The sequence below is a fragment of the Ictidomys tridecemlineatus genome, chromosome 14 (assembly GCF_052094955.1).
Source record: "Ictidomys tridecemlineatus isolate mIctTri1 chromosome 14, mIctTri1.hap1, whole genome shotgun sequence".
Classification (NCBI taxonomy): Eukaryota; Metazoa; Chordata; class Mammalia; order Rodentia; family Sciuridae; genus Ictidomys; species Ictidomys tridecemlineatus.
The window spans coordinates 27,686,489-27,758,577 of record NC_135490.1 but is presented as its reverse complement, the minus strand read 5'-3'; the positions used below and the strand labels follow the sequence as shown (position 1 = coordinate 27,758,577).

The 72,089-nt window shown below is 34.9% G+C and overlaps 1 protein-coding gene across 1 annotated transcript; it reads right to left on the bottom strand.

The window, feature by feature from the left end:
- Positions 1 to 17,549: 17,549 nt before the first annotated feature.
- On the bottom strand, positions 17,550 to 61,501 carry Neil3 (nei like DNA glycosylase 3). Its single transcript, XM_005325536.4, has 10 exons — positions 61,228 to 61,501; positions 49,240 to 49,367; positions 40,190 to 40,324; positions 39,695 to 39,908; positions 37,381 to 37,455; positions 36,437 to 36,603; positions 28,227 to 28,396; positions 26,358 to 26,778; positions 20,508 to 20,682; positions 17,550 to 19,070 (listed from the first exon to the last, which is right to left on the bottom strand). Exons 1-10 carry the CDS (start codon positions 61,381 to 61,383, stop codon positions 18,888 to 18,890), a joined length of 1,824 nt encoding a protein of 607 aa, XP_005325593.2. The 5' UTR covers positions 61,384 to 61,501; the 3' UTR covers positions 17,550 to 18,887.
- Positions 61,502 to 72,089: the final 10,588 nt, after the last annotated feature.

Sequence of the window (72,089 nt, the reverse complement as noted above, 5' to 3'; positions counted from 1 at the left end):
CAATTTTTCATATCTCTGTTTGTAGAAAAAGTATGTTCACATGTCTTCATACATCTACTTTGGATAATGATGTCATCATATTCAAACCATTCAAAACCATCATTGCTAATCCCCCTCCTTTCTCCTCCCACCCCTCTGCCCTATCTAGAGTTCGTCTATTCCGCCCATGCTCCCTTTCCCTACCCCACTATGAGTCAGTCGCCTTATATCAGAGAAGACATTCACCATTTGTTTTTTGGGATTGACTAAGTTCACTTAGCATTATTTTCTCCAGCTGCATCCATTTACCTGCAGATGCCATGATTTTATTCTCTTTTATTGCTAAGTAATATTCCATTGTGTATATATGCCACATTTTTTCAATATATGAAAAAAATGTTCATCATCTCTAGCAATTAGAGAAATGCAAATCAAAACTATGCTAAGATATCATCTCATTCCAGTCAGAGTGGCAGCTATTATGAAGATAAACAATGATAAGTGTTGGCGAGGGGATAAAGGCACACTCATACATTGCTGGTAGGACTGCGAATTGGTGCAGCCAATGTGGAAAGCAGTATGGAGATTCCTTGGAAAACTAGGAACCACCATTTGACCCAGCTATCCCTCTCTTCGGTCTATACCCAAAGGACTTGAAAACATCATGCTACAGGGACAAAGCCACATCAATGTTTATAGCAGCATAATTCACAATAGCTAAACTGTGGAATCAACCTAAATGCCTTTCAGTAGATGAATGGATTAAAAAATGTCCCATATAAAATCATATCTTATATAAGTAATTGGTTTATAGCAATCCCTAAAAGATTCTTATGAACACACACACATTTATATCTTAGTGTTAATATTTCTATACTAACATTTTAGTATAGATAAGGAAAGAAATACCTAATTTATATCAGAAATATATATTGGAAACAAATATATGTGATAAAATATATATGTATATATATGTATATATGTGTATGTATATCCACATACCTCCAGGCAGTAAGTCGAGTCTGGAAGTATAAAAGAAAAAATAAATTCACATAAATAGCATACTGTAGTTGATAAAATTGTTTCCCATGAGAGCAAAGCTAAGTGATTCTGATGTTGTACATATATATAGGATTAAACCATTGATTAGTTGATGGCAAATAGCTGAAGCCATGTTTCTCACTGTTACTATAAGAGTTTGGAGTTTAAAACAGGGAGAAAGCTAGAAGGACTTTGGTAATGGATGTGGTAATGGATTATAGTTGGTGACAACAATATGAACTTATATTTAGCTTAATATAGATAACAGAAACAAATATAGAAATTTTTATAGACATGTATATATAAATAGGTTAGTATGTATACAAATATATTTTCTTGCTCTGTCTGCTAAGAGAGACTTGGTTCAATGAAACCTCAGTAGGTGTTAAATACAAGGGTCTACCATCGTGTTTTTTGGTTTTAAACAAATTTTACCTTTATTCATTTGTTGTTGTTTACTTGTTTTTTTGTGGTGCTGAGGATGGAACCCAGGGCCTCACCTGTTCAGGCACTCCACAACTGAGCCACAGGGCCAGTCCAAATCTTGCTTTTTAATGTCACACCCCAGTGAAATGAACCAGGGTTCCTTAAAGAAATGACTAATTCAAGGGGTGGGGCAGGAAACATTCAAGAGAAGCCTAAATACAAAATACAAAATAAATATTTATGATTCCATATTAGTATTCAAATTATTAAAAATAAATATATGGTGCAAAAATAACGAATCTTCCATGAAGATTTCTTTCTTTCTTTTTGGTAACAGGAATTGAACTCAGGGGCACTCAATCACTGAGCCACATCCCCAGCTCCTTTTTGTATTTTATTTAGAGATAGGGTCTCACTGAATTGCTTATGCCTCACCATTGCTCAAACTGGCTTTGTACTCATGCTGTTTCTTATTGATGTAAATAATCCTCCTTCTGAAAATAGGTTGATCATAACTTTACACTCCTTAAGTGTGGGTTGCACAAAGCAAGTTAGCAAGACCTGTCTCAAATAAAAAATAAAAAGGGTTGTGGATGTGGCTCAGTGGTTAAAACACACCCCTGGGTTCAATCTCCGGTACAAAAATAAATAAATAAATAAAACAACCCAAAGGCCTGGGGGGTATAGCTCAATGGTAGAGTGTGTGTTTAGCATGTATGTGGCCCTGGGTTCAATGCCTAGCACACACAAAAAATAAAACAAACAAACAAAAAATTCACTTTTATATGTCAAGGCATGAATAAACATTTAGGTCATAGGAACACAATAAGAATCCCAGAAATAATCCAAAATATATAGATATTTAGTATGTGGCAACAGTGATAACTTGAGAAAGGATGAATGAATAAATAAATAGTCCACCAAAGGTCATCATACCAACTGAATTACACATGAATAGATTTCAAATTGATAAAATTACTGAGAGTCATAGTAAAAACATTAATAGTACATGTAATCTCAGCCAATGTTATTCTAAATATGATGTAACAAACAAAAGTGAAAGGAGGTACAATGCAATCTTCATGTACGGTAAAAAATGAACTAAATAAATCTATATGAGGATATTATATAGTTAAATAAAAATTGGTAAACTCTTTAGATAATAATGTATAGTTAATATTTAAGATACACAGTTCCTTTTTTTCTATTCCTATATATGTATGACTATACTTACAGGGACTTAGGGTTTTAAATAGTTTCCACTACTACCATCAGTCTTAGGTCAACTTTTTCCTCATATTTTAACCTATACTTGGAAGAGAAAAATAGCAGAAAAGGAAGGGAATATATTTTTGATGAAGCATAATGTCATATATCACTCTCCGCTGTTGCCTAAGACAGAAAAGAAGGGAGAAAGAGAACAACAGAGTCAGTTTAGAGAGTAAGAGAAGTATAGGAAAAATTTCAAGTAAGAAGTTACTTTACATATTCTCTTAGGACAATCATTCTACTTCAGGCACAATTCAATAATATATTTTAGAAGGGAAAAAGTATAAGGCCACACCAAGATCGATGCAAGATCATTATTTTCTTGGATCAGATATGAAACAGAAACACCAAATACTGGTTGGTACTAAAGTAAGTAGCAGTAACACACAGATACTACTGAGATTGTGTGTGTGTGTGTGTGTGTGTGTGTGTGTGTGTGTGTGTGTGTGTTTTAAACCTCTTTGGAATAACATGCAATGAAAGAAGCTACCCTACATCAAGGTAGGGACCTGTGTGGAAGGTCCCTACTTTTATATGTTAAGAAAATAAATAAAAGAAATATCAGAAATAACAGAAAAACTGCTGCAGACTATTTGACTACTGATTTTATATATTTAACACAGGTAGACAGAGAAACAATCCCTCTTATAGCCAGAAGGTAGGCTTTGTGTTAATGACCATAGCTTTGTAATCCCAACATCATTTGGGATTATAATGCCATGAACCAACATAATGAGAATTCGTTTCAGACCCTTGACTCATGATGAGTGGAGAACTAAGTACAAACTGGAAAAAGATCAAATGTGTGTGAACTGGAGGTACAGGTGGGGGGAATGGAGAGGAGGAATGAAAAAGAAGGGGAAGAAGAAAAAGAAGGAAGGGGGAGAAGAAGAGGGGGAAAGGAGAAAGAAATATTTGGAGAACATAAGAACAAATTAATGTTCAGGATAAGAATGAAACCCATAATTCCAAAACATGTGAGGAAAAATAAAGCTAGGAACAACAGCTAATTTAAAAAAAAATCAAAAACAATGACAACAACAAAAAATAATCAGAGAATCAATTCACTCCAAAAGAAGTAAAAATAACAGAATACTCTGAAAAATTACATTTAAATGTATTTGTTAAGCTCTCAAAAAAGATCAAGAAGAAGAAGTTGTGAAGCATAAAACATTAACAATGATTACGAAAAAACTTTTTAAAAAGAAAAACAAATGTTGAAATAAAATCCAAATAGATGTGAAGCTAAAGAGAGAATAAATGAATTAAAATATTAATTTAAAAGGAATTTATCTCCAATGAAGAACTGTTAAGAGAGGTTTTTGCTGAGGCTGGCTTTGAACTTATGATCCTCCTACCTCAGCCTCCCAAACTGCTGGGATTATAGGCGTGAGCCACTGCACCCAGTTAAATTATATTTAGTTTAATAAAACCTTTTTTGGGAGAAAACGTTACATTTTAAAATATTAATTTTAAAAAGTTATTACATTTTGCTCACTTGTGTTTCCTAGGTCAGTATTCTGCATATAGGTGTCATTTAGTAACAAACCAAATAATAATGATGAAAGAATGTACTCAACCTAAGTTTCTTCTAATGACTGAAAATAATGCGATAAGCAATCAGTTTCTGATTTTTTTCCCTGGGTATTTTTATGTATAACATTATGCCAAGTTGTGTTACTGATATAATGGAATATAGTAAAATATTATTTTGATTATTTTGATGAGGAAAGAAAGGAGAAGAATCTACCCTTCTCAATCCACCTAACTCAATTACTCAGTCTCAAGACACCTTCTTTTCTTTAAATATTTTACTTGAAACATTTCAGGTTTTCAGCTAATAGAAATGTCTCAAGCATTATGCCGCTAAAATAAATCACTTAAATTGCCAGGTTATATTTTACAGCTCTAGTTGCTTGAATATTTATTGTAAAGCACCAAGTCCAATGATTTCCATTTTTATAATTAATGAGAAGATCTGGAAAAATAATTCTAATTGGCAAGGCAAGAGTGATTGCTGTGTGTTCTTAAAATTTTATCCAGATCTGTAGCATTACTCTCTTTTTTTGTGAACACATTTCAATTAGAAAGATCAGAGGAAGGACACTCACTAAAGCTGAACTGCAGACATGGTCCTGATGAGGCTGGGGCAGCAAGAGGCTGCCTAGGTTCCATCCTATGTGCTCTTTACTCCAGGGCACAGCCAGCTTCCGAGGTGTTTTTGTATAATTTAAAAAACAATTTTCTAATCTTAACTCATTATTCCTTCCAGGAGTGTAATTAAGCCTGATTTTGAATCTCTCATTGTAATTCTGAAGACAATATTTAACAATTATATTTTCATTCTCAAACCTAATTCTAAGGGATTTTTTTTATTCTTTAATTTAAATCTGCTGTCTTCTTGAACTTTGTATCAATTCATGGTTCATTCTTTAAACAAGGCAGTCTACCTTCTAGTTAAGATAAACCATAATTTGGTTTTGCTCATTTTTTTTTCCTTCAAATCTTCTCATTGTATTTTGTTCCCAAGGCCCTAAATAGTGAAGTTATCCTTGACTTGAACTTACCATTCCCTCCTCTGCTTTTTCATCTGTCATCTACTCTTGAATATCTCTAATATATGCCTAACTGGAATCCTGCCTATGCCGAGATTCTTATTTATATCTTAATCATTTTCAATAGCAAATCCTCCCTCTACCTCATTTATAGCCTTCTTAAATCTTTAATCTGTGAGTTTCAGAAGATCTAGAATTCTGCTGCTATACCATGTTACCTCATCATTTTTCAAACTCTCTATATTTCTGACCTTTTCTATAATCTTTGATGGTTTCATCATCCATTTTTTTTAAACTCTCAGTTACCAGCTCACTTGCTTTATCCTTTTAATTCTTTTCATAACCTTCTCTTCAAATAGTTCCATAAAAATAATCACAACGTAAGGTGCCAAATTTCCACTGTGTCTCCATAAAGTTTATTTTCCTAACATAATCATTATCTAATAACTGAATGTCTGATGATGTGCCAACAAATGTGTTAGAGATTCAATAGGAAATGTTAGACTGCAGACCGGGTACATAGTTATTATTATGTGCTTAATGAATTAAAATTTATGTTCATTTTAATAACAAGAACATAAATTTCAACACTAAGCTATGATAAAGAGATGAGTTTAAAGTGAAATGAGATACAATGACCTTTATATTTTGGATTCTTGATTTTTGTTTTTTGTAAAAAAAAAAAAAAAGAAAGAAAAAGAAAAAAGAAGGAAAAAAGTCTGTTTATCACTTTTTTCACTGTGTGCACTAATGAGCAACATCTGTACCTATCTCTCACTTTACTTTTACCTTCTGAAGTCTGAAATACCAGACAATCAATTTCATCAAAATAACGCACAGAAAGTAAATAGGCTTAGAATCTGATCTTCATCCTTAGGGTGGAGGGTATTCATTCTGAAAATAAGTTGTAGAAATGAAGGGTCTGCACTTGGAGACCTATATTTTATTTCATCAAAAGTGTGCTTTACTTACCATACAGCATTCTGCTTACATGAGATTGTTGATACATCGGTTCAAAACACAGATGTTATTAGATCTGTTAAGAGAGGTTTCTCAAGGAATGTGAAATTCATTCAACCTCTTAAAGGTATATTCTAGGGCCACTCATTTAGATGAAGAGAATGACTCGAATGAAGCCTTTTGGGAATGATGTGGTTACATAGCACAATAACTAGTATAAATAAATAAGAATAGAAAGAATTATCTTTAGTTCTGTTTTTCCATTTCTGATAAAGTTCTTTAGGTTATATGCCAAGAGATTCCATATCCTGTAGGTGGAAAAATAAAACAAAAATGTGTTTTGTATACATGTAACTTTGTAAAGCTGCACTTCTCTTTTTTCTCTTGAAAACAATTAGATGCAGTTCTGAAGACAGAGCGAGGAAAGTGGGGACCTGCCTGTACGAATGCAAGATATTGCAAAGTCCTAGAAAATTAGGACTCCCAAGCTTTCAAATAATTTAATAGCATAGAACAGTATAATGCTGACACAAACACTATTCACAAACAAAAAGCACTTCGGTTACTAATTAATATTTATCATGAGATCTTCTATACATTCTTGAGATTTTTAGACAATGCCTAGCTATACTGCATTATTTCTGGAGGGGCCACCAGGAAGTCTGTGATATTTGATTTCAATGAATAGCCAGAGGAAGCTTTCTACTGTTCATCCAGACCAGAAGGCTCTGCAAGGTCAAACAAACAAACAACCTACTCAGGTAGTTCTTTCTGTTGACCTCCTGAAATAACAGATGCAGTGTTGCTGAGCCTCTCCACCTCTGCACACTGTCGCCAAGGCCAGGAGAGCTGGAGGGAGGTGTATAAGTTGCTCTCTCTCACCAGACTCCACTTCACCTTGGAAAAAGTGAGTGGGTTGGTGATAAACTAAGTTGCATGTTTTAATGTGTGATATTGAGCTGCCAGAAGGTTCTCATTATTATTTTTAACTGTGCTGCTGCCTACTCTGCTCCTCTAATGCATGGAAGACATTGACGCAAACTCAGGCCTCTGATGAAAAATTCACGAAAAGCTCTCTTATTCTTTGTTAGGTGTTATGTATGAATAAGTCTCTGCCACCACTCCTAGGAGACAAGGAACAGACAGCGGGAAAGGGAAAGAAAAAGGGGGATGTAGTTTGTCCTCTCTGTAAGCCCCATGAGTTACTTCCCAGACAGGGTTCATACTGAAGAGGGCAGGGAAAGTCACCCCAGGGATTGAGATAAGTCGCCCTCCAAAAAAATAAAATCAGGAAGATTCGAACATAATGGGTGAGATTAGTTATCTGTAGGAATGACATACCCTAAGGAATAGCCAAAAAGATTATGTGGAGAAATTTAGAAACACCCTAAGGAATTTGACAATAGCAGCAGCTTGATTGTATCCATATATTTCCAGCAACAATCTAATCACAGTAAATGGATGAAGCTGCAACACAATCAGGCAGTAACTTAATCAGTTATAGTGAATAGATTAAGTACTCTAATCACAATCAATTGTATTGTAACCCACCTGAAGGAAGAATGTACTAACTAAACAGAGTGTCTATAAGGAATTGGCGACACCAAGAAGCCAGAATTTGACTGTGACTGCAGTTCCCTTCAGTGCAAGATGTGCAGCTACAGTGCAGCCCTAAACAGGCAGGTAGGACTTAGGGCTGTTTCCATAGTAATTTGGATTTCAAAAGCTTAATATTCACATGTAGATTTGCCTACCAGTAGTGAGTGCACTTATCAGCAAAGCAGCAGTCCTTATCAGTTTTGAGGCCAAAGGATTGCATTTTTAGAGTTAGAATAGCAGCCAAAGGGTAGTTGGTAAAATTAATTTCAAAAACTGGGGTTTCATATTCACTCATAACCATTCATGGAGAACCTACTATAATACTGCAGCCCCCGTTTTAGGAGGGGGAGACTCTGTGTTGAATAAGAGAAAATCTATGCCCTTAAGGAGTTTCATTTTGAAAAGGAAGACAGAGATTAAACAACTGACTCTACAATAAGTTATTTCGTGATAGCAGGGATTTCTAGAAAGAAAATATACATATTTACTCGAATTGAAAAAAGTCACAGGGGCCCCTGAACTGATTTAGAGAAAGCTTTTTGAGGGTCCTTTTGTTTGATTTATGCGTAGCTTACTAAATGTAAAGAGACAGAGAACCACAGAAATAAATACAAGTCCAGGAAGTAAAATTAGGCTAACTTGGTGATAATAAGTAGCCCCAAGATGATCTGTGACAGAACAATGATTTGCATACAGACTGTTTAGAAAGACCACTGCTAATGTGCCTTTAAGAGTGGCACCAAGAGAGGCTTCTATTGTCATCTGCATTCCAAACGTGATGTACTATTTAGAAATGAACTGCCTCTGATATTCTAAGAAAAGATAACAGCTCTGAAAATTTTACATCACTGGAAGTTGACCATGGATCAAAATGATCCGTGTTCACTCCTGAAGCAAAATGAGGGTGCTGGAAATGTGTTATGATTCCCGCCCCATTGTAAAGCTCTGGACAATCAGCTACAGTGGAGAAGACCAATTGGAGGATGTAAGATCATAAGGCATAAAAGTAGAATGATGCTAAAGTGATGCTGAAATAGAGCATTCTCCTGTAATTTCCTATCGGAGGCAGAGAGAGGTTATTGAAAAAGTTTTAGAGCAACCAAGCACATGCTCTATCTAAGTAGGTCTCAAGGGCACTCAGGCAGAAGCTACATTACCCAGGAATGTGTTAGGACTTGGCATGCCAGGACATAAAATATGAAGTGCTAAAACACTACACTGTATAAGATATAAGGAAAGTGCCAGCATATGTTAGCTCCCCAGTCACAGATCATAACAGAAAAGGAGCAGGACCAGATGAAACAGCAAATAGGTCAAAGAGTTCCTCCTTGCAAAATATACGGAGAAAATATATTGGTAAGAAGCTTCCAATGATTGTAAAGAAAACCAATTCATTGACAGTGCCTGGGATTACAAAGCATTATGCATTTATTCTTTAAGCATGTATTTCTTAAGCTTTTATTGGGAAACTGTTTGTTTGGAGTGTTGTGCTAAATTTACGGGGGTTTATAAATCCTGTCTTTTAGAAGTTTATAGTTTACATCTATAATATTTGGTGAGAAAGCAATTCAACAGATAGAAAATCAGCACCAACAGGGAGAAGGAAGAACGAGGGTAAAGAAGAGAAAGGAAAATTCTAGCACCTTGTGTACAACATTGAAGGGTTTAATTTTTTCCCCCTGGGTCTCCAGCTTCTCTAATCTTCTCTCCCTATATTCATTTTAGTGAAACATTATTTTTTTTTCTTAGTTTCCTGCCCTTGTGAATTATTCAATTGACATTCAAGATAAGATGCTTCACACATTGTGATGAGTACTACTCGTCCAGGAGTCTTCACAGGAGTCAACATGTATAAAAGTAAAACATGTCATTTCAAACAATTGTGTAATGAACTAACCACTGAACCCAAAGAGGGAAGGAAGAAAAGTTGGTTTAGACATGGTAGAAACTACAGCAGAGTAGAGATTTCTAATACAGCTTTGAAAAAGAAACTAGAAGCTGAAAAACTGAAGATAGTCCAAAAAAGAGGCTAGGGATGATGGTACTATTTAATAATATGCAAATTATTAATGTTAAAATCTCTTGAGAACCACAATGCTTTAGATTGAAAAGGGGTCTCAGAAGTCTTCTAATACAACCTCCTTGTTTTATGACTTAAGACTCCGATGTCTAAGAGAAGTTTAGTCTGTTGACTGAGTAATCCATTATTTCATAGCAATTATTTTTCTGAGTCTTACTCATATTTGGTGGTAGAGTTGAAAGTAGAAATCATGTCACCTGACTCCGCCTCCATTCACTCAACCTTATATTCCTATTCCATTAAAGACGAATTTATCTAATTATTATAACATGTCTCAAAAAAAGTATTAATGTGGATACTAATATAATAAAACCTTGTCTGAAACACAAATACTCTGCTCTACAACAGTGGTCAAGCATGAGATTGCAGAAGGATCACCTGTAGGTCTTGCAGGAGCAAACATTCCTGGGCCTGAGGTGTTACTGATGCAGCTGGTCCAAACTTTTACTAGTACTACTCTAGGAAACAGGCCCTAGTTATACTAATCCTACTTTTGGTAAAATGGATGAGAGAGGTTAATAATTTGCAATGAAGGAACAGCATGAACTAAATGAACCATTATTGGAGTTGGTTGGTTTTAGATGCTGTTGTATTTCCTTGCCAGTCTTTTATAAATTCTCTCTGTTTCAAGGCTCCTCCCACACTCTACTTGTTTGCAGCTGGAAAACTACCAACCTCCCCAATATTCTCTTTTTCATGAAGAATTCTAGTGTTTTCCAGGTTGCTTTTCCTAGTCTTTTTTCTTATGTTCTTTTTACTTTGTATCTCTCCACTCTGGCCCTTGCCATGTTGATCTATAATTGCTGCTTTGCATGCTTCTTTAAACTTAGGACTTCAAACTCCTCCAGGCACTAACCTTTACTTATACCTTCCTAGTGCCTAGTATATCCCCAGCCTTATAAATATTTGGTTGAATGTTTATAAACATGAAGATAACTAGAGAGAAAACAAATATAATTGACTATAGTTGACTAATTCCCTGTGAGTGAAATGCATTGCTCTTAATTCTACCATCTACCTCTCTATTTTCATTCTATTCTTCGTGGATCTATAAATAAAATGCAAACAAACTTTGAGAAGAATGTAAACATGTGTTAAGTGTTAGGTCATGATAAAAAAAAAAATCTTTCACGCAAGTGTTAGGTAGGAGTTGAGGAATGCCAAGATGACAGAGACAGGGTATACAGAAAGATGCAAACTGGAGGACAAGACAGGGACAGGAATCATCACGTCCTTGTTTATGATAAATCTCATTACCACGACAACTCCAGCCACAAGTTTAATAGTTTAAAATGACCAATAGGAGTAAAGTGGACAGTATTTTAATTAGGATTTATAGAGTGACCAATGGGGCAAAATTGGACAATATTCTAATCAGGTATCATAAGGTAACCAATGGGATCAAATGGGGGTAAGGCCTTCAATCTGGTCCATACAGGAAAGAGAACTCCTTATAGCTCAGCAGAAAAGACATTAATTTCCAGACACTGGGGCTTTAACCCTCTCTTTCTCTCTAAGCCCACTCTGCTCTATGTTACAGCATGCTGCTGTTGCCTTTGCTTTCAATAAATCTGTACTTTGCCTGCTATTTCAGTGTGTCTTGCCCAACTCTTTGTTTGGAACACCAAGGACCTGGACACCCCAGTGATAACTCAAATATTTAGAAATCACCCTCCAAAAGTTTAGCGTCATCAAAGATAGAATATTCATTCGTTCCTGAGTCATTTCCTTTAGAGTTCCAGTTCTTAGAAACTTTAAGTGGGAAGGAATCTTTGAAAGACACTGAGGTCCCTTCCCTTCTAACCGCATCCACAGGAGGTTGGTCTCTGAATTTGCTTGATGACATCCCTGGCAAGAGCTCAGTACCTTACAGTGTACCTATTTTAGTTGTAAGGATGTTAGTTTTTGGAATTTTGTTTCTTTTAAAAAACAAATCTATTTTCTTTAGTTGTCTTTCTGGACATACATGGAGCAAATATAATCCTTTCTTTTTCATAGCAGTCCTTTAGATTTCTAAATATAGTTGTCATGTTCTATCTAGCATATCTTCCTTAGTGAGAAGATAGAAAAAAAGAAGAACCACACATTTAATCAAAAAATACCTATCAAGTACATTTATTAACTCAAATGCAATATTTAGAATGTTATTCAGAAAGACTGTGTAGGAATATGCAAATCAAATCTGAACTAAAAATACAAACGAGTTTGAATGATGCACCCTCATTAAAAGAAATTTACTGATTGATTTCTACTAATTCTATTTTATTTCCAATTTTACAGGGTTTTTTTTTGGTTATTGATAATATTGTTGTTTCTATATTTTTCCCTTACAGAACTGTATTTATGTGAACATTTGAAGTATTATCAGAAGGAAGTTTCAAATAACAAGATGTAATCCAACAAAACTCTAATTTTGTTTCATGGTGACACTCCCCCCTGGTTCAAGACATAGCGAATAAACCTCCCTTCCACTTGAAGTCTCCATGTCTGATAAAAAATGGAATAGTTGAGTTTATGCAGCTGTTCATGAGCTAATTATCTGCAATCATTTCTGATTACTTAATAGGCCATGGTAGGATGTGTGTTTGCTGCTATGTTGAGTTTACACATTAGGCTTTAATGTGCTGATATGGTTAATTGTTGTGCTCACTGCTGCCTGCTAATAGACCATTCCTGAAAATGAGACCATATCTCAACAGAATTTGCTTGTTTATTTTAAATAAGTAATAACTACAAACTCAGATCCTAGATCCAGTGTTTACCATTTTAAGAATGCACTTTTTAATGCTGTATCATTTCTAATGCATTTAAATTATTCAAATTTGAGAAAACGAGTTATTAAACTAATGAGTCAATAACCTACTCAAATACATAGATTTTAACATTTTGCCTGTTCTGTTCAGTTTCCTAAATTGTTTTCTGCCATTGATAGCAAAATAAATTCTTTTAAATAGTGCCAAACAAGCTGAATGTGATACCATAATAATGAGAAAAATAAATGCATATTAAAAACAGACAAGTATTTATTAATATGTAAACTAAGATTCTCATACTAGCAATTGGGAGTAACACAGATATGCTAGTATGGAAGGTAGGTATAGAATTGTGTAACGAGACCATTAATTTGTTTTGCTGTTTTGCATTCTGTGATAGCATTTAGTACAAAAAAACTCCTTTGTAGTTTAAAAAATTTAGAAGGCTGTTCTTTTATTGACTCTCTGTGTATTTGTGTTTCTATTACTGAAAATGGATACAGAGCACCTGGACAGATATTTCCTTTTCATCCTTCCCTGTCGTTCACAAAGATCTACTTTTTTGTCATCACTTTTTCATGCCTTCCTTCCCTTATTACTTTTATTAGAGAAGTCAATACTATTCAAATAACTAATAGGTATTTAATAAATAAATATCCTAGATTTCTTTCTGCAACTTCTAGGAACAGAGATCTTTCATTCCCTGCTGGTCCCCAGGCAGGCTTTGCTGTGTCTCTCAGCATTGTTCTCACTTCTTTTTGAATAGATTTCAATGAACAGGTCCAGTGGGTCTGCTTGAGTCCATCACTGGGTGATACAGTGCAATGTGATCCTACAATTTGCTGCTCTGGCAACATTATATACTGTTTCCATGCACTTAGAGCCATAAGTGGCAATGAGAGAAGTATCGAGAGAATGGAATTAGAATAATTTTAATTGATGATGATTTTTACTCCTTTTTCCAACATATGACTTGTATCTAAAATGCAAAGCTTAAAGCTTTGGCTCTTTCAATTTTTCACGAAGGGCTTTTTATTTTAGTTTTTATATTTTCTGTTCTTTTTCATGTTTTCAATTTGATGTCTCACTGAAACCATAAAACTCCAGCATCTTCTTCCTAATGACTTTGTTTCAAAGTTCTGGGACTCTCTGTTCCCCAAATATATGTGCTTCCTCATGCTCCCATGCTTTTATATTGCTTCCCTCAATTGTTCCTGCTCTGGTGAAATTTAAGTACTTATTCTGAGTTTTTTTTTTTTTTTTTTTTTTAACCATGGCTGTTTCTTCTCCAAAACATTCCACAAAGGCTGGGCACAGTAGTGCTCACCTGTGATCTCAGCAACTCAGGAGGCTGAGGCAGGAAGATTGCAAGCTTGAGGCCAGCCTCAGCAACTTAGTGAAGCCCTCAGTGACTTAAGGACACCTAATCTCAAAATAAAAAATAAAGAGGGTTGAGGACATAGCTCAATGGTGATTGCACCTGGGTTTGATTCATAGTGCCACAAAAACAAAAAACACCCTACAAAACTAACACATTCCTTGGAAAGAGTTGTGATAGACCATAGTAGTAGTACCATCATTAATAAAGATAATCAAATTAATTCAAATGCTTTAACTGCCAGAGATTGTAATAAACCCTTTACATGGATATTACATTTGGTCATCATAATGGTTCTGTGATATTTGTACTATGTTTGTTACTATCTAACAGAGGAGATGACTAAGGTTTACCACACATTTTTTGCTGCTGTGATTAAAAGACCCAAGTAGAAAAATTGCAGAGGAGAAAAGGTTTATTAATGGCTCACAGTTTCAGAGGTCTTAGTCCATAGAAAGCCAGCTCCATTTCTTGAGGCTTGAGGTGAGGCTGATCATCATGGCTGGAGAATGTGGCAAAGGGAAGAGGCTCACATTATGATCAGAAAGCAGAAAGAGACTCCATTCTCCAGATGCAAAATATACACCCCATAGCCACGGCCCGAAAGAACTACTTCCTCCAGCCACATCCCACCTGCCTCCAGTTGTCACTCAGTTAATCCTATCAGGGTTTAATTCAGTATTAGGTTGAGGCTATAACCTTATCATTTCTCCTCCAAACTTTCTTGCATTGTCTCACACATGAGCTTTTGGGGAACACCGCATCTAAACCATAACAACACAATAGCCAAAACTTTGTAAAATATTGAGTTCAAGGTCATATGGTCAAGGTCAAGTTAATGGCTAGCTGTGTAGGTCTTTGAAACAGCAGTCTTACGTCAGAGTTCATATCTCAGGGTCTGAGCAATTAACCACTCTGCATACTATCTCCCACAATTCTAGCAGAATAGTTTCTCTTTTCATTTGTTCAAATGGCCCTGTGTTTGCATCATTAGTTTAGAGTGTGTCCCAGTGTGCATTGGCTTGCTTATCTGCCAATGGGCTCCTTAAGGGGAGAGAGTGATTTATTTATTTTTATAGCCTCAGAAAACAGAACTAGCCCATCTTAGGAACTCCATTTATAGCCATGAAACGGGAATTGATTCTTTCTTTACACATTTATCTTCCGGTATTTTCCTTCACATACCCTATGATATAGCTAAATAGGACTGTTTGCTATTCCCCACACATCACCCATGCTGCTGCTCTCAGATATCTTTGCTTATGCTGTGCCTACTGCCTGAAATGCCCTTCTGCATATGCAAATCTTCACCAAGGTGAAATTCCCATGGCTGTCTTTCCTGAAGCTCTTCTAGTTTATGGGTTAGACATGCTTTCATTCTTGTATCCTTTAGCGCTTGTTTATAGTGCTATTATACATTATCACTTCAACTTTATTTATTTGTAAGATCTTTTTACAAAAATACTTTCACTGAATTTTTCACATAGTAGGTCCTCAATAGAGATCAATTGATTAAAAGCTTATTTAAACCAATTACATTGTTTTCATACAAAATGAAGAGGTTCAAATTTATGGCATTGTGAGGAATAACTATCTAAACATGCTATTAGTGTAGATGTAATGCAGCATGATTTTCATATCTTGCTTTCCTGTGAAGGCATACCCTTTCCTTTGATTTTGACCTGTCCATTTGTAAGCAAATTTCTATAAAATGACAAAAGAAGACTTTTATTTAAATTAGAAAAATTTAACAGCTTTTTAGATATGGAGCAATTTCTTTCACTTTCATAATAAATCAGCCATACTCTTTTCAAAGACATTTAAGTGCATTCACGCTCAAACAGTAGTAAAGAGGTTAAAAATATTCAATAGACTGACATATTAAACCCTTACCTACTACAGAAGTCAACAAATGTATACCAACTTTCTGCTGTGTAAGGCATAATACTTGGTAGGATTATGTGGAGAATAAATTATATATAATGCTTTAGAAAGAGAACACTAAACAATACAGATAGTGGGTCTGAGGTTGTGGCTCAGCAGTGGAGTGCTTGCCTACCACATGCAAGGCCCTGAGTTCGATCCTCAGCACCACATAAAATAAATGTTTATTGTGTCCAATTACAACTAAAAAATAAATATTAAAAAAACACAGATAGGAGATATATATATATATATCCTTTATAGTAGATTATAGCAATCATAGGCAGACTGTGGGTATAAGCCAAAGAAAAGATATGAAGTGCTGTAATGATATCCAAAGAGGAAAGAGGTTTCATTTTTTTATGTCATTGTGAGGAAAACTAAATAGAACGTTTGCTCTTTTATTTCCTATGTCAATTTTACTAATATTGGTCACATATGATAGAGATTCTTTGCTTGGCCTAACTTTAATCAGGCTTCTGAATCTTCTAATAGGCCCAACTATACATTTCTTCACTTTTGTTTTTGTTTTAGCAAAAAACTCTGCAGTCAGTTTAGCTAACACTTTCATCCTTTGTTATCTGATCAGCTTGGCCATACTCCACCCACCATCTTTCTCCTCCACATTTCCCCACCCACTCCATGATGTTTGATCACCCTACCCAGACTTCATTAGGAATCTTGTTAAACAGTTTTAGCAAGAATCCTTACCCTTGATGTTTCTTCTGAGTATATTCACTGTTTCCTGCACTGCTGTGGCTATAAATTCTCACTTGCTCATACTATACCCAGAGTAAGCCCAAAGTCTCTTTCACACTGTGAGAGACTACTTCAGCAATTCCTATCAACATTTTTGCTCATGGTTTCATAAGTTCCGGTCTACGGTGTCTGTTGGTTCCATTGTATTGGGGTCAATGGCAAAGTACATCATGGAGGGGAGCTCATGGTGGAGCAAAGCAGCTCACCTTATGGCAGAAGGATGGAAAGGGAAGGAAGGGACCAGGATCCCAGCATCCCTTTCAAGGGTATGCCTATGATCTAACTTCCTACCACTAAGCCCCACATCCCAAATGTTCCACCACCTCTCAATAGTAGCACTGGCAGGTGACCAAGCCTTAACACATGAGTCTGTGGGTGGCACTTTAGATCCACAAACTGTAGCAATACATTAACAATATGAAATTGACTTAATTCTATTAGAAATAAATGTTAAAAGATTAGAAAAATATAAATCTACTTCTCTTTTAAACATGTATAAGCAACTTCTGCTCTTAAATGTTGCTTTTATCATCTAATAACTTCCCATGAAAACACACCTGAAGGTAGAAAGGGGTTTGGCATTTTCCTTGCATCTCAGAGGAACTTAATGTTTGTTGAACAGAATAAAATGTTCTTTTTCATAGAGAAGATGTCAAATCTTAGATTTTTGTTTAAAAAAAAAACAAAAAATTATTTTAATCATTTTAAGAAATACTGGTAATACCTGGGGAAAATATTCATTATGTAGTATTTTTTTATTTCATTGTGCTCCACAGTCTTATACTAAAAAATAAAGGCTTCCTCAAAGAAGTTTCAAGAGACCAAGAGCCTACTAAAGATAACTTTATTGTGATTATTACATGCATTAAATATACATTATAAATGGAATATGCTGCCCATCTGATGGAACAGAGTACATTCATTAAGATAAAAGAAAAAAAAATCACAGAATAGATGGAGATACACATTAAAAAAAAAAACTCTTCTCAAATACCGCAAATACTTAATTTACATATGCCACAGGCATTTTACAACATTTCTTATTAAAAAGTTTGAAAGGATGGCTCCACAGTTTAGCTATTAGGAATTGTGCTGCTATAAAAATTGATGTAGCTGTGTCCCTGTAATATGCTATTTTTAAGTCCCTTGGGTATTGACCGAGGAGAGGAATAGCTGGGTGAAATGGTGGTTCCATACTCAGTTTTCCAAGGAATCTCCATACTGCTTTCCAAATTGGCTGCACCAATTTGCAGTCCCACCAGCAATGTATGAGTGTACCTTTTCCCCCCACATCCTTGCCAACACTTATTGTTGTTTGTTTTCATAATAGCTGCCATTTTGACTAGAGTGAGATGATATCTTAGAGTGGTTTTGATTTGCATTTCTCTGATTGCTAGAGATGAGCATTTTTTCATATATTTATTGATTGATTGTATGTACTAGATGTCCTTCAGTGATTAAATGGATAAAAATTGTGGCATATATACACAATGGAATTTTACTCAGCATTAAAAAGGAACAAAACCATGGCATTTGCAGGTAAATGGATGGTGTTGGAGAAGATAATGCTAAGTGAAGCCAGCCAATCCTCAAAAACCACAAATATCGAATGTTTTCTCTGATATAGGGAGGTTGACTCATAGTGGGATTGGGATGGACAGCATGGAAGGAATAGATAAATTCTAAATAGAGAAGAGGGATGGGAGGGAAAGGGAGTAGGCAGGGGATTAGTAAGGATGGTGGAATGTGATGGACATCATTATACAAAGTATATGTATGAAGACTTGAATTGGGTGTCAACATACTTTATATACAAACAGAAATACAAAAATTGTGGTATATATGTATATTAAGAATTATAATGCAAAAAAAATAGCCTTACCTTAGATTAGGTAGAGGGAAGTGAAAGAAGGGGAAGGCAGGGGATGTGGGGATAAGAAAGATAGTAGAATGAAACAGACATTATTACTGTATGTATGTATGTGACTGTATGACCAATGTGATTCTATAATATGTATACTCAGAAAAATGAGAAATTATATCCAATCTATGTATGATACATCAAAGTATATAAGTGCATTTTTATGACAATATAAAAAAAGAAATCAGAATAAAAAAAAATTTCAAAGGATTAAGTGTCAGATATTCTACAGAAAGAGAAAATATTAGCATCCTGGAATAATTTTTATTCCTGGACCATTTTCTGCCCACTGGAAAAAATTGCACTGTTTTTCTTTCTCAAAAGGACACACAAAAAAATTCTTTCCATTATTTGGTCCAATCTTCAGCACTGTTCTCATGATGGAGCGCCTGCCATGGTTGCAGAATGGGAAGGACAAATCTGCCCACTAGAGAAACAACAACAACAAAAACACAGGAGTGTAAACTTTATGAGCAAGTTACTGTGATGCACAGACCAGGCGGAGGCTCATTTGATTGGTGTCATATTGGCTTCACTCCTATTGCTATTAATTTGATTGCAAAACAGACATAAACCATTACTTGTTGCCCTTAAATAAAGTTTCTATCCTATAAGAAGCATCTCTTTTACACGTGTTTGAATCACACAGAAAATTGTCTTAATTATGAGCTTACAGTTGCTAAATATCTGAAGATATATAAACCCTTTCCCTTTATTAAGAATAATTGAAAACTATCAGAATCTTGTAATAAAGTAATCACTAGAGTTCCCTCTTATAGTTGAAGTTAAAAATCACAAGATCCAATATTTGTCATAACACTAATGCTAAACTTCCTGAGTCTCTTAGGAAAAGAAAGACTGCAATAGGAACATACCCAAATTAGGCAGGTTCCATTGTATTATTCTTATTTGGGCCTCAAGAGGGGTATGAAGGAATGTTATATTACTGCTAATATTATTATTATTTTTTCCATTATATCTATTAAAAGCTTCTTGAGGAGAAAATTTATGGATTTAGGAGAATAGAGTTACATTCTGTTCAGAGGTGTAAAAATCACTATCAAATTTTCCTAGGAAATTCTTAAGAAGGAAAGACATTGAAGACAGATATTTTATCTTTTAATAAGCCAACTAGAAAATTTTTGCTCCAGCACTGAAATAGGTCAGTATTTTCATTTTTCAGTTATATATCAGATGAAGTGTAACTTGGAAAAGTGTGTGCCTTTAAGTTTTAGATTCACACTATGCCTGTGAGTCTCATAATGAGAGAAATGCAGAAAGTGAGACTGACTGAAGGAAATACATATTAGTGTCTCCTATTCAGATTCATTTTCAAGGACACAATCATAGACTGGAAAGTCATAAGGAATACAACAAAATTATTTTAGTGCTATCATCTTTTTCTTTTTTTCCCCCTTGGTCAAACTTGTGTAGTGGTGTTCACTAAGGTTATTGTAAATTCAAGGCATATACATTGTTTTCCTCATGTACCGCTGTCTAATGAATCCAAAAGTTTGATAGAACACTGACGTTAGAAAGAGCAAATTCTTATTTTGGATTATTAACCACATGAGTATACCAGTACTTGTTAGTCAATACCTTTCCATCTTTGTGAACCAAGGGCAAAATTTTTATGCTAGTGATTACAAATATGATATACTCTGATAGTCTAATAGCTATTATTTCTCTATTATTATTTCTCTGAACCTCTTTGAATTTTAAATTATTCAACATTCAGATTTTAGACTGAATACTAATATGGCTAAAATATAAAGGTAAAACTGAAAGAGCATTGCGGTTTGTTACATTTTAATAACCAAAATTCAATGACACACATAGTAAGCTTGATAAATCTTATACCTACTTCAAAAAATCCACATTTTGTTTCTCCAGGCAGAGGACAAGCATAAAACTGTCTTCCCTTGTTTGCACCATCCTTCCTCACAACTCGCAGAACACAGCGGAGGTTGTGTTTACTGCATCGAGGGCCGCCATTATTTAAGGTACAAGGACCAGCTGTCATATTTGTTTGGAGTTCACTGTAATGACAGGTCATGAAATAATTACAGCAAAAGTGGTAGGGGGATCATTCACACCATTCTACTTGTACCTGTTATAATTTTTTCCTATAAGCAGAGTTCTATCAAAAAGTAGGTCACCATGAACTTTAGGTATAATTGCACAAACTGCCTTATAAATTGTTTTCCAAGGTAATTCTAATTCACTTCTCAAGCTACCTATGTATCTAAAGCACAGAAATTAAATTTCTGAAGAATAAAGAGAGCTGAATTGTTATGTATCCATTACATTAAATTTTAAGTTCTCTTTCTGATATTCAGTTTTCTTTTACCCAGTATTCAGTGTGGACAGTTTTATTTCCTCTAAAATATTCTCAGGTCTAGCTGGCCCTTGCCCCATAAAGCAAGCAGAGTCACAATCTTCTCTAATTATTTTCTCATTGGTAGAAACTCTCATCAATGGCTCTGACAAGGCCAAAGAGACACTCTTTCTACTGTCCACTTTAAAGACAATTTTCTATGCTTTTCTTTGATCAAGGCTACTATAATAGTTGCAATCATATTCTAGCAAGAAACAGGCTGCCTAGAAGAGCAGAAATGTGTATTTTGTGAAGCTAGTAGGGAAGCTTTATCTCCCCCACAATTAGAATCAAGAGTATTTGGAGGTCATTCCTGTATTCGCTGAACAAAGCTGAGGAGTTGACCTTGTACTCTAGCTGTATAAGCAGAATTTTCTCTCTGAAAAAGAGCTTCGCTATTTTTAATTTTCTATGTTTTGCATATTTTACGTCATGCCTTTATAATAGACTTTTAATAAGCCAGTTGAAAAGAAAAAGTGTTCACATTGATAAAAACCAGGAGTTCGGGGTATAGCTCAGAAGCAGTGTCAATGCTTAGCATGTGCAAAGCCCTAGGTTCATTCCAGCACCCAAAACAAAACAAATAATCCAACAAAACTAAAAGTTTTTAACTTTTTAAGGTTAAACAGTACATCCTTTCTTATTTGGGAGGAAATTTCTAAAGAAAAACAAATATCATTCTTAAATTATTTAAAAAAATTAAAAAATCAGTTTTCTTTTTTACCTGCTTCCTAAATTGCATTTTTCAGATACCGGATTTTATAATAGTGCCTCAAGGCATCCTAATTGAAATGTTCAGAGAACATGATATTTTATTTGGGATAAAATTTGTTTAAACCTACTTTTAAAACTGATGCTTACATATATTGCTTTAAAAATGTTTGCTGGGATGGACTCAAACGTTCTGAGAGCAATTTTTGAAGGTGTTCCTATGGCAGTCATTTGTAAACTAAAAGTAACTATGGGTAATACTAAGGAAACCATTTCAGATATTTAACCAGTTACTACTTTGCTGGCATATTTTCCAGGGTAGGGGTGGTGGCTTATATTTGAGACGCATAATATCAAATTAGAAAGAGCACAGCTGAGTTCAATCCCCAGTATGGAAAGAAAGAAACAAACAAAAAACAACAACAACAAAAACAAAGCTGAGAAGTAATGAGCTTTTCTTTTCCATAACCTTCCATTTGACAAAATGCCTCCAAAAGAGGTGACATTAAAATTTTAACACGAATAGAGGGTGAATATCTAGACAGTGTAAGAAAAGTCGATAGATTTAAAAATCAAAAAGATTTCATAGTGTTTTTCTTTAAATTTAAAAAGAAAAACAATTAAGATTACTAGCAATGAGTGAAATGATGCTTATTAAAATATACACATGTAAAACATAGTTTTATATATAATCTTTAACAACAATTAATTCAACATTTTCTAATCTACTTTCTTTAACCTGGAGATCTCCAGGGTTCCACACACCCCAGGAAAGGCTGACATTGTTTACTCTTAAAGCTTCTCTGAGGAGAGGGGCAAAAGTGGAGGGTAGGATTGAGGAGGAAAGAGGGGCCTCAAAGTCTTACCTCTGGTTCATTTCTGTCTTCCATTTTGTTTCCTCCTTGGTATCAAGTTGAAGGAAAAACTAGTCATATGCTATCCTAGCCTTGGTACTCAGAGTGTTTCACTGCCCAGAAACATCAGCCTCACCTGGAGCTCCTTAGATTTACCAGAATTAACTGCCCCTATTCCAGAACCCTAAGGAATCAGAATCTACATGTTAACAAGTTTCCCAGGTGATTCATATGCACATTAAGTTTCAAGCATGGAGTTAATGTAACCAACATCCTGCATGCCACCTGCAATCACAATCACATGGGCTCTAAATATGCACAGCTAATCTTAATTTTATGATAGAAAACATTATCTAGGATAATTAAATATTCTGCTTAATTGAGGACATCTTGGTTCCTCTTTGCTTCAAGCATTATTTTAAAACTTTCTAAAATGTAGCTAAGCATTTTCATAGGTAAGTTTAGCATAGAGAATAGTTGATTTTGATGATTAAGTCTATCATTTTGAATATGGATGTCTAAATGGCATAATATATCAGGAGTGGCAAACCTTTTCTGGTAACACATTTTAGGCTGGTGGGTCTTGTGTTCTCTGTTGCAACTACTCAATTCTTTTAAAATTCATTTGCTGAATATAAAATTCATTTAAATTTATGTTGATTTTTAAAAATCCTTAGTTTTATATATAATTTTAAAGGCAGACATCTTTAATAACAATTTATTCAACATTTTCTAATCTACTTGCTTTAACCTGGAGATCTTTTTCAAATAGCATCTTATTTATATATAAACTTTATTTATATATAAAATTATATATAAATAAAGATGCTATTTGAAAAATTTACAATTAATCAGTGCAATTGAATGTAGATGTTGTCATCTGAGATTATTTCAAGGATTAAAACAAACAGAAAATAAGTAAATGACTTATCCTGAGTTGTCTGTGATTCTGCAATCCTTAGGGAGAGAAAACTTCAAAGGATGACCTGGAATCTAGAACGAGGTGTTAGTGCTAGCACCGGTGATTAGAGATAGACCTTCCACACCACTGATGGCAGTGAGAAAATGCTAATAATTTTGACAATGTCATTTCACTCTTCTAAATCATCCTTTGCATCAGTTCAAGAAAAATTTCAACCTAGAACACATGGTGACTTTGGGAATATATCACTGTATTTTGCTCTCTATTTACAATAATTGCATCAAAGATTTAGAACTGTTTATAGTAGTTATTCTTAACTGCTTAAAAATTGGTCAGTTATCTAATTTATAATCCAGGAGCTGGATAACATTCAAGTACATTTAAAGACTGATCCAAAAATATGCCTCATCAACATGGCATGCATAGTGCGATGATGAGACTAGTAATTAAGAGAACAAAAGCCAAATTAATTACCCTGTAATTATTAACAAAAAATTTAACTTGGTATAAATTCTGAGTGGACCACCTGCTTTAATAGTATTATGTTGTGAGCTTCTGCTAGGTGTCTTGTCCACAAGATGAACACTGTAGTTGCCAGACAAGGAGAAAAATGAAATAAATGACAGTAATTTGCAATTTATTCCTTGTAAAGTAGCTGGGTGCAGAAGGGCTGCTGGGTGAATTTATTTCATCACTTGACATTTATTCTGCTAGTTGATCTTGATTGATTGTGGAGTCTCAGTCCTGGTGTTCCTATATTCAATAGATTCACATGGCTGCAGCATTTCTAAGTAATACTGTGTACTGTGATTAATCATGTAATTCTATTACTAATGGCTTATGAAGATATCATTTAAATTTAAGGTTACATTAATGTTTTTTTTAAATCTATGATTCATTAGCTAAATTGTTTAAGATTTTTTTAAAGCACTAAGGAAATAAAAATATGCCAAGATATTTCATCTGGGTACAACGAATGACACAATATTTTAAAATGATCACTTCTACTTCTTTTCACTTAAGTCACAGAACAGAAAAGCTGTTCAAAATGATTTTCTCCTACAGAATAGCTTCTCAATTCAGATATTCTTAACTAATTCCTCCATAATTTCCATCATTGAGGCACTAATAAAGGTTAAAGTGAAAAGATATTGTATTTACCCAGCAAGTTAAAAATTTGCCCACTATAGCTTAATTCAAATGTAAGTATCATGGACAGAAGTTAAATCAGTTATCATAAGAGATTATGAATGAAAGTATTTTGAAAAATAAGTCAAGAATAAATCATTGGGATTAAGTGCTATAAATTTAAAGTTGTGATAGGAAACTTGATCTGAATACATGTATTGAGCAAAAGCTGTCTCAGAAATATTATGAAATAAGCTTTAAGAATTCCCAGACTTTGGTCTAGGAGAACCACTTATCCACTGCCCAGTGGAGGTAATCTTCCTATTAGCAAAGCACAGCAATCTTAGGAAAAGCTAGCAATCAGAATTCCACCCAGATTTACTTTAGATTCACCCCAAAATAATTCTGTCTCCCATTGCATGCGAAGAATATCCTGCATTCACAAAATGCTGGATATATGGTACCTGATGAAAAAGAAGCAGTTTGGAAAACAAAATTGTGGGCAAATATCTCTTTCTGATGGAGGTATAAATTCATATCATGGTGATTAGGAATCCCAGATAAAAAGGGAGGAAATGAGATGGGGGAAGGAGGGCCAACAGAAGATTGTCCCAATATTAAGGAGCTGCTACTATTGAGAAAAGAGATAACACTATTTATTCAAGTTTCTGCATCTTGGTTAACAGCAGTTGAAGTTTTCTGGAAATGGAGCTGGTAGTCTCATAAAACACATTCAATCAGGTAGTATTTATAAATGGGAATTACAATTTTCATTTCAGATATAAAAACAGCATGAATACTTTTTGGGACTTTTTGGATGAAATAGAGAATACCATCCTACATAGATGAGTGAGATACAACTATGTTCTTTAACAGAAACATCACTAAAGGTATCTCAGATTTCTGTTTTTAAAATAGAGGCCACTTACTAAACTTTTACAAAAGTGTCTTTTCCAGTACTACTTTTTCACTGTAGGGAAATTTAGATGGTCTTCAACTTATGATGGTTGCACTTAGAATTTTTCAACTTTTCCACGGTGTGAAAGCAGTGGGCTCTCAGGAGGAGCTATACTTCAAATTTGGAATTTTGATCTTTTTCTGGGCTGGTAATATGTAGCAAGACAATTTCTTTTGACGTTGGACATCAGCAGTGAGCCACGGCTCCCAGTCAGCTATACAACCGTGAGGGGAAACAACCAATACTCAGTGTCCTTATGCTGCTAGGCTATGATTGATGTTTAGCAGGTATATTAACTGCATTTTTGACTTAAGACATTTTCAACTTATGCTGGGGATAGCAGGATGTAACTCACTGTCAGTTGAGAAGTATTCTATATAAAAAGATGTTAAAGGGGTTATTGGTAACTGGTATTATTATGGGCAATTTAAGCATTTTTCTTTATACTTATGATATTTTCTGAATATTCTGTATTAAGCATGCACATGGTCATGGTAAAAAAAAAAAACTTTTTATAGGTGTTGGAAATCTGTTTATTTCCTTTCCTTCTCTAGCATTATAAATGAGAGAAGTGAAAGCAGCCAAATTACTACAGTGGTTTTTCAGTGTTTGACTTATCCAAAATCAATTCAACTTTCTTAGCAATGGATGATTTTTCTGCCTTCTAAAAACTTAATGCAGTACAAATACCTCAAAGATCTCAAAAATACCTTAAACAAAGCTGAATTCAAATATCTTAAAGACAAAGGTTAGAAGCATCATACCTGTTAGAAAATCCAGGGTTGCAACTTTTGAGATCTGGTTCCGAGTGGCGGGTTGTTTTCAATTTTTTATGTACTGGACTAAATAATTCAGACTGAGAGCAGACCAAAGGTGATATGTTTACTTTGTTAGATAGTTGAGTTATATAGTTTGTTCTCTCCTTGGAGGGGTGCTGTGTATCACTAAGACAAACATTTGTAGGAAGAGAGTTTTGAAATTCCCCGTCTAGTACCTGGTTTTGGCTTCTTTTTCTTTCCAAAGTACTGGATTTATTGCTAAAATCAGTTAAGACAAGAGTTGTAGTTCCAAATACAGTTTTCCTGTTGATCTTTACTTCTGTATGTGTGTTTCCAAAGCTATTACAAGGATACTTAATCAAGTTGCTAAAGACAATGGTATTTTCTTCATTCTTGAGCACTGAATCTGAAAGAAGAGATAAGTAATTCTGCAGTATTCCTAAAAATATAATATATTGACTATTTGAAACATCTTTTTTTCATTTGATTAGAAAATTTCGTTCACTTTATTGCAGTGAACTTATATTAGAACTAATAAGGCAAAGTTAGGTTGGGCAAGTTATAATCGTTTTCTGGTTAGGAAGTGAAGTTTTATCTAAAATGCAAAATATTAACAACCTATAGGGACCCAGATATGGAGTTAACAAAGATTTTTGTTTGCAGTGTTTTATATTTAATCATTTAAAGGTTATACAGCTCTCAGTTCTGTTAATATTAGACGAAGCATTAAAGCAGTAGTAATTAAGAGAAGATGTCTCATAAAGCTTTAGGTTAACAGAAGACTCTGTAGTATGGACTACCAGTAATGTTTCTGTGAATGACAAGGCTTATTTAGAATAAGTAAACATGAATCACACAGACTTAATATTTATCAAATAAAACATTTCAACAAAATATCCTGGGATTCTGGAATTTGTACTATATTCTAAATTGTATTTAAGGATATATGTCTTTCATACTCAGAAAAAAATTAACACAAAAACAGTGAGATATGTAAAGGCATTTGAGAATGTTGAAATAATGTGGAGATCTAAGACTGGATTTCTGAGGGTGCTCTGCTGCATGATACTGAAGAAGGAGGGATGGAAATAGGAGGCGCAGTCCCTTCAGCTATTAGCAAAGCTGTGCAAGGGGTGATGCCCGCCTTGCAGGCCCAGGGAACAAAACACAATATGACAGCTAACACAATGTAGAGGTCTTTAAGTCAAGAATGAACTTTCTCATCTCTAATTGAAAGAAAGAAATAACACTTTGAGAACACAATAGAAGCTGCATCAATGAGATGGTTCTTAATCACAGGTTTCCTCTGAGGTTTTACATTCTCTGAACGCATGAAATTGTGAGCTATAAAGAGTTATTTTGAAGGATTTCAATGAAATCAGTACAATTGTCTGGGTAAAGATTTTAATAACAAGGGTAGGAAGGATAAAGAAGAGAAAAAATTCAGCATTTTTCTATTCCACCTGCAAAGATATTCTTACAGAAATCCTCCCTTTCAATTTATGAAACACTTGGACTGAATAACAAACTTGAAAGTTGCTGAAATCTGCATAAAACAAAGCTTTATTGAATAATTCATTAGAAACAGTAGAGAACAGATGTGATCATCTCAGTTTTTTGAGATACAAAGGCACATACTGTTTTAGCACAAGCATGTTTTCCCTCCCTATAAAAAATATTCAACAGAATATTGGCATGGTTTACATGCAGAGGATGGCAATTCCTTTAAACCTTTGAGAAAGAAAGCATTTGACTTAGTGATGGAATATCAAGATGAAGCGAGATATGTACCTAACTTTGTATAAATGACCCTTTTGGAAATGCAATGAATTAGAAATCAAAATTCGGTCTTACCAATAGGCCTTGAGGTCAAGCAAGCATCACATGCCTTAGCAGAGGGCTTATTTATTAGCGTACAGACTGAACATGTCCATTGCTCTTCGGACTTCTGAGCCACCAAGTCAATAAGATGATCCCTTCTGCTGGATGTCCAACTGACTACAGTATTTCTTGTTGGCAGTTTGCTATAAAAATTTTAAAAATTAATTACTAACATCATCATTGCCTTATTCTTATACATTCTGGGTATTTTAGAATCAATTACAAAAGTATGAATACCCAATTCTTTCATTGCTTAGAATTCATAACTGAGAGCTAGATGTCATAACTACACCTTGAACCATGCTGATTTGCCATTTAAGTCAGAAATAAAAGTTTTTATTTAGAGCCAAAGAGCTATTTTTTGAACCAGTAGGAAGTATTTCACAAATATTTTAAGTAATACTTTTCAAGGCAAAACTAAAATGTTATTCAAGTAAATCAGAAAAAGAAATATCATGCAGAAATTACAGCACTAAACATTTAGTGAGAAATTTTATATTACCTCATGTACCCTAAAAAGAAAATTCTAGAAACTCTAGAATTTCTTTTTGGTATCTGCTAAGCAAGATATGGGTTAGTTGATCTATAATAATGAAAAGAGATATTTAACTTTGTGTTATTTTTCTTCATATAAAACCACTTTATATTTTCAACTTAATTATTATTAGAATAGTACAGAAGCAATAAAACCAACCCTGATTTTTTTTTAACCACAAATGTAGATCATAATTTTCTAAATGGAATTCTTCATTGACTATTTATATAACAATATATGTTGTTATATAAAATGCCTTTCTACAGCTCTGATACAGTTCCACTCTCAAATGCACAGGTGTAGGTCTATAGAACACATCATGTGGTTAAGCAACCACAGCAGAATCAGGGATTTGTCTCATTATTCCAAGCATTAATATTGAAAACTCTCTTCCAGGTAAAGTCTATGTATCTTACATTTCAGAACATGAGTTCTTTGACTTTCCAAGGTGACCTTGACTTCTGCAGCATTTGCCTCCTTACATACAATTATACCAAGTTTTTAAATTCAAGCTTGTCTGGTAAAATAATAAATAGCATGAGAAAATCTGAAAAATACATCTCATTATGATTCTTTTGTCTTTACTTACTTTGACTTTTAATGCACTTAGTATTTCTTATTCCTATGGAACACCAGACCTTCTACAGAGTTTGCTTACCTCACCTTATCCCTGCCCTCTACTAATTTACACTGAAAGACAGTATGTTGCATTTGTTCATAATTATGTAAACACAATTTTAATCCGCTTCAGACTTTCAGTATGCTTTCAACTTTTCATTATTTTCACTTTTTCTTACGGAAGTATTTGGAAGTATTCTTTCCTATACTGCCCCATTTCTTAATCACCCACTATTAAATTCATCCTAATCTCCACTTTGGAATGTATCAGGAATCTCAAACTCACATGTGGTAGTCGGATGAATAATGGCCTCTTAGTTGTATGAGGTTATATCCCAGGAAACTATAAACTGTTATTTTTTAAAGAAAAAGATCCTTTGCAGATGCAATGAAGGATCTTGACTTAGGGAAATTATCTGGACGATTCCTTAACCTATTCATAAATATCCTTATGAGAGGCAGAGGGATATGATTTGATTTACATAGGAGAAATGTAAAATTAGGCAGAAAATGTTGTGGTGCAACTATAGTCAAAGACCTTGGGCAGCCACCAACAGGTCAATTCTCCTCGAGTCTTTAGAGGGATCACATCCCTACACACACCTTATCATTGTCCCAATGATGCTGCTGTTAAGCTTCTGGCATGTAGAGCATGAGCAAATCAATTTCTGTTGCTATAATTCACTAAATTTGTGGTAATCTGGCATAACAGTCACAAAAACACTAGTACAAATAAAATTCATGGATCTTCCAATCGGTAACTCCCAGTAAATGGCATGAGCATGCCCTAATCAATCAGGCCCCAAACCTAGACGTCATCCTTAATATTTATTTATTTTATATTCCACATTCAACCCATCAGCAAATCCTACAGTTGGCTGCAGAGTCAAATTTACCATAAAGGTAATGAAGCTTATCCTTTCATGGCTTAATGGGTTGTTCTCTACCGATCAAAAGTAGGGAACAGGGAGAATGGAACCAGTAACTCTAACAGCATGCTGGAGTCCAAGATGCTACCAGTGGTGGTAATCCTGGGGATTCCAGGTGAGGCTTATGTGCTGCCAGCGTCACCTCACATCTGTTCATCATCCAGGAACAATGTGCCCTGGTCACGTCAAGGAGCAGGTAGATTCTGTCTTTATCCTTGAGTACCAGGATCTGAACAAAAGGAAATCCAAGGCAAGAGGGAGGAAAAAAGGGCTGAAGTTCTTAAAATAAGGTCCTCAGGCTAGCAGAGATAGTACCGCATGGCAAGTGGGACATGCAGATTTTTGGACCGCTCTCCAGTCCAGACCTACTGAATCAGAAACTGTGGGGATGGCCCAGCATTTTTGTATTTTGACAAGGACTCAGAGATTCTGATGCTCCCTAAAGTTTGGGAACCACAGATTCGAAGTATCCTTGCAGAAAAGAAAGAGCGCTTGAGGAATATTATAAGAAACATTAGAGACACATTACTTTCATTAGCTAACTGTGGGGTAAAAGAAAGTTTTCTAATTCACTGATATTAAAAATTCAATATGATTGGTGGTCATGTGACAGAGCAATCAAGGAGTCTGTAGCCCAAACATGGAAGAGGGCAATTACATGTCGAGTCAGGCAGTGAAGGAATAATACTCTTAGTTTTCTGAAGTTTCTGGTACTTAAAAATTGTAATCTGTTATGACTTCTTATTCTAAATATTCACATGAGAACCTAACATTTTTTTTTTTCCCCTGTGATGTCTGTACTGAGGAATAAATCTGGGCCTCAGGTATGCTATGCAAATGCTCTACTACTGAGCTACATCCTTAGTCCTGGACCTAATTCTATTCATATTTTTTTTATTCTTTTTCATAGAGTAGTCCCCCTAAACTGTATAAGTTTCAAGCCTTCCTCAAATTCCAAAAATATCTTAAATACAACCACTTTTTACCAGTCATCATTCACCACCTGCACTGTTATTGAAAGCTCCTGATGCTGCTGCTTCATTCCAATAACCCTGCAGTCACTTTTTCAGAGGAGCTTGAGTGATTCCCATAGAACACAAGTCAGTTCATATGGCCGCTCTGCTTGAAGTCTTTCAGTGGGTTTCCCAGCTCACTCAGTCAATACTTTTCAAGTTAGTGATATTCTAAAATCTAAATGAGTTCATGCCTGTTCAAAACATTCCAAAGACTTCATGTTATACTCAAAATGAAATGGAAACTTATTTCCATGCCCAAGCAGGCTATGCATGATATCTGGTCTGTGTCTCGTTCCTTCTGCTTTGGTGAATCATCCTTGCCTTCTTTCTCTCTCTTAAGTCAGAGGTTCTTGATTTCTAGGCTACCTTCTTTAAAAACTTTTCTCCTATCCCCCTATCTTTACAAGTCATTAGATCTTTTCAACAATCTCTTCCTCAGGGACTTAATCTGCTTATTCCATCTAGAATGAACTTTCCTTTTTATTATCTGTCCTCTATTGTGTTTGGTATTTCTTGAGAGCAGTGATCACTACTTATCATTGCCTCATATTATACACACATGTGGACAGGATTTTCTTAGCATGATCTCCCCTTGGAATATAGTAATCTATATATTCCACAGAAAGAGCTCTCTTCAAGATCATCTTAATTTTCCAGCTATCAAATCAAATGGCTTATAGAGGGTACCATCCTCTCTAACTCAGTTGAATAACTCTCTCAAGCACTTCACCACTTTGTTGCTATAGCATTTATTCTTCTACCTCTTTCATGAGATCCTTTTTTTCTTTTGATCACCAAGATAATTAAGATAATCACAAAGAGTTATTCACAAGGATTTCTATTGGACCTTTTTGCCTCTTCTTTGTGCTTTGCAAATATTATCAGGTTCACTGTTACCTCAGATTACCCCCAAGTGGGAAATGGGAGGGGCATAAAGTACAAGTGGAGGATCTTTGCATTCCTCAAGGGAGAGAAGATACTAGCATGGGTAGCAACTGATTTTTCTTTGTCCAAACAAAATAGATTTTTAAAAAATGCCAATATAAATGCTAATAAAACTAAAAGAAAGTTATGCAAAAGGTTGGTATAAAGGTTTGTACAAAAGGTTTGTATAAATATACAAAAGGTTTGTATATTTAAAGGTTTGTATAAAAAGAACTTGCTACTCAACTTCTATTTCAACTGAATCATATGCTACTTCATTCCTTCTACTCTACATTTTTACTCTTATAACACTAACATTTCCTGGAAGCTCTCCGGAATATATTTCTTCTGCTAAAATCAGGGAAAAAAAAAAAAAACACAAAAAACCACAAACACAAACACCTTATTATCCTAAGGTTGAAGTTAAGAAGCTTAAGCCGGAAGCAGCATGTCCTGTTTTTACTTCTTATATATATGTAGAGCCTAGGTAAAGTCACCTTCATGGTTTCCTGTCCCTGAGGCTCTGGTTCTTACAGCTTTTGATTTATTCTCTGAATTACCCCACTATTCATTTGGTCACATGACCCTTTTCAACTATGTTCTAAAGATGACAACTATGCTGTTAAACTTTCTTCCCAAAGCAAGCTTACTCTATCAAGACTAAGCCATCACAGGTTGTTTCATTTCTTTTGTGCCCTCTCTTTGCTCCATCCCTTCAAATATCTCTGCAGGCAGGCCTGTGTTAAGATTTGGCTTGGATCCTATGTTCATATATGAATATACCACCAGTGTAACCCTACAATACATACAATCACAAGAATGGGAAGTTGTATTTCATGTATGTATAATATGTCAAAATACATTCTATCTAAAAAGAAAATAAAAAACGTAAAAAAAAAGATTTGGCTTGCAAACAACACTAAATTCTCATTAACTGGCAACCAACAAGCAGCACATTTCCAAACTAGGTGGTTTTTAAGACCTAAATATGTCTTTTTAAAGAAACAAAATATCCTCTCCACCTATGCATAGCTCTCCAAATGCAGTGTTTTCCCTCTGCACTTGCCTATGTGCTGTTTCTCTCCCAGGAAATCCTTTTCCTTCCTCATCTTTGATGAATTCCTACTTCCTTCAACAGGAAGCTCTAATTTTACCTCTCAGAAAGATTTCCTTGTCCTTCCCACGTAGATTTTTGTGTTTTCTGCTCTATTTCTCCACTGCCATTAGTGTATCCATACCCATCCACAGGTTTTATTTATCTATTTAATCATTTACTTCTCACTTCAGATCTTGAGCAAGGTGGAGACTATTCAATTTTACATTGTATTCCTGTAGCTGGCATATAGTGAACCATAATAAATTAAATAACAAATTTTAAAAATTATAAAAAAAATTTTAAAAAGATTATAAAAAAAATTCTTATCTTCTCTGAAAGAAACAATACTTACATACATACATTATGATAACTAGCATGTAATTAAGACTCAATAATAAATGATACAGGCATTTAAAATGTGGTATGATTAATAAAAACTGGAAAATTTGGGTAGGATTTATGATGGAGTTAAGTAAACTTTTAGCAATTGAAGGAATATTTAGGTCACTGCTATTGGGCCTTCCAGACTTCAAGATAACCTAAAGTGACTTTAAAATAAAAGAAAAAAATTTGGTTAAAATTGAAAGTATTTAATATTCATCTTAAAAAAAGAGGCTGCCAGTTAATGACAATTAATTACCTTATTTAAATGATAAATAATATTTGATGATTTGGAAGAATAAGAAATTTTTTAAATCTGAAAAGCTATCAATTCATGAAAAATAAATATAGAACATTAATCGCCTAGTCAAATATATAAAGGAGGTCTGTTTGCCAGACACTGTGTTGAGTGCATGTAGCCAAATGTATACCCATATTATGAAAAATAGTTTCTTGCTCATAAAAAATAAAAAAAACCCATAAACTTGTACAACAAATATAATTAATTATTTAACTATTTCAGATGTCTCTGATGGTAAAATCAGGTGAAGAAGCTGAGAGGAAGGGGATACAAAGTGACTTAGAAGCAGTTGAGAACATGAGAAGGGGTAATGCAGAAAATAAAACAAGGAGGGGAGAGAGAGAGAGAGAGAGAGAGAGAGAGAGAGAGAGAGAGAGAGAGAGAGAGAGAGAGAGAGAGAAAGCTTCAGATATATTTATTTATTTATTTATTTTTTACTTTTTTTTAATTGTTGGTCGTTCAAAACATTACACAGTTCTTAATACATCATCTTTCATTTATATTTATAAAGAAAGAAGCCAGAATCTCCATGCTGTGGCGCAGAGCTCTCTACATACCCGATACCCTCTCTCTCCTCCCCAGCTTCTGCACAGCCAAAGAATGCCATGCTTCTCTTTCAATCTGCAGTCATATCATTTTGTTCCCTTTGCTTAGTTTTCCTCCTCCTCAATAGAGAACATCTTCATTTGTTCTCAGTGAATTGAAAAAGTTTTAATGTTTCCCCTAATCAGAGTGTGGTAATAACCCTCCAGCCATGAACTCTAACACTTCTATGTGCCCATAAGACAATCTTCCTAGATACTCTGTTACTCCACATACCCAACACTTGCTGTATCTTTATCATTATATCCCAACTTTCTCAGACCCATAAAGTACAAACATCTATTATTTGGTTCTGATATTACCTGCATTATTTCACTAATTTGTTGACTTTTAAAAGTTTATGTAAGGCGCTTTTCCAGTGTTTTGATCTTCCTAAACTTCAGACGCCTGGTAACCAACCATCTCTCATCTTTTACTCTGCACTGGCTTCTTCATATGCATTTCCTATCTTTTCATTTTCTATGTTAACTTCATGCTACACTCAAAGTTACTTAATCCAATTAGCCATTCCCAGAACTACTAATGATCCCTATTATTTGATTTCATCCAACCTGTAATACTAGCCTTCAATGGAGCCTTCAAAGCCTTGGCTGATATTTTTTCATTCTCCAGCATGCCTGCTTATTAATGACTCAAGTTTGGTGGCCATGTTGCCCTTTTTTGGGGATGGTCATTGGGATTGAACCCAGGGCCCTGTGCATGCTAGGCAAGTGCTCTACCAACTGAGCTACATCCCCAGCCCCCATGCTGCTTTTTTAAATTAAATAATGTGTACTTTCTCATTTACTTAACCAAAATTCCATTTTTTAAAGTAAAATTCAAATTGACTTTATGAGATCTGCCAACCTCTCTGTATGTATAAACCTCTAATATCCCTGAACTCATAGCATTTCATGTACTGGTAATTTTGGTTCATAATCCCATACAGAGTAGCTGTTAATATTTCTTTTGGCATTGCCAAGGCACACTCATCTACTATCTTCTACTAAGGTGAGTGTGTGTTGGCAAAAAGGAAATAATCAGATTTTGTTGGGCTTACTAGATAATGACTCTGAACTGATATTCCAGGAGACCTAAAATATTACTGTGGGCCACCAGTTAGGTCAGAAGCTTTAGTCATTTTCATCTTTTTTTAATATTTATTTTTTAGTTGTAGTTGGACACAATATCTTTATTTTATTTATTTTTATGTGGTGCTGAGGCCCTCGCACATGCTAGGCGAATGCTCTACCTCTGAGCCACAGTCCTTTTCATCTTATAAAGGGTCTTCAAACCCATCCTGTGCTTACTACCCCAGTTCTTGAATGCATAATTATACTCAGCAAAGAACAAAATCATTACACATGTTTAATAAGTGTAATGATTTTGGTTTTTGCTGAGTATAATTATTGTTTAATTAAGAAGACAAATTCTGAAATAAGATCCTGCTTAAATTTTATGACATATTTCTAAATAAAGCAAAGACTTCTGAAGATAGTTGCATTTTTTTCCCAATTATTGACTGGGATATTCACTTTACAAATTAGATTGCACCGAAGGGTGGGATATTATCACCTGATTTAGAGGATTTCCTCCTGAATTGAGAAGTGATCCATAATCAGCTTTGGTTCCTTTTTGTTCTCTGATAATATTATTTACTATTTTCTCCCAAAGGTTCAAATACTTTTGAATTATGTACTCTTAAGAATAGCCTGATATATACTTAGTTATGTTTTCTGATTATTAACCTTTTAGTTAAATAACTGAGGTAAACAGTATCCCTTTAAATGAGGTTTCTTACCATATGTCAACATGTTGAGGATTTTCTTTTTGACATTGAGGACAGAAATATGTCATTCTGTTATTCTCCCCGAAGCGACATACAATTATTTTGCAGTGGCAATGACCACAATTAGGACGCCTGTAAACCTTGCAGTGTTTAAAGACACCAGATCCTGTTTTACAGCACTACCAAAAATAAATAAATAAATAAAAGTTAAAAGAAAAATAAATGTAATTTTATGTATTCATATATTTAACTTTTAAAATTTACATGTTAGTAAGTACTTATTTCATTCCTGGAATAGTTTTTGTGGGAGACAGAGAAATATTATTTTACGGATAAAGAAACTACACTTAAGGTTTATTTACCCAAAGTAGTCTATCTTTTTCTTAATTAATTAATTTATTCTAAATATATACATATGTATGTCAGCAGAATGCATTTTGATTCATGGTACACAATTGCAGCACAACTTTTCATTTCTCTGACTGTACACAATGTAGCATCACACTATATGTACAATCACACATGTATCTAGGATAATCATGTCCATTTCATTCTGTCATCTTTCTGGCCCCCATGCCTACCCCCCTTTGCCCAATCACAGTTCCTCCAGTTTTCCCATGCCTTCCCTGCCATAATGAACCAGCATCTACAAAGTAGTCTATCTTTTTATATGTTCTGTTTCACATATCCAAAAGAGTCTATGCACAATGCATAGACTAACAGCTAACATAGCTGCTCCCAACTTAGAAGAATTTAATATAATCATGGTTAGACAAACTTAAAATGACCTCTGACCTAGTATTTTAAAATATTAATTAGGCTCATAAAATGTCTCTCTCCCTTTTTGTATCTCTATACTCTTACCACTAGGTGGCTATATATAACCTTAGCATTTCTGATGCAATCAAAAGGGGAAACCATTGACATTTTACATAGCTGAAAGTTTCAACTCTTACCCTGTAAAAGAAAATGCTGAAGTCTCGAGTCATCTTCACAAGGTGATGGGTCTGTTGATCTGTTAACTGACAAACCTTAAAATGAAAAAATCATTGAGTGTAATTTCATAATTTATTCACTATTGGGAAAAAACACTTATAGTTCTTTGAAAGAACTGTAAATAGATTTAAAATATATGCATATCTTTTAGAACTCTGTTTATTATATCTTTTTAGTGTCATTCACTAAACTGTAGCTTTATTTTTACTTGATAGTGGTACCATGTGTTTTAATTCAAAATTCAAGTATTTATTGAATGTTCTTATCAGACATCTTCAAAGTTCCAACATTTTCTCTCAGCTACTTGCAAAGCCTTGCTGGATTTAAAAAACTAAAAATTTAAAAGAAAGAAAGAAAGAAAGGAGGAAGGAAAACTAGGCATAGGAGTAGGTGACCATCAAAGTCATAATAGGTTTTAAAAAGATATGAATATATTTACATGCATTAATATCAAAGTACTCGTTGACACATGGAATAACTCAGATAGACCTTACTGGAGAATGTTTTTTTTGTGTGTGATAAAGTGGCATTAATCTCAGTGTTACCAATGCAGAATTAATTTTCATTTGGTACATGTGCTTTCAATAGTAAATCCAAAAGAAATTCTGATACCTTACTCTTGTTGTATGTGCCTGAATACACACATATGCACACACACACACAAAAAAAAAAAAAATTATCAGTGATTATAAAAATGAAAATTGTCTAATCAACATAATCTTCCAAAAGTATTATAAATGTTCCTCATTTTTTAAATTTAAAATTTATACATTTTAAAAATATTTACTCCTTACCATATCTAAAAATATATTAAGACAAACCTTTGTATGCTTACCTGTACTATTTCAATAATTATGTCTATATTCTGAATAACTAAACTTCAGAAATGCCAGTAAGTTTTAAACCCACAGGAATTATGGGTAATGAACTTTTACTAAGTGAATGCCTGGCTGGATGTAAGATAAAAAGCAAATTCTCAGTTCATCACAATACCCTTTGTTCTTAACATTTTCCATTGAGATCTGTGTGATTTAAAACAGCTCCTTCTGCTTAAAATTTTTTTCATTATTGCCACATTGAACTAATTTGTGCGTAGTGTCAAAAAACAGAACTTAATCTAAAATTATCACTACCTGGTTTCTTTTAAAACTATTCCTACTGATTTGGATTTTACCAAACCATCTAGAATGTATCTGCATAAAACAAAAAGGTGACTTTGGACTTACATAAAATAGTTTAGTTAACAGAATTAATTATTATGTAAAAATAACAGTTGATAGAAATGATTTAATTAATAGAGTTACAAATAATTTAAGTAGTAGCAGAACTGGATAAAGTTCTAATGCAGAATTCTTCTCTGGAAACTGAAACACATGCATTCCAATCTCTCTGACTTCTAAGTGAGAGGTTTGAGTTCCAATCTCTCTGAACTTTCACAACCTTGCTCTAGTATTGACCAGCATCCTCTTTTCTATAGTTTTAGCATTTCTCTCTGCCAGTTCTTTTTTATCCCAATTTAGAAATAGGTTCAAATCTCTCCAGATATAGAAAAACAAAAACTAGGTCCATCCCTATCCTGGTATTCCCTTCTAGCAGTCTAATATTTTTCTCTTCATGTTAATCTAAGCTACTGGAAGAAACAAGAACTCTGTATTTTGTTTCCACTTGCTCACTGATCACTCATTGCTTAGTCCCTGTCATCTGAATTCCATTCTTATCATTCTACTGAAACTACATTTTCTATCTTCACCAATACATATAAGTATGAATATATAAGTATGTGTAGAGTATGTGTTGAATATGCCAGATAGAAAAAGAAAGTTGTGAGCTTAAATGATTCACATATCCTACAAAATTCACTTTAAGCCCATCAAATGTCAACAACTGTGTCCTAGATGCATGGATACATCCCTGAACAAAGCAGACTTGTCCTTATCAGAGATTACATTCTGGTTAATACAAGGCAGATTTGTTGAATAATAAATGTAATAAGTAAATATATTGTGTTTAAGAGAAATACATGGTGAAGAAAAAATAAAAAGCAAAGCAAGTTAAGGAAGATTGAGAGAGTGAAGCACGAGAAGGGGATGCATACTGCAGTTTTAAGGAGGTGGTCAGATTTGGTTACAAAGAGAACTCGACATGACCCAAGACTTGAAGGACACCTGAAGTATGAGGAGAATGTGCTACTGCAACCCAAGTGTAAGAGTTCCACATGGGTTCCTTAATAGTATTTTTTTTAAAAAAGCAATTTTAAAAATACTTAAAATTTACTTTAACCGCTGGATGAAGACCACTGTCAAAGAGTGCTTCATTTTTGATGATGTTGCCTACCCCGGGCAACACTCTTTGATCCAGTAACACATCACATAGCATCCGACCTGTCTGTTTTTTAACTTCACTTTCTGCTCTTGAGAAACTAAATTTAGGTGAACATATGTCTAATTCTGCCATCATTCTTATTTTCTGTTGGCTTTCCATTGAGTTCCTATAGAAAGGAATAAAAAACACATTAATTATTAAGACTGGCTTATAATTTTACAGTGTCATTTAAAAATGAGCTTTGATATAAACACTTTATGATAATCATGGCACAAGGGTTATTTGGGTGAACAATGAAGACCCTAACAATTTACTCTATTTGAAGCCTTCTTTATCATGAGGTTTCATCAAATATAAACTACTTAAAAACACAGGTTATGTCCCAAAGTAAACCGCAAATCTAAGCTCCACAGTTTTGCAGGTAAGTATTTTTATTTTATTTTTTACCTGAGTTCTACAGATGAGTCAAAGAAACAAATCAAATCTTTGGTGAGTTGCACTTCAAAAACAGGAGAAACACCATTTTTTCTTTTACACTCAAGTGGATTAATCATGATGGAGCCTTTCATTCCAAAGTGAATCCTGAAACAAAGTCAAACCCATTTTTAAATAGAAATATATCATGCATCAAACTTTCCCTTTCATGTTTTTTGGAATAAAATAAAATAAATGTTAGTTATCATGGGCACTTTTAAAGGGCAAAATATTGTCACTAATATTATATATTTTTTCCTTATAGCTTTGTATCCTTATAAAGCTAGAAGATGTGACAGTGTTTCAACCTACACATAAGTTCCTAGAGAATAACAAGGTCCCAACAATAAGCCCAAGAAAACATACCCCTGTCCTTCTTATCAGATGAAATATCTTTTATTCATAGAACAGTCTAGCATCTCTTGGTGTTTTCTGATTCAAAGGCTTAAGATAAAGCTAAATTTAAAATGTCAATAGTTTGTGTTTATAAATTCTACAAAGCCACTAACATTCAAATTCTTTATTTCTAGCCACAGTGGATTGGAAATGTTTACCTACTGCAAAATAAGATTTACAGTTTAAGATATTTTTCTTTCCCATTGCTTTGCGCTGAGCAATGAAACAATTTCTTGCAAAATCTCGTATACAAAGAAAAGAGAAAGAGCAACAGAAAGGAGACAGAGAGAGAGAGAGAGAGAGAGAGAGAGAGAGAGAGAGAGAGAGAGAGAGAGAGAAAGAGAGAGAGAGAGAGAGAACACAGTGAAAATGCTATTGTCTTCAATTCTTTTCATTTTCTTTTACCTTTACATGTATTGGGAAGAAGGGATTTATAAATATTTACGGTTAACTTTAAAGTTACAATGCAGTGATGAAAAATTCATAACCTTTCAGATTTTATAGGATTGATTAGCATGTCCAGTAACATAAGAAAAAAAAAGAAGTGTTTTGTGAGGCCTCTGATGATGAAGATCAAAAATGATTCTCAAGATGAAATACTGTGTTCTGCCTTTCAAATCCATCTTCTTGTAGCTTTGTTGAGTTAATAAATATGGTTCTTTTGGCAGCAAATGTTACTGCTCTGTGCTTCTAATTCCAAAGCACCATGTTATAGTATTGTACAAGGTTAACCAGTCTAACTTTAAAAATGTGGGTTTTAAACTCTGTGTGCCCTACTATCAATCATAAATGCATTTTACATGCCCCATAGTTCTTGACAGGAAAAATGTGTGCCTGTAAGTACTCCATAATTTAGCTTATGGAGGTTCAGCCCCAGTGAAAGGTGTGCAACTGTCATGCCCAGAAGCCATCATATCTAAAATCTTTTCAGTTGCATGCCTCATAAAGTGGATTCTAAATCACTTTCCATAATGAAACCACATCCACATCAAAAATTTCAAAGGTTAAGACCCAATTCAAATGCACGAAAAGCCTCAATAAGAACTGTAAATAAAGTAAATGTGCCTTTTTCTTGTAAACCTGTTCAATTTGAGGGAAAAATGTGCATAAAATAACTATTTTTATCTTACATTTTTATTTTATTAAATAGCCAAATGTTATAATAATGAAGCCCTGATAACAAATTTTATGTTTAGTGTTGTGTTAATTACCTTTTATCTTAGACTAAGAATATATCAGTATCATGAAAATTTTCAAGACATAGTAAGTATCTACATTGTTTTAACAACTGACATATTAGATTTTATAAACCAGTACATAGGTCCACACGACAACAATGAGATTTTTAAGTTTCATTTGGTTTTCAGTATTTCCTATATTTAATTAACATACTTAAGAAAAATATTCCCAGATCCTCATAACTTCGCTGTTCCTTCATCCCATCCAAAGGTCACAGGAGACTCTGCATAATGTAACTCTGTCTACCAACTGCAGTTGTCTGGCCCAACGGTGGGTTCTAGGCCAAACCTGAACTGGTCTCTAGCCTTTCCTCTGATCCTGTGACTTTGATACAATTAAGTAATGAGCTCCTGTCTTAAGCTGGATTCATCAGCTCTCTTGAGAAATTTATGGATTTTAGATACATAGAGATCAGTTTCTTCTTAGTTTTGGAAAAGCTATGATGGGAGCTGTCTGTGGGAATGTTTCCATGTGGGAATGGGTAGCAGAGAAGCCAAGGAAGACCTGTCAGCAGAGAGGAAGTCTACAACAGATTTTAGTGAGGAACAGACTAAGAAATGAAGAGAGTCCTAATAGCGATCAGTCTTTGCTTCTAGTTCTCCCTCAACCCATCTGTATTATCTTCAGCTTTCATAGATACTCCATATTCTTACAATAAGTAATTATCGAACTTGTTTGCACTGTATTTTTGTCATGTGTAGTCAAAGCTGTAACATAAAATCATGCCCAAACTAAAACTGAAATGATAGTAAGAAAATCTCTGCTAGAAATAGCCTCCTAAAACAAATTGAGAAATAAGCCCTGATCCTATTTCAAACATCACTCTCTTCTAGGCTATCATTACCGGAATAGTCTGAACATTATGAAGTACACAAAACAGCATAAACAATAGCACTGTCACAGTTCATGTAACAACCACACCTTGCAAATAAGGCAGTTGCTTAGTAAAATTAGCAAGTGGTCAGAAGTGTCCTAAAGTTAATAAAGAATGTTAAGTATAAACATATAAAACCTGTAGTAAACATTCTAAAAAGATTGTAAAAAGATAGGGTTTTAAGCATGTGATGATGAAAAAAGTGAGTTTTACTTTTATTTAGGATATAGAAGTGAACATAGCTCCACCCAAACATGGAGAGGAAAACTTACATTATTTACAAAGCCAAACATTTACTAAAATCTATAACCGACATGAGGTTGCAAGTCAATCAGGTAGGCAAAATTCCAAAATGACAAGTCCCATTGTGAGGAAAGTCAGAAAACGCAAATTATTATATCTATGGCAGGACATAGGAAGAAGAGAAGACCACCCTGAAAATGGGTAAGGAAACATACTGGGTGTGAGCAAGCATGACAGTTCAGAATCCCCGAGTCCCACAAGAGAGTCTGCACTCATGGCATCCATTGCTGAGATGGGCAAGAGGAGGAAGAGTCAGGGAAGGAGACCTGAAAGAGCTGCCTTTTGTGGCATGACACCTGTCTTTATGAAGCTCTGTCTGCTTCTTGAACACTTCTCTAATACAAAGTCTCAGAAAGTCTTAAGCTGCTGTAGCAAAAGGAGAGGTAGAAAGAGAAAGCTGCTAGGACATCTCCACTGCTCATATAATCAGTTTACACTGATTTTACAAGTTTCAGCAGTCTGCAAAGGGGCAGAGTAGGAAACTCCTGCAACCTGGCCCAGACAAAGATGATTCTCTGGTGAGAGTGAGGGGCCAGCAAAAGCCACCTGTCCTTAGGGGCGAGACAGGAAATCAGTATTGGCACAGAATCTTGCAATTATTGAAGAAAAATCTGCTTCCACTGAGAAAGAGGTAGGAAACCCTAGGACCCAAGAACACACACAGAGGTAAGGTAGAGTTTGTGAGAAAAGGGACAGTAACTACTAGAAAACTGCAACCCTTACACACACATGTACAGGACCTGACCAAGACTCATGCTCATCCGGAAGAAATAAGAACCTCCATGGTCACAACCATGAGCCTCTCACTGAGTAACAATCAACAGTGGTCTCCACTAAGGAAGTGGCAAGAGTAGAGAGACTCCCCACGTGACAGGAGTATGCAGGATCTGTTGAGAGATGGGAGCAGAGCAGAAATGCAGAGAAACAACGCACTGAGCAGCAGAAGCAGCTGGAGCTTTGAAGTCCTTGGTGAACTTCAGGAGGCAACGACAGCCCACCAAAACCCAAACCAAGTTCCACCAATTCCTTAGGAGATCCACTCAGTTTCCCAAACTAATGAGCTGACAGAAGAAGCATTCTGGGATTTAGTCTCTCCTAGAAGTAATTTCTGGGATTCTGCTCTTGTTTTTCTATACATCCTATCTGGGATTCAAAGAATACATATATGTCTATACCACATGCACACTCTGAAAACTCCAATATCAAGAGATAACACAGTCACTGGAAATAGATTAAAAAATGTCCCAAATGTTGGAACTATGAGACATGTAGTGAAAGAGTAACATTAAATTTAAATTAAGATATGCATTATAGACAATCCTATTTTATACATCAGTCATTAATATATTAGTGACTAATATATGAGATGATCTAGTATAAAGGCACATGAAGAGATGAGAAATTCCTGTCAGAGAAATAAAAAACAGAATTCCTTCAAGGAGCAGATCAGCAGACTTCACACAGCAGAGGAAAACACACAAACTTGAAAATAGATGAACAGAAATTATCCAAACAAAAAGACAGGTATTCTTTAGACATGAAAAATATCATTAATGTTTACTCCAAAGTTTCCAATTTCCCTTTTGCTTTCTGTGGATTCAAATTCAACCCACGACTACATTCTTTATGTGAGATAGACTTCCTTTTACTTTTCTGTGTTGCAGGTCTGCTGGTGTTGGATTCTCTTATCTTTCTTTATTTTGGGGTGTGTGTGTGTGTGTGTGTGTGTGTGTGTGTGTGTGTGTGTGTGTCTGTCTGTCTGTTTGAAAGTTTTTATTGTACCTTCATTCTTAACAGATATTTTCAGTGGGCTTAGAATTCTCAGTTGAAAGGCTTATTGTCTATTCGGCAATTTAAAGAGGTTGTTCTGTCTTGCGGAGTTTCTGATGAGAAGTCTAATGTATTTTTTAACTTTGTTCTTTTGTATATGATGTTTATTTTTATCTGGTTGCTTCCTGGATTTCTTTTGATCTTTGGTTTTTAGCACGTTGGTTGGGTATATGTGAGAGATATTTGTTTTTATTTGAAGTTCTTTTGAGTTTTTGAGTCCAGGATTGGATAAGGAAAATTTCAGGTCACTGAACTCTTCAAAAGATGTCTTCTGCCCAATTATTTCTTTCTTTTGCAATTCTAGTTAAAAGTATGTTAGACCATTTGACCTTGTTCCACATCTTCATTAATTCTGTACAATCCTTGGTCATTACTTCTTCTGTTTTCTTCCTGGGCCTCCAAATACATTAGAACATTTAATACTGTACCAATATTAGATCTCCACGTGCTCTTTGAGAAAATCAGGAGGGGAAAATTCCCAATTCATTTGGAGACCAGCATTATCATAATGTCAAAATTAGACAAAGATACTGAGAAGAAAATAAATCCACAGGCCAATATTCCTCATGAAGACAACTGCAAAAGTCCTCAATAAAATAAATCCAGCAAAATATAGAAAGGGTAATATATCATACAAAGGTAGAATGTGTCCTGAGAATGCAAGTCATTTAAAATTCAAAAATCAAACAGTTTAATTCAGCATATATTACAGTTTGGATGTGAGGTGTTCCCCAAAAGCTCTTGTGTGAAACAATTCAAGAAGGTTCAGAGGAGAAATGATTGGGTTATAGCCTTAACCTAATCAGTGAATTAATCCCTAATGAGATTAACTGAGTGGTAACTGGAGGTATGTGGGGTTTGGCTGGAGGAAGTGGTTCATTAGGAGTGTGGCTATGGGGGATATATTTTGTATCTGAAGAGTGGAGACTCTCTCTCTGCTTCCTGATCACCATATGAGTTGCTTCCCTCTACCATAATTTTCTGCCATGATGTTCAGCCTCATCTTGAACTCAAAGGAATGAAGTCCGCTGTCTGTGGATTGAGACCTTTGAAACTATGAGCCCTCAAACTTTTCCTCCTCTACAATTATTCTGGTCAGATCTTTTAGTCACAATGGTGAAAAAGCTGACTGAAATGCCATAGAAATAAATAAGAACAGCCATGTACTGATCATAATAGATGCAGAAAAAATACTTGAAAAAAATGTAATATTCATTCATGATTTAAAGTTTCAACAAAGCAGAAATAAAAGGAAACTTTTCCAATCTAATAAAGGACAACCATAAAAAAACCCCTGAGAATAGGCAAAGTGTACAAGTGGCACACAGAAGGTATTTATTACCCTAAAGTATTTAATTTAGAATCTTTATCACACTTCAGTCCTTCCTAAAAAGTTATTTAACAGATTACAAAAAATTATATCTAAGCTGTAAAACCCTTTTATAATTAGTTTATGATAGGTCTCATAAAGACATCTTAGCAAACTAAGAATTGTTGTACCATCTCTTGCATATCATATTAAAGGTTCCTACCATTTAAACTTCAGTGAACTATAAAAGAGATTAAGTAAAAGTTTTTCTAGAATGGCAAAGCCTACAAAATATTTCAGGTATAGCTTCTGGTTTGAGTATGAATACTAAATTATAATCCATTATAAATCATAAAATTAGAAAAGTATTTTGGAGAGATATTCATTAAAAATATCTTATAAAATAATAGGCCAAAATGTAACAGCTGTATCCATTTTGATTGAAAAATAACAACTTGTTGGGCTGGGGATGTGGCTCAAGCGGTAGCGCACTTGCCTTACATGCGTGTGGCCCAAGTTCGATCCTCAGCACCACATACAAAGATGTTGTGTCCGCCGAAAAACTAAAAAATAAATATTAAATAAATTCTCTCTCTCTCTCTAAAACAAAAAGAAAATAACAGCTTGCAGAGTTGGTAGGTCTAGATGAGTAGACATATAGATAGATATATGTTCATTGTATTGGCAATATATGTGCCCAAAGTCAATAAAGATTATATTTGGCAGTGGAATCCTGAATGCATTATTGTATACTTTTTCAGTTTGTTCTAGTATTTTTTATGTTTATAACAAAAAATTGAAAATGATTTTTGCCTTGCTTTAGCTGAAGAGTTACTGTTCAAAAACAGGAAAGCCGAGTGCGGTGGTGTATGCCTGTAATCTCAGCAGCTTGGGAAGCTGCGGCAGGTGGACGTAGAGTTCAAATCCGGCCTCAGCAATGGCGAGGCACTAAGCTAGTCAGTGGTTAAGCGCCCCTGAGTTCAGTCCCTGGTACCTACCCTCATCCCCAAAAAAGTATAGACACTATTTACACTACAACTGTGCCTATAAAATAAATGTGTATAAAATAATTTTTAGTATTCTATGGCACTATTATGAATACTTAGATACCTCATCTGTTAACAGAAGCAATCACATTCTAATTTGTATTTTTCTGAAGTATAGATTTTTACATGACAGATTTCCTTAGAGTGGACTGCACCTGTATTCTACTTTATAAACAAATGAATCCCAGAGGATTCACAGCCTGCACAGTGAAATACACATGTCTTATGATTAAAATCCATGGGCAATTTTCATCATGAATAGTTTGATATTAAGGGAAAACTGTAAGAAATCTGTAAGCATGTTTCCTGCTACATGCTCTCTAAAATGCAGACCAGTGTTCTGGGTAGAAAATAAGTAATAAATGAACACTAAATTTCTATGTCAGGCTCACAGACCTGCAGCCTCATAAAAGGATCACATTTATTTGACAGTCATCCATTCACCTAAGAAACATAGGTTGGGAGCACAGGTTTTAAGCTTATGTTATGCTGTGAAAGGGGATTCAGCTGATTTTATATTGTTGAGTTTAGATTCCAACAGCTGATCTGCCACTGACCTTGAATTGTTACATAAAATAGCTGTTAAGGTTGCAAGAAACCAGAAGCAAACCATTGCATTCTCTTTCTATCTTCATCTGGAGATAGGTACTCTCCAGGGATGGTACTCCGTTCATGTAGTTTGAGGAAGTGATTGCCCTTGTTTGGAACTTCATGGGACACTTACTGACAGCTCTGCACTGAGAAATGATTCCTTCCTTATCAGTCTGGTGGAGAACACTTGATAAAACCTCCTTTTCATCTTACAGAAATAAATCTGCACCTACCATCAGAGAATCAATAACATATCAATGTTTTCAACTATGGTGCTTGGATTCCATTGTGTCCTACTCTGTCCAGAGCTAAGGGTTTTCAATCACATCAATCTACAACAGCAGTAATGTAACCTGCAATATATCATTACTGCATGAACCAGTAGGTATATGCTGATGTTATCAATCCCAGACTAAGAAAAACTATGAAGTGACAATGTTGTCCAAGGACAGCAGCTGCTGACAACGAAGAGAGAACACCTCAAAGGAAAAGCAATTACATAAACCTGAAGTACTCTAAATATGTGGTAGATGAGATGCAATAAATAACAATCATAGAGTCACACCATCTCTTTGTAAGCTTTATTCACCTTCAGTTAAAAGTACAGGGTCTAATAACAACTCTTTTCTTTAGAGAAGGTGATAACAGTTCAATACCTTAAAAAAAAAACACTAAAGAGGATTTAAGGAAGCAGGACCCATCTTTATAGTTTGCAATAGCTTAGGCTAAATCCAGAAAAGACAGACTTAGATTCAATAGACATTAACTCATAGACCTTTTTTATTTTCCTGCAAAAATTAAGTAGGTGACCATGCATTGCAATTACATACATTTTGTCACTTATCATCTTTAAGTTAATCAAGCAGTAGACTGCTTATCCTTTGCCAACACAGTAGCTATGAATTTCCATAAGAACTCTGAAACAATGGAGAACCTGTTATTTCTGAGAAAGTTTTTGAATTCAATAAGTTCCCAAGTTCTGTTGAAGGTTTCAGAAAAAGAAGGAAGACAGAAAAATACAAAAAAATATAGTGATACATTTAAGCCAAAGTAGTGCCTGTCACAAATATAAAATAACTGATGCTACTGAATGCAATGAACATTTGATGACAAGAAGGTAGATAGCAGTGCAGGGAATTTGGAGAATAGAAAAACAGAGATGTGCTGCACTAATGCATCTTGGGAAGCCCTGCTAGCCTATCCATTTTTTTAAAAGAAATAAATTGACTAGCCTCCAAGTAATGATGACATCACAATTTATTCTTCTTCTGCTTATTGCTTTCCAAGATAGAATCTCAACCTCTTACATTAGAGCTCTCTTAAACATAGAGTACTTTCTACATGATTAAATGTGACACCTGGCAAACTGTAAGAAAAGCCTTCTACACATCCTTTAAATAAGAGTGATAAGATGTATTGTACAGGTTTATCTTACCGTAAAGCTTTTGGGCCAAAGTACATAAAGAGCTCCTTCCCCAAAGTTTCCACACCACTGTAAACACATCCATTAAACAGTCGCAAAAAATTCTGTCTGGAATCCTTATTACTATTCAGTGCAACAGCCTAGAAGAAAATATACACATAAATGCACACACGTGTATGAACTCTAAACAAAATTATCATTTAATTCTTAAATGTATTTATATTACTTCATACCCAGGTGCATTCCAATGAGAAGAATAAGTTCCAACAAGTCAAGTAATGTAATCAGCTGTTTACATACTTTTTGTCAAATTACTATGCAGTCATTTAAAGAGAGCGGCCAAAAACATTAAGTGAAAAACGGTAATTGGCAGACAATCAAAAGGAGTTGCTTCCAGGATCATATAGCTGTGTGTATATGAAAATAAAGCACAGGAAAACAGTGTGAATGTTGTAAAACCAGTGAGTGAAATATAGAGTCTTCCATTTCCAGAAGGACAGCCAAATTCTCAGAAAGAGTATTTGAATAAACACTGCCAAAGTGATGAAAAATACGAAAATAAAGTATTTTTAATAGCACTGATGAATTTTGAAGCAAGTAAGGAATCATAAGGAGCTGAAAGCAAAATAAAAGTAGGAGAGAACTTTGCAAACAAGGTAAGCAGAGGCCTGAAGCCAGCTTTGCCATAAGGGCAATCATTAGACCTAAGGAATGTGACAGCTTCAGTGTCCACAGCTTTCTGCCACAGGTCTCCTGAGAAGGGTAATCTAATTGGACACCTACCCCACTTTAACCACAATGTTAAAAATGAAGGGAAATAAACTCACTTTTGCTTTTCTCCGTCAGTCTTGCAAAACCAAACAATATATTGTGAGGGTTACAATATATGTACTGAATACTATAAAAAAATCAAGGAAATTATAAACATAAATATAAAATATAAGTTCTTCTATGGAGGAAGAACAGGAATGGGATTTAGCTTAGATATTGGTCATGTTCTTAATAGGGCATATGTAGACCAGTGTTCTGTATATAACTTTTTATGATTTAGTTATGTTTTATAAACATTTAATATTCATTCAAAATTTAAAACTTATAAATTTATAGCTATTATACAAAACCTTATTTATGTAAATATATCCATACAGTAACTCTTTATCCAAGGAAATCCTCATCTCTTAACTTCTTTACCCTTTTTCTCAAAGGGCCTAAGAATCCTGAAGATTCTAAATGAAATCGTGGAAGGTAGGAAGGGGTGGGGGCAATGTCAAGGAGGTTATTATAAAAGAGCTTTGGATAGAGAGCCTAGAAGAAAGTCATGACTATTCCTTAGCTTAAGGTGGAATGATATTGCTCAGGAATTCTCAAACTTTTGATTTAAAAGCAACTAATATTGTATGTGCTTGAGATGATATATCTAGTCTATTCCTTATTTTATAAGTCAGCCCTTGTTAAAAAAAAAGATATGATGATAGATAGTGTTTAATTCAGAGAGATAACAGGCTGATTATATATATTTAAGGATTGAGAGTAAACATTATTCTTCCACAAACCTACTCGGGATTATAATAGTGACACCAATGCCAGAATTTTCCAGCTGCCTAAAGTTCAGGGAACTTTAAAGGGCTTTGTATCCCTCCTTTGCATAAGTACTGTAGAATTAATCACAGGTTTACAATGGCCAGTAACTATGCAAGAATAATTAAAAGTAGCAGCCTTCCATTTCTGCTCAAATCATAAGAATCTGTGGGGGAGTCTAGCATATCCTTAGAACTTCTGCCTCTGATTTCTCTTTCTTTCATGAACTTGAGAGCCCATCAATGAACGTCAAGCACTGGCAAGGCAGGCAGTGTATTTGGTTAGGGAAAACATAATTCCACATCTGCCTTGCTTCTATAAATGAACCTGTTAGAGCCCTGACTTGAGAAGCAACAAGAGTCATGATGCTTTTCTGCCTCACAAGGGACTTTAAGCCACTTAACATACACTTCAAGCCAAGTATAGATTACAATAGCGGGTTTCAAGGTAGGTTTCCATGACAACCAATTAGCATGCACAAAGTTCTTATAAAACTAAACAGGACACTTATAAAATGATTATACAGAGTTGGTGCAGATCTATCATAAGTAAACTTTGCCTTGGTATAAGATTAAGTTTTATATTTTGGGGACCTTAGATTGAAGGTCTTCTACATTGATTTATGAATTAATAGCTCAGAATCTTGTTTCTCTACCACTACAATGTCAGCAACTTCTTAGCTTCCCCCAATATTATTTATTAGCAAGTGGTTTTAATCATGCCCTCAGCTTCTGTCAGGGCTCCCAGAAAAGACTGAGATGAATTTTACCATTTTTAGTATGTGTAGCCACCTTCCCCCCACCCCGCCTCCTCCACACACATACACACATTCACACTCACACATAGCTTTCCCTAGTCCTTGGTTAGAAGGGGATTAGCTACTACTTTTATTATTGTGTCTTATTTTCCTTTAGCCTTTTAGTTTTCCAATTCACATCACAAACTCAACATCTATCCCATATCTGATTGGCTGATTAAAAAAAGTTTTCTTTCAGCTGTTACATGATCATCCAGCCCTATGCCTGACTGCCCCTCTTCCCTTCCTCCCATGGAAAACCACATGACTAGTTTGCTCTTACTTCTTGCTGGCTTCCTGCCCAGACCTGCTTTCCTCTACTCAGTTCTGACTTTACCATGTTTTAGGATGATCCCTGGCAAAGAGACAGATAAGGTACCCTTGAAATAAACAGTGCTGTCACAACACCTACTAAAACAGTAAATTGAGTCCCAACTGTCTCATTACTAAATTAACAGCTGATAAGACTGTACATCATTTTAATAAAATCTCTAGAAGCCAATAGCTATAACAGTTCATGTTATTTACTGTGTCTGCAACACAGACATTCTCCGACCACAATCTTTCCCATTAAAAATGGATCAAAAGCAAGTATGGTAGCATATGCCCATAATCCCAGCGACCTGGGAGGCTGAGACAGAAGGATCGAAAATTCAAGGCCAGCCTCAGGAACTTAGCATGGCCCTATCTCAAAATTAAAAATAAAAAGGGTTAGAAATATAGTTTTCAGTGGTACAGTGCCCCTGGGACAAGCCACAGTAAATCACACAAACAATTCATGGCTGTTTAATTAGATTAATTCATTTTAGAAAAATTTATTGATTTTCTACTGTGTGTGAGGTTTTGTTCTAGAAGCTGAGGATGTCAATAAACAATTAAATTCATCCTGCCCTTAGGAAGGTTATCTTCTAACAGGTGAAGAGAAGGCAACAAACTTAAGAACACAATATGTCAGAACATCTGAAAAGAAATCCAGATGAGAAAGAGATCAAGATTGGGGAGGGGAAACAGTGAGCAGTTTGGAAGGGCAGTCACAATTTCATTGGGAAATTGGCATTTGAGCAAGTTTCACATGAGCTGAGAGAGCGAGCCATAATTCTGAAATGGCAGAATTGGCAGTGTGAAGGACCTGGAATCCTGTGGGCCAGTGTGGCCATAGCACAGACAATAAGAGCAATATTAGAGATTTGACTTATGGGTTATGGACTCCCGTGGGTTCTTGGGCTCTCTACCAGAACAACCAGATAAAGTCACATTAGCACAGGAACAATGTTATTCTTATGTGGGGAGATCAATCTCAGACTGGTTCAAATGAAGGAAAATGGTACACAGCTTTTATGGCATATAGGGGTAGGCAGAAACCTGGTTTCTTGCTGATGTCACAGGTAGAAGTTGAGTTTTAGTTGCATCTGTGCTCTTCTACATGTTTCTCCATGTGTCTCAGTACCATCTTAAGTCTCTACCTGGGAGTGTGATTTCTACTTGGGGGTGTGATTTTTACTATGCTAATAAAGGTAACTACAGGTTACTTTAGTGACCATCTTATGCATGCATTTGCCCCTTAACACCTGAATTTGCTCCTTACCATCTGAGAGAGTCTCCAATATTATTCTCAGAACAGAACAAACTATTATCCTCTCTCACTGGGTTGATTTTAATGAACTTGTTCTTGGCTTTCACTTCTTATTATCTCTGCTGACCACATACATAGTCTTTGAAGGTTGAACTGATGTACCAACCTTCGGACTCCAGGTATGTTCTTAATTCCATAGCCCTAAAGTCTGGTCTACATTTTAACTTCTGATTTTTTGGCATGTTATTATTTTTAATCTCATAAATTGAGAGCTAGATTAGCTTTCACAATAGGATAAGAGTGAGTAGCCAAAAGGATACAATCTAAGCAGTCACGTTTTCTCTGATAGTAGTCAAACAGAAGAAAAATATGATCTACATTATTATTTTATATATTCTCCCAGGCTGCTGACTAGAATTTTGGTTGAGGGGCTAAAAGCCAAGAAAATACTTCAAATACTACTGAAAAATCCAGCTAAGAGATAGAGATCTGAATCAATGGAGACAGTGAAAATTGGTCAGATTTTTAAACATATTTTGAAGATAAGACAAAAAGTAACTTGCTAGTGAATTTAATGTGGGAGGAGAGAGACATGGGTTCAGAATAATCTACTTTTAGCCTGAACAGCTTAAAAGAGAAATGCCATCCAATGAGATGGGGAAGATTTGAGTAGAACACATTAGGAAGGGAAAGATAGCAGTTTTAGATATGTTAAAGTTGAGAGGTTTATTAAAAAGTACTGTCCAGGGCTGGGGTTGTGGCTAAGTGATAGTGTGCTTGCCTAGCATTCATGAAGCACTGGGCTCGATTCTCAGCACCACATACAAATAAATAAAAATAAAGATCCGTAAAAAAAAAAAAAAAAAAAAGTCCAGTAAACAGATATAGGAGTCTGGAGTTTAGGGGAAGAGTCTGAGCTGAAGACATGGATTTGTTCAATGATCAGCAGAGAAATGGTATCTAAAGCTGCAACACTGGATGAGACAGGGAAGATATATAGATAAAGAGGGTCACGGGAACTAGGTCTCGGGCTCTCCAGGGGGAGAATCAGCAAAAGGACACTATGAAGTCAGAAGGAAGGAGGAGGAAGCAGCAAAGGTGACTGAGAAGGCAGACTGCAAGGTAGAAGCAAAACTAAGCAAGTCAGTATCTTAGAAGCAAGTGAAAATCATGTTCCACGTAAGAGTACGATATGTCAAGGGCTGCCAACAAATCAAGTGAGACGAAGGCTGAGACTGGACTACTGGATTTAGCAATGTAATAATAATTAGTGACTAGAGTTTTAGAGAAGCCCTGGTGGGAAAAAGCCTGGTTGGAGGGTCCCATTATCAAAATGCCAAGGTTTAATTTATCAAGAGCAGAGTTGAAACTTCACCCATAGCTGATGCTGTGGAGTAGTTTTCAAACCTCCTGGCAGGATTAAGCCCTCAAGCCATCAAAGACTGTTTTGAAGCATTTATCTACACTGTTAACTATCAGAAATTTTATAAAGATCTAAACATGGAAAATTTGGCCATTTAGTAAAAGAAAATCTCAGTGGATAGTCCTTAAAACCTTTATGGTTACAAGCCACTTATTAACAAGACAAAGGAGAATAACTGTCCTTGTAAATAAATCCTGTTGTGCTTGGAAGGAATAGTCCAAAGATATAAAGGCCAATATACTTAAAATGCATGAGACCATTATATATCTTTACACAACTGCCAGTGAAAAGTGAAATATGCTGTCCTGCCTGACAGAGCCTCAAAGAGAACCTCAAACCTAATCTTTAAAGGTATAAAATTGCCTTACCTGTTCTACTGGTGTTTCACCTATGTTCCATAATTGAAAACAACATAAATATGACATCAAAAAAGAAAAATTGAAAGTCATGAAATTAAGGGCATACAAATGCTGAAAAAGATGTTTATGGCCCAATGAATATGAATATTATAACACAGCTATTGGCAGAAGGACAAATGGAAGAATGGTTATAGGTGGAGAAATACTTGTGTTTCACTTTACCTGAATCTATCAAATCAATTCTGTGCAGCAGAAGCTCTTCAAGCCAAAGATGCTATGTGACCTTGGCTTAAATATGTTCAAGAATTAGTTTTTTAAATACCTGATGAGGTGTTTGGGAATTGAAATGAAATGCTGGTATAACCTCATCCTTGCTTACATATATAATTTGTAATTCTCTCTGGTTCTAGGGTTTTCCCTCCTGGGCAGCTGAATAATATTGAGACATTCTACTCGTCACACTTAGCATAGCATTTTCTAAACCATGGTCATGGTATTTACTACTCTGAATTATTATTTGTGTGTGACTTGTATTTCTTCCCTATCTGTAAAAGCACATTGGAGGCTGTAACTTATGTTTAGCTAGTATCTTCAAGGGCTTTACACAATGCCTGGGGGTCGGCAAATGTATGGAGGATTAAACAGATCCCTTCTCTCTTCTCTCCTAAAATTCAGTGTAGCTTTAAAAAACAGGCTCACTGTCTCCCCCTACCATACCCATCTTGCTTGACCTGTTCTAAGACTTCACAGCAAAAAAAATTCTACTGGAACCAAGCGTTTGAGTTTCGTCCTTTTAAAAAAAATCTATTAACATCTCTCAGTCCCTTATTTTCACGTGATCTGCAATGGAGTAAGATTTAAATGTAAGAGGACAAAATTCTCATAACTATTGAATGCTACATGGAAGTAAAATACTGCATTTACCAGAATTTCCCATAAATTAAAATGTTTAATGAAAAGAGATTGAGGCATGTGCAGCAAGGAGTCCCAAAGCACCCGCAGTGTGTGTGTGTGTGTGTGTGTGTGTGTGTGTGTGTGTGTGTGTAAGAGAGAGAGAGATATGTTTATTTAGCACTAAACAGCTGCTTTAAAAACAATTTTTTTAATACTACATTTTTGTTTGGAGAAAAATTGAAAAATTACAGGTAAAGATTATTTAATTTAGTTGTCCATTATTCAGGAGCTTCACTTAGATACTATTATTTCTAAAATGAGTTCTACATACCACTTGGGACAAAATAAAAATTTTGCCAATTAATATACTCTTCACTTTTTAAAAAAAAATTCCATTTTAATGGAAAATTCTGATATATCAATGATGGCTTGTTTCACTTATTTTGTGAGCTACTGTGTACAAACAGGGTGAGGCTTTTACAATAAACCTAAGATTTACAGGCTATTCCCTTGTCCTACTATGGAATCTAGGGTTATCACCTTATTCTACAAGCTCCTGATGCCTAGACAAATTCAAAAATTAATTTCCACAAGCCTATTATCTTTTCTGTAACTATACACAATTGCCCAATATATACTTGACTTTCTCATATTGACCCTTATAATCCTGTTACTGTATTATTTGAACATTTCAACCTTTTTATTTTCTGAAAGAGATGAAAATCTCCTTTGCCACAATTTTAAGTATGATTGAGTAGGGTTCACCTTCCCATTTTCAAGTGGCTTAATAATATGAAATCTTCAAAACAACATATATTTTCAGAGACAGCACATGATTTATTGCGCTGATTACCATTTATCCTGCCTATCCATGGGTGAACAAGGAAGATGAACTTTTCAGAGCAGAATAAGACTTTTTCATAGATAAATGTTTCAACTTTACTACAGTTACACATTTTCCCCACAGAGAAGAAAATGTCATATATTTTCATATTCTCTCCTCATCCTTCCTCACATGATCTTTTCTCCCATAATATAACAATTCTCTTAATCAGAGATCCCTTATCTGCCAATCTAAACCATCAGAAAACCTAATTTTAAAATGGTCTCTAAGCTCCAAACTGAAGGTCATTAGGTCTGTATACTCTATAGTTTTTAAAGACCAGGTCCTTTGAGCACTTATCCAGAGACATCAACTGAGTACAGACCCTTTATAAGGGTAGAAGGTGTTCCTGAGGTAAATGGGTCTGGTGGGAAGCCCTGAGGTAGCAGAGAAAGGAACAAGTTCCAGGATATTTACTTTGCAAGGCACTAAGAGTTTAATATGTCCTCTAATTTAATCCCGACCACAAAAACTAAGATGGGGCTATAAGAATCTTCAAATTGGAAGTAAAAAAGAGTATAAATTAAAAACCAAGTTGATCAGATGTTTGTTTCTCTACAGCACACTGAACAATATTGGAAAAAAAAGCTACAATGACCTCAGAAAATAACCTCCTTTAGATTGCTTATCTGTGAAATAATGCAATGATATGTGCTCTCTGTTATTCCCCATTTCATGATCCATTATAATTCTGGATACTGATAATGATGATTCTAAGTCACTAAGGAGAAATAATTACCAATAATCCCCCTAAGAAGGCAAAATGTATATAACGCATGCTATATACAATATTTGGAAATTCCTTTGGCTACTTAAAAAAATTAGCTTCATTTAGCTGGAAAATGAATTTCTGTGAATTAATTCATTCCTTTAAATAATGGCAGTAGAATGAGCTATGACTTTTTTCCACTTTGGAGAAGGGAAAGGTAGGAGAAAAACTTATTATGAGGTTTCATTATTTTCATGTAGTAGGCATTCCCAAAACAAAAACATACTCATAAGGAATATGAAATTTATTTTTAAATCTGTAATCATTTTGCACTATTAGAAACTTTGTTCTTCTCCATATATTCACTTTTATTAAATCTTAATCTGTTCATGATACTCTGATGTATAAAGATGAAAATAGCTAGAATGTTAAATGCATGCATCAAATGTTAAGAAGTCATAGGAATAACCAGGAAATCATGTTTCGAATGAAATGAACGCTTATAAATAAACTGTTTCATATCCTACTTTGTGAAAGGAGATTGAAAACACATGCAGATTACACACTGATTTCACTAAAATATTGTATCCACCCAACAATTAAAATAGGAGGATTGACTCTTCAAAGCTCATTAGCCAAACACATTCATTTACATTCCAAGATTGTTTCTTACCATACGGTTCTACAAGCTCCAGCAGAGTTTTATGCAATGTGCTTACATAGTTGCATAATTTTTATGCTGACAAGACAGTGGATCAAAACTCAGAGAATAATAGAGTACATACATGACTGGCAGATGCTGGGATCTTGTACAGCTAGGCTTTCTTCTTCAAAATGAGGATTAGTTGTCATAGGCAGAGATACATTAAAGTGTGTTTTCTATGAACTTTAAATTGGAACAAAGAGAAATGCTATAAGACAAATAGTAACTGGTCATGATGACAGTTATCTACTGTGGTACAGGGTTTGCATTTTATTGTTTGGTGGGGTTTTGGAGTGATGATTATCTGAAATTTAAATATTTGATTTTAAGTACTCAATTTGTAAGTTTTTCATGTTCACTGTAAAAAATATAGCATATAGTTGTTATTTTAAAACGATGTTTGAGAAAATGAATCATTCCAAGCCAGTAGCAGAAAACATTTAATAGCTTTAATTTTTTGGCATATATGCATAGAAAACAGGCTCATCTGTTACAATAATGATCTTGCAAGAAGTTTGTGACAACCTACCATGTTTTAATGAATGGATCCAACATCCCTCTCAAATGCAAAAGACTTTTCAGGTTTACAAGGGTTATTACTATCATTATTATTTGGGGTATTAGAGATTGAACCTGGAGTGCTCTCTACTGAGCTACACTTCTACCCTCTTCCCTTTTTTTTCATTTTGGGACAGGGTCTAAGTTGCCCAGACTGATCTGGAACTTGTAGTCCTTCCTTCTGCCTCATCTTCTTGAGTAGCTCGTACTACAGGCCTGTCACTGTGCCTGGCTATTATTTTTTAGATCAAAGTCCTAGAATGTAAGCGATGGCAGAATACTTAGAAGTTTATCAAGACTCATAAGGATATTATTAATTCCATTTAATAGAACCAGACTTCTAATTCTAATCACAAAGATCTCTTCCAATTTGTAGATTCCTCTATTAAAGTATAAAATATAATAGCTATAAATGCAAGTCTGCAGCATAATTAAGAGTACAGGTTTTGGAGTGAGAAAGAAGAAAGATCAAACCCTGGCTCATTCCTTTACTACTCATGTGATCTTGGGCAATGGGTTTAAACTTACTCAGAGCCTCACAATTCTCCTCAGTAGAATCAGGTTAATCCTTTTAGGTATTCTTTCTCATGACTAAATGATATTTAAAAGCACCTCATGCCTTGCAACCAGAAAAATTCATAATAAATTTAAAAGGAAATGTTCTTTCTTTTTGCCTAAATTATAATGAGGTGATTATTTAAAACATTACATTAGACTCTTACAGCAGGAACCTTATCTTATTCATACTTAAATCCCCAGGAGCTAGCATAAGGCCTAACACAAAATACAAAATGTTGAATCATGTAAATTATGACATTGATAAGAATATTCATTTCATATTCATTGCTAAACATTATGGCCTATACTTTTGAAAGAGTGATTTTTTTTTTTTTCCTCTCTCATTTAATCTTTACCATCAGCACCCAGTCCCAGTTCCTCACCTGAATCACTGCAGTAGACTACTGCATTGTCTGCTCTGGCTTTTCTCCAGTTTTTTTTTCTTTCTTTTCGAAGTGTAAATGAATCTTGTCACACTTCAAGGACTCCCATGGCTCTTATGACAAACACAGAGTCCCTAGTCTCATCTATAGTGTTCTCTGTGGTCTGCCTTCTACCCACCAATCAATATTATATCAAACCACCATCCCTGCTTCATTCTCCTTTTTCCATCCACACTGGTTTTCTTTTATTGCTTCATATGCTAGAAGCTCTTTTTCTTTGTTCTGAGGCCTCCCTTCAGCACAGGTGCTGTCTATCTCCCACTCACCCCTTCATGCCTCAACTTGGTTTCATTCCCAGGAAAGCCTTCCATGAACTAAGTCCTTTTAGAAGCATGTCTCTCTCCTACAGAGAACTTATCAACATATATTTCTTTATGCTGTTCTTCAATGAACATTTATGTATCTTCCCAACTAAAATACATGATACACAGGGGAAGTGTTTGTTTGCACTCTCCAGCGTGCCTTCAGTATTCAAAATTTTGTTGAATGAATGATTTTTATAAACATTAATATTCTTAAGAACCATTAAATTTCATCTCTACAGCACCCTGAAATGATTTTGAGAAACGTGATAATTAAAAAAAAAAGTACAGAGTACTTACTGATATAGCAAGTCAGAATAAATAGAAGGGGAACTGGAAGAAGATGCAAAAATTTTTCAAAGTTTGAAAAAGTATTTCCTCAGATTTAGAACCTCATTTTTTTTTCAAGTCAGAAGCATATGCTAATTTCATAGCTGGCAACTTTTTTCTTTCTAGGACCAAAGGCTATGGGGAAGCTTTGCAGGAGAAATTGAAGTACAGCACAATATGCATGTATCCATGAAATACAATCATCCACACATCTGAAGGGCTTTAAAAGTATGATGGCTTAATCAGAATATTTTCAGTACAGTTCTAAGTTCTTACCAAATGAATACTCCACCATCTGCAATGAATACCTGAGTGGCAAGAAGTTGTGCTACAATTTACTTTAAAAAGAAAAAAAAAATTCATTTAAGGGATCCAGAACTGGGTTTGACTGCTCCTTCATTAGATGGCAATATTGAGTAACAAGTTAATGCTAAATTTCCTATGTGTAATTTTATAATTATTTGTTATTTGTCACATTATGAACCAACTGCAGAATATTAGTCAGGTAAGAAGCTCGGATTTTATGTTAAAAGCTTATTATCTTAAAAATGTGAAGAAAAAGCATAGAGGTTGCTGAATAGTATTAATAGTGGAAAAGGCAGCTGTAGACCTAAATAAACCATTTTTTTTTCCTGGGTTGTTAAAAAGTTACGCAAGGTGACTTTGAATAAAACACCTTCAAATCGATTCTATCCGCTCAGGCATAACAGTCTGGGCGCTCTAGCTAGGACCAACTTCTCCTTCCCATAAAGATAAACGTTGGAAAACGCGGGTCTCCAGGGAACTTGGACCAGGAGAAAAAGATACGGCACTACTGATGCTGGAAACCTGGGAGGGATTTTATTCCATTTCTCTCTGCATGCTCCATGGTCAGTAATTGGAGTAGCTCACCTGTGAAGAGATCTGGACCCTTGAGGCTGCCTGTAACAATGCGGGGCTCTCCAGGTTCGGCACAGCACTTCCCCGCACATCTACCACCGCCTGGCCTGGGAGCACTCGCGCCCGAATTTTCTCTCCGTTCAGAGTACATCCTGGTCCTTCCACCATTCTCTGTAGTCTGCACTTTGGCCCCTGGTTGTAAGGCCTGAAGAGAAAACAGCTGCGCAACTTTATTTCCGCGCGGAACCTGACTGCTTGGAAAGAAAGTTCAAATCTCCCGCGCGCATCCAGCCCCGGCCCGGCCCCGCCCAGGCCCCGGCCCAAGCCCCTCCCAGGCCCCGGCCCCGCCAGGCCCCGCGGAGGGCACCTCCTCGCGGTTGGGCGCGAGACGGTCCCTTGTGGCGCATGCGCCGTGGCTCACGCCTCAGGCTCGCCCTGTGCATTTTTGAGGAAATGCCAGTGAGGTGAGTGTGTACTGTGGAACTGGGCCGAATGAACCGAAAGAACAGCGGAAATCAGGACTTGAGAACCTCCACACTTATCTTTTTTTTCTTTAAGGTTTTGCCCCTGTGTTTGAACTGTCCCGTTGACACACATTTTCTGACCTGACCCTATAATCTGCCCTTAAATCCAAAGCTGTCACTGTCTGGCAGGCCTGTGTTGTTGTATACCTGTCCTAACGTAAGTGGGATAAGAAGAACTGAGGGGAATTCATAGGGCAGACAGTTTTGATTTGTTTTTTTTTTTTCTCCTATAGGTTTATTATGTTTTAGGGAAAAAAAAGCTTTATATGTCAAATATATATTTGTATCTGGTTTTAAAACCTTCATATAGTGAAGTGAGCCTTACCCAAGTCCATGCATCCATTTTGTTCCTGGATGTCCTGAGGTGAATGCTGTTTAAAATTGTTTTGTAAAGGGTAAGACTCTGTAAATTTGAAAGCAATGCATAGCTTTTCAGATTTACTCACAGCAAAGACTAATACACACATAAATATATGACACTACTTTCCATAGCTCCCAGGGTGCTCTTTTTGCACATAATATATTCAACAAATATTAACTGAAATTGAAAAGGTTGGACATTTTAGTCCTTAAATACCTTTTCTGTTAGTTACATATATGAGTATGTAATAATACATATATATGTACATATATAATTCTTTTGAATTAAAATTAAATGCTTTGAGATAACCCTTCTAAAATAAATGCTATCAAAATTGGGTAATTTGTTAAATTTCTTTTTTAGTAACCTGTGTTTTCCTGAGGAAATTGGACCAACTATATATATGTGAATGGGTATCATTTGTGTAAATTTATATATATATTTATCATCTTGTAGTTAGAAGACATTTTTTATTAATATTTTATAGATGAAGAAACCGAGTTTTTTATGATTACATGTAGGGACTAACACAAATATCAAAAGAACCCAAGTTTTCTAACTCCTTATCAGTATTCTTTTCACTAATAACATAGTTAAGTGTTGATGAAACAGAAATGTCCAAAACATTAGATAAAACAGCTTTCTTCATGTCCTCAAGTAGCCAATATACAGTATGTAGGTACATAACTAAGGAAAATTATTGATGAGTGGAAGAAATTGCCAAAAGGATGTGATAGGAACTAAAACTAAGTGTGAATTTTACTTCCAAAGCTTCTCATTACTAATAAACATAATGTTTATTCTCTCTGAGGCACAAATTCAGGCTCTGGGGTACACAGTGACACAAAGGAATCTTTGTACACATAGATATTACAATGTAGTTAGAGATACTGGTATTTTAAAATATAACAAACAAATCTCATGCTTGGTACAAAAAAAGACATAGGTCGTAGGGAAATTCAGTGAAAAAATAGTAGTTTAGAATATGTTCAGAAAGAAATGGGAATTGAGTGGCTACCTTAAGATTTAGGGGTGCTAGACCAATAGAAAGGAAAATTAAGGGAAATTTTTGTAAGGCAAATATGAGAAAATATATGATTTGAGAGACAATGATTAATGATACAGTGTCAAGCTGGGAAACAATGGTAGACAATATTGAAAATATTCCTAGGAACTATATTGCAAAAAATAAAGGGTAAGGAAAAGTAGAATTCATTTTCTTGGGACAGTAGGCAGCTGAATGAAGTTTTTGAACAAGTATAGGGATCTGAGTCATGGATTCACAAAACTTATTTACGAATATCAAAACCAAATTTGGTAAATGACTTTTATTAAAGTTGCTAAACTGAAATTCAGAGGTCCATTCTGGCTGTAGAGAAGAACTCAAGGGTAGTTTGTATCCCTATTTGTTTATTATTCATTAAGGGTAGTTACTGATGGTAGTCGGGTACAGTTTCCTGCAGGATGCCAAGTTGATATTGCTTCAAAAAGTCCTTACAAAATGTAGTAATTATCCCAGATACTAGTGCTTCTCTGTGCCAGGCATTGCTCAAGGTGCTTTACAAATACTGACTCTTCATCCTCATAGCAATCCTCTGAGGTTGAAACTATTGTTATTCTCATTTTTTCAGTGAAGGAACTGAGGCACAGAGAGGATTGGTAACTTGCTCAAGGTTATTGATACAGGAGCCAACTAAGGAAGCCACAGCCTTTGTCAAATATTTTCACCAAGATCAATCATGTTACACTGACTCTCATCCAAGTATTTTAAACAGCTTAAGAAATTATGGATTAGAGGAAAAGAAAACCTTTTAGCCTTGTATGGGGATTAAAAGTCTTCCTTCAACCCAGTATAGTATGACATACTTTGGATTATAAAACTTTGTTGGTACCCTTTCCTTATAAGGTCTGTGGGCAGATATTTAGTTGGAATGATAAAAGTATAGTATAGGAGGAATTTCTTTAATTTCTGCGTGTTACATAAATTACCTGAATATTTTTAACAAGTACAGAGATCCAGTCTCTCACAAAGCCCTCTTAATTTGAGCTTTGGATCAAGGAAAGTGTCTTCAGTGAGCATTACATGCAGGTGTTTTCAGTAGTACTTACTAAAACGTCTCCAGTTTCTAAACATTAAGAGAAACTTTTTAACATTAGACTACCAGAAGAATAATAAAATGCACAGCAACAGAAACCATTTTAACACTTTTATTGTTTGAAACATATAGCTAATGTTGGAACTTTGCAAATCAGTTGGTTTTGTTACAGTGTGAAGGCTGGGAATACCCAGGTGACAGTTTTCTACCTGCAAAGTCAAAATTGAAATTGCAAAATTAACCATGCTCTTCTGATAAGGAAACTGCTTTGACATACTTAGCCTTTCCGTAGTGTTGTAAAACCAATGATTGTTGTGTGTGTTTTAATTTTAGCTTTGTTTTGCCAAATTCTCATGAAAGGAATTGTTTTTTTCTAATTTAAGTTTAAACATATTAAATAAGTAAATAGTTTTTGAGTATCAACCTTAATTTTGAATCAAATAACTGAAAAATTATTAAATACAAAACAGCTGATATAATCTCTTTGCGAGATTCTGTTCAGGAGAAAGAATGGAAGAATTAATTTCTTTTCTGTTTGAAATAGAAAGCAAGGGAGTTATTTTCTGTCATGATCTTAGAGCAACAGTCTTCATCAGCCTCAGACACTGGAGAATGTATTCAAGTTGAGGACTGAATTCCATCATTAACTCGGTCATTCAAAGGACATTTGTGGATAATAGTATATTCTAGGAAGGACACTAGACACCCTAGATGAAGAAAATGGTCAAAGTTCTATACAACTCACAGACTAATGCAAGGAAAAGAGGGAAAAAAACACCAACTAAATCTAATAGAGGTAACTTTTCAAGTGCTCTAAGTATACATTCCCAGACATTAAAGCTAGATTTTGAGTATCTAGGTAGAAGGCAGAAAAATGTTTATAAAACAAGGAGGGTGTGAGAGCCTCTTCTTTGGGGGAACTACAAGTATATCTGGAGGACAGTAGAACAGGGACAGATGTCGGATAGAAGAATAAGCAAGACAGGGAAATAACCAAGAGACATAAGTACAGCCAGATGATGAGAAATCTGATATACCAAGAGGTGTGGTCATAATTTTTTAAAATAATGAGAAATGAATAAAGAATTCTATGCAATAAACCAATTCTTCCTGAGAGAGATTGGTTTTTGAAAAGATCACCAGAATAGAATGAATATTCTCAGCTTGGGGAAATTTTGCCTCTCATGTGACATTTGATTCCAACTAGGGGAAGGAAATCTGCTACTTAATCTAAAGGGCCAAGGGAAGGGATGCTGTTAAGTATCATACAGTGCACTGGACAAACCACCATAGCCAAGAATTATCAGGCCAAAAACATCAATTGACCTACATTGAGAAACCCTAATGTTGTATGCTAAGCAGTGGCCTCCCAAAATGTGTTTGTGTTCTAATCCCTGGAATCCTTGAACATATTTCCTTACATTATAAAAGGGAATGTGCAGGTATAATTAAATTAAGGATTTTTAAATGAGGGGGTTATCTTGCATTATGTAGTTGGGCCCAAAAGATAAGAGTCTTTTAAAGAAGGAGGCAGGATGGTCAATGGCAGAAAAGGTAATGTAAGGACAGATCAGAGTAAGTAGAGATGTGAGATGCTATAATGATACCTTTGAAAATGGTGGAAGGAGCCCTGATCTAAGAAATGTCAGAGACCTCTAGAAGCTGGAAAGGGCAAGGTGACAGAGTCTTCAATATAGCTGACAGAAGGAATCAGCCCAGCTGCCACCTTAACTTCTGTTTAGTGACCCTGATTTTGGACTTTTGACCCCCAGAACAGTTACAGAATAAATGCATTTTCTTTAGGGTACTGGATTTGTGGTAATTTTTTACAGCAGCAATAGGAAACTAATTTATCTGGTTTGGAGGATGAATAGACAGGAAGCAAATATTGACAGGGATAAACATGAAAGAGGTTGACCAGAGAGAATTTAACAGTGTTGCCAGGCACTTATCTGAACACTGGAAACACAATATGACCAAGACAGAAAAAAAAAAATTATCACTCTCAAAATTTATAATCTAGCAATTTGTTTATGAGTTTTTGTTATATTCTAGAAAATAGTTATTTTTGTAATGCTAATTTTCTTTCCAAATCCATCATCATATATTAACAACCTTTTTCTGTCCTGAATAAAAATTTTTAATATGGTTTATTTAAACATATTAGTATTTTATATTTTGATTTATAATTTCTTCCAAAATCCATGGTCTTCTCAATATCATAAAATATCTTCTGACTTTTTTCTGTGAACTTATTGTTTTATTGTGCTAGTCTGAGTTTTGTTTTCACTTATCTACTTGCTTTGTTATAGCAGTGTTATTAACTCCATCTTTGCCATGTCTTCCTTTAAAGGATAGACTTGACCATACTATTGTCAGGACAGGCTCTTTGACTACCTTTGGTCAATGAATGTGAATTCTTTTGTCTGGTGATAAGTTTGCAAGTGAGAAATAATATCTTTATTGTTAGAAGCCACTGAAACTTGGGATGGTCTGTCATGTACCATAACTAACAAAGATTTGACAATTGCTACCATGTGCAAAGTTCACACTTTCACATAAATCTGTTTTGTCTCTTCTGTTTCATTGGTCTATGTTAATTGCTTATGCAGCCCTTTAGCTATTCCAGAGTTGTATCTTTTGTACTAAATCAGTTAATACAAGTAGACTGTCTTGCTCAGTTCTGTGAGCCCTTCTAGCAAATATTGAACATTAGGAGGTAGGTCATAAGAACTCCCTTCTTGGGGCTGGCGATGCAGCTCAGTTGGTACAGTGCTTGTTTTGCATGCACAACGTTCTGGGTTCAAACCCCAGGACCACACACACACACAAAAAAAAAAAAAAAAAAAAAAGAAAGAAAGAAAGAGAGAGAGAGAAAGAAAAAGAACACCCTTCTTACTGCTGTTGAAAGTACATGAGGCCTGGGACTTGCAACTGGCATCTGGAGTCAGGGGCAGTCTTATAGAACCAAGTCTTAAGCTGTGGGGTACACAACTAACTCCAGATAAGTGTCAGAATTGAATTGAAATTTGAACACCCAGTTGGTTTTCAGAGATTCAGATTATTCATTGGTGTGAGAAAAACAACAACCCCCATGCCCCCACTCCCCATTTGGTGTCAGAAGTGTTCTGTGTATGAATTCAGATCACAAGGAAAGAAATTCACATATACTTCCAGTTTTCATAATTAAATAAATGTACAATTTTATTAAAACTTTCTACATCTGTTGAGATAATTTAACCTGTATTATAACAAGTGAAATTTTGATCAGTAAACCATTGTAACATTTCTGCGATAATTCCTACCTATTCATGTTGTATTATTAATATATATTTTAATTTATTTGGCTAATATTTTATTTAGTACTTTTTTATCTGTGTTCAAAAGTGAACTAAGACTGTTTTTTCTTTCTTTTTTAAATTGTTCTTATCCAATTTTAATATCAAGGTACTAGGCTCATAAAAAGAGCTTTTACAAGATAAATATTGTCTGCTTCTAAATGTTTGACTTATCAACCTTTAAAGGACCCTATTTTAACTTAAGTATAAGGTATTTAATTAGCAAGGACAAAAATGAGGCATACCAAATATGTTGTGGCATTTTCTTGTGGAAGCTGATTTAGTCAGTTAAATATTTTCTGTAATTCATCATAAGATAAATGAGCTTTAAAATTTCACAACAGAACTTTAAAATTCATAGTATTTGGCAATTTGGGAAGAGATTAAGAACATTAGTGTTTTGTGTACTTGTCCCCTTTGACATTGTTGTTTTGGTTGCCAGCCATTTTAGATGACAGTTTCCCCCACAATTCCTGTCAAATTATTAATGCAAAGAATTTAAATAACAATGTCAATACAAGCTATATTTTGGGGCCAAGTGGGGGTGGAATTGAAAGACTAAAAGGGGTCAGGACCCAGAAGGCAATTACTATGAAGATTAGATTTCTGGTTGGGGCCACAATTGTTACACTTAGAAGATACATGAAAATAATCATTCTTTAAAAATGAGAATTCCCACTTGAGGCAAAGGGGCAAGTGTTATCTTCCTTAATTAAGTCTGAATGTGGGGGGAAGTGCTTAATTTTCATGAATAGCTCCCCTTAAGAAATGAAGCTGAAAACAGAAATCTTACTAGATTTCTGCTAGCATTTTAGTCAGGGTCATAATCACTTTAGACTAAGGACCAAAACTGCAAGAGGTTTGCATTTTTTTTTTTTTTTTTTTTGTATTGTGGATTGAACACAGGGCCTTGTGTATGCTAAGCAAGCATTCTACCACGTAACCTCACACCCCCAGTCCTGAAATCTTTTTCACATGCACACCCATTGCCATTTTTAATGACTGCTAGTTTGATATAACAAATAGCTAGAAAGCTCTGAAGACATAAACAACCTGTGTGCTGGTTGTTAGAGACAGCAATGCATTTGCAGAAGTGGAAGCAAGGGACACAGTAGGAGGTGATAGATAGCAGGAAGGGTAGAAACTAAGTTAATTCCTTCTGGATACTACAAAGAAGAAAACATGCAGAAAAGGTCTTGTATCTAGGAATGGGCCTGGGGGTTTTAAACCAGAAATTCTTGAATCATATCATTATGCCACATTATCAACTCTGTGGACATTTTAAGTTCAGCTTGATTGTACTGAGGTATTATTTGAGGCAAGGTAGCACTGAAATTGATAGCTGTGAAATGACAGCAACAGATGGACCTTCCTAGCATGAAGTGATCAAAGGGATGTGAAAAGTTTAAGCAAAAATACTCCATCCTTAGCTTGACAGACCATATAATAGCAGGTTATATCATTAACTAGAGGTCAGATATAAATGTAGTGAGCTTGTTTCCTTCTCAATCACATTTCTATACCTGGGAGATAACTTGTCAGCTATATGTGTATCCATCTTTACCTATGTATTAGCACAAGTAGAAATCTTAAGAGGTGGCAATCAGGTCCAATCTATTGTGTTGTCTTAATGAGAATGTAGTTGTTAGAATATAGTAAAGTGGATTTATTTTCCTAATAGAAGGGTCAGTTTCAGCAGCCAAAGAAAAGATCACTCCTTGTTTAAACTTTGAGCATACAATTTTAATCAGTGACCAAAGTCAACAGAAAAACTCAGTCATATGTAATTTATAGATGTCTTGGCAGTTATTCCATAAAAAGAAAAACAATATTTTGAAATTTCTGATCCTATGCAGAAAGGGTTCAGGGTTCATTTGCTAAACCTCAACAAGGATTCCTTGGAATTTCTTATCTAATTATGATTAGCTTGGGCCTAATTTGAACTAGTGATTAAAGCACAATAAGTTTTATTTTCCATTATTAATCTCTGGTGCTTGACAAGTTTATCAGACTCAAACTTTTTTAGTATTTCAAAATTTTGGACTTTTTGCCTATTTGCTAAATCTTAACACCTGGGTTTTTTCTGTTCCACTGATTTCATTTGTGAAGCAATTGGAAATGGTAGCGTGTATGTGTTTGCCTGCCTACCTGTAGGTACACACATGCTTTGGAGTCCTTAAGGGATAAGCACTTACTTTTGCAAAATATTCTAATTTAGATTAGCAAAGTGGAGAAATACTTCATCCTATTTGTGTATTAACTCTCAAATAGGGCATCGTGAGGCATATCCTAAATGCCGACTGGAATTACTGTCTATCTTAGATGTGGAAGTTTGTGTCAGTAGACATTTATGTGACAGCTTGATTATAAATGCTTTTGATTAATTCCTCAGCACAAGCATGTTAGAACTTGCTTCTGAGGTTGAGTGCTGATGTGAAAGGGATTAGCACCGCACACTGGGAATTCGAAACTCCCTCTAAGAGAGGGGTTAAGCATAACATCAACTCAGAAAAGGCCAAGGCATTTACAGAAACACATTTACAGAGATTTCAGATATGAAAATAATTTTGTACAAATTTCACCTTGGTAATGTCTTTCAAACTCTGTAGGAAGTTGAATTGTTTTACAGAAGGGCAGTCAACAATCTCCCTCAGTAAAGCCTGGACTTAATGTTTCATTTTAGAAAAAGTAGTGATATTTCAAAGAGAGAAAACCACTACTTGGGAGGATTCCTGATTACCAAAATAGTGCATAATGGGGGAAAGTTCCACACTGAGTTCTTTGCATTATAACACAGAAACTTTTAAAGTTTATTCTTTATGGAAACTCTTGTAGAAGGGTGAAATGGTAACTCTTGGGCAGAAGATTGAATCTAGTTTCTCAGAGACTTATGAATTTCCTGACTTTTAGGACTAGGGGTTATGTTCAACTTAATATATTGTAAAAAATGACGATGGTGTCTTTAAAAAATATTTTAAAACCATTTTCTCATATATTAAGTTGGGACATGGGTAGTCAAAGTTGGTGTAGTGGCTTCATGGTATCAACATCCTGAACATAATCCCAGAAGTTTGGGAGTCTCTGAGGCAGGAGGATTACGAGGTCAAAGCCAGCCTCAGCAATTTAGTGAGGTGCTAAACAACTCAGTGAGACCCTGTTTCTAAATAAAATACAAAATAGGGTTGGGATGTGGCTCAGTGGTTGAATGTCCCTGAGTTCATATCTTAGTACCAAAAAAAAAAAAAAGAACAAAAACATCCTGAATATAATTTGTTTTTTACTCTTTAATCCTAGAGTTTTCTTCATGGTTATAAGATAGAATCCTCTACCTAACACTAGCCTCTTTTCTCTGTTTCACACAGGAGGAATAAAGGATATTATGAGGTAGGCTATTGCCTATGTCAGGAAGGCAAGATTATATAGGAGTTCCTAACAAATTTCAGTACCCAAACCATGGCATATGGGTAACCTTTGCTGTAGTACAACCTGATAAATATGTGTTGGGTTTTGTGTTGGTTTTGGTTGTATTGCCATTAAAAATAAAATAAAAATAAAATGAGAATGGATATTGACTAGAGACTCAACATATTCTACCACTATTATTTCAATATATTATCCAGTATCCATTATGAATTTTGGCAGGCATCTGTAACATATTAATTGTTTTTAGTTTCATAATTCATACCTCCTTATCCATGTTTTGCTTGGTTAGAATTAGATTTTGTGCAAAATAGCTTTAGTGCACAGATTTGATGATATCAAGGAATAATGACATCCTGAGAGCTTGTTGCTGAAGAGTTAGTTTCTCGGAAGTGCTCCAGAACAATAATGAAAATCTAATTATTACATGCAGAAAGGCTAGGAAGCCTAATGGATATGATATGTTGATACCCCAAATACCAAAGTAAAAAGTGGTAGAAGAAATGGAAAAGAAATAGACAAATCCAATGGAGATTTTAACACCTTTAATAAAGTACATATGATTCATTTCCAAGATAAACTATATGTTGGGAAATATTCAATAAATTTAAAAGACTGGATGTTAACAAGTGTTAACTGGTAATACAGAAATAAATTAAAAATTACTAACTTACTTAGAAAATCCCAAACATTGGAAATTTCAGAACTCCCTTCTAAATATCAAATGAATCAAAGAAAAAAAAATCACAGAGAAAGCAGACTTAATTTGAGTAAAATTATAATGAAAACACAACCCATGTTGCTAATACAGTACTCAAAGAATGATTCTAAAATTAGAAAAGAAAAAAGACTTAAGATTACCTACCATTTTACCTTCAGAAGGTAGAAAGAAGCAAACATATATAAAATATATAAAAGGAAAAAAATATATAAAAGGAAAAAAATAATGTAAATCATATATAAAAATAATATAAATCATATATAAAAGAAAAAATAAAGATTAAGAGTGTAAAAGAAGAAATATAAAACAAACAATGGAAAAATTAACAAAGGGAACAGTTGATTCTCTGAAAACATTAATAAAATTGATAAAATTATAGCTATATTGACAAGGACAAAATAGTTTAAAAATATA

Excerpts from the sequence above, each read along its gene's own strand:
- Neil3 (XM_005325536.4), bottom strand. The coding sequence starts at position 61,383 with ATGGTGGAAGGACCAGGATGTACTCTGAACGGAGAGAAAATTCGGGCG. Across the intron at positions 39,909-40,189 it reads GACTCATCTGTAGAACTCAG|GAACTCAATGGAAAGCCAAC; the intron begins GTAAAAAATAAA and ends TCCTTTCTATAG. Across the intron at positions 37,456-39,694 it reads GTCTTCATCCAGCGGTTAAA|GTTTGTCAGTTAACAGATCA; the intron begins GTAAATTTTAAG and ends TTTCATTTTAAG.